Below are 71,053 nucleotides of genomic sequence, written 5' to 3' on the forward strand. Positions count from 1 at the left end.
AATAAACTTGTTTTGAGCTTCACAATGCTCTCTCCCACCTGAGAGGACTAGCTATGTGAGAATGCTGTTCAATGACTACAGCTCAGCATTGAACACCATAGTCCCCTCCAAGCTCATCACCAAGTTCGGGACCCTTGGACTGAACACCTCCCTCTGCAACAGGATCCTGGACTTCCTGACGGGCCAACCCAAACAGTCGTGAAGAGGTCACGGCAACACCTCCCCTTCAGGAGGCTGAAAAGATTTGGCATGGATCCTCAAAAAGTTCTACATCTGCACCATTGAGAGCATCTTGACTGGCTGCATCACCGCTTGGTATGGCAACTGCACCGACCTTGACCACAATGCGCTACAGAGGGTGGTGCTGACGGCCCAATACATCACCTTACAGGACCTCTATATCAGGCGGTGTCAGAGGAAGGCCTGAAAAATTGCCAAAGACTTCAACCACCCAATCTATAGACTGTTCTCCCCGTTACCGTCCGGCAAGTGGTACCGGAGCATCGGGTCTCGGCCCAACAGGATTCGTGGCAGCGTCTATCCACAAGACTGCTAAATAGTTCAGCAAAATGGTTACCCAGATGATCTTCATTGACCTTGTTTGACCCTATGCACACTCATAAGACTCCACCCACACACTCACCACACTGACACTCTCTCACACACACACACACTTTCACACTCATCAAAAAACGCTGTTCCTTTTTTACTCTTGTTATTATCTATGCCATGCCTTCAAGTACATATCTACCTCATTGATCTGGTAGCTTAATTGTTGTGCATTTTCATTCCTCTTTTAAATATATATATATATTTTTTTTTTTTTATTAACTCTGCATCGATGGGATAGGGTTCCTAAGTAAACATGCAGTATTATGGTAAAGTCGACAGCTGTTGTATTCAGCACATTTGAGTTGGAAGATTTTTCTGTGACAAGCCAGCCTGTTTTTCTACCCCTCCCCTTAAGCATACACCCCTCCCAGACATAGGTCCATCGTAGGGAGTGTGTGTGACTGTGTGTTTGTGTGTCTGTGTGTGGAGGAAAGAGGGCGTGGGAGGGGAGAGGCCATAAAATACAAGCCAAAAGGAAGCGAGAGAAAGGGAAGTGGGAAGAGAAAGAGATACAAACAAGGCTGTGTGTCGATTGTGATTTTGAGGGTCGTAGCCCAAACTCTTCCGGATAACTTGACAACCTACAAAGGACTGCAAACTTGAGTGTGACTCTGTGGAAATAAGATGCATGCGATGGAGCAGGGGAGCGTTCAAGAGCATGGAAGAAGTAGAAAACTCTCCAAGATTTGGGTGATAAATGAACGCGTTCGAGTGGGACTCGCAGAAACCCTCAGCACCTATGTCATGATGGTAAGAGAAAGATAGAGAGAGAAAAAAAGAGAGAAAGGGTTAGAGGACAACATCAACCTCCCACTTCTTAAGGTCAAGGCCGGACTGGCCCCTTGATTTGGTCGTTGACGCTGACCGTTAACGTATTTTCACGGATACGTAACCATCTGCTTAGCCAATTAGAAAAGAGGAGGCGTTTTACGTCACACACTTCACACATGCACAGAGCAAAATGTATCCGTTCTAATTTGGTGTCCGTATCCACGCGTCAGTCCGGCATCACCCTTACTCCCTTGCTTATTTGCATTTTATATTTGCATGTAATATGTTTTGGTTGTTGCATATTTCCAAAAGTACAAGAATTATAAATGAATAAGTAAAATGTTGTATTTAAAGGTATTTATTATTACTAGTTTATTACTACTCATATTACTACTAGTGTCTATATCCATTGATAGATTTCCACTCAATTATGATTCTGCTTAGAAATATTCATACAAATTGCATGTTGCAATACGCTCCCCATGTAGATGCTTATCATGTGGCATTGGTTGTCACTGTCATGCGCTTGACCCTGTGATAACACGGCTGGCCAGTTGGCCGCATGCACGCTCTCTCTCTCTCTCTCACACACACACACACACACACACACACACACACACACACACACACACACACACACACACACACACACACACACACACACACACACACACACACACACACACACACACACACACACACACACACACTCACACTCACACACACACACACACACACACACACACACACACACACACACACACACACACACACACACACACACACACACACACTCATTTGCCTTTAATAGGAAATAATACAGCCATAGACACAAAAGGGAAATAAATAGGATCAACAGGATGGCCTACAAGGCTTCACAGGGAATATCAGCATTGCTAGAAAAAACATGTCAGACACACACACACACACACACACACACACACACACGCTGCCTGTTTGTCACATGCCTGAAAACGAATCCTATTCTTAGAGCTTAGGACACAGACAGAAGACACACACGTGGTAGTAGTGTGATAATGTCTTTACTACTATACAGTAATTGTATAAGGAGCTTTCTCTTTCCTTTGTGACTTACCGACACAACAAAATGGGACGATGCTGTTGTTAATCTTAAGTGCTTTTACTGATTGGAATGATTGAAAATTACACTTTCTATTAAATTTGTCTGAAATCAAATAACAAATTTGACAGATCAATGTGATTTTTTAAATTGATTGAAAGGTTCTTAACTGCTTTCAACACCTCATGCGAATAGCATTGGGGGAAATGTAGCGGAAGCAGCCTATCAGAAGAGTTGGAGGCGTGGCTTGTTTGGGTTGTGGCTTTCAGTTGGTTCTTTTTGCACACCAGTGAGAGTGAATGTCATTCCAGTTAATCTGGTCTTTGTAGTCGTTTTTTCACCAATAGCATCTGTAATCATGCTGGCATAATTATATTTCATATAAAAGAGCCTGATATGATTTCTATTTTACTGTACACAATGCTTGATTATGATAATATGACATGGTACAAATCTGTCGTTCTGCCCCTGAACAGGCAGTTAACCCACTGTTCCCAGGCCGTCATTGAAAATAAGTATTTGTTCTTAACTGACTTGCCTAGTTAAATAAAGGTGAAATAAATATTGTGGCTACTAAATGTGGAAAATTATTTTCAACCAACTTAATATCTTGATTTACAGGGAATTATTTAATTGCTTGTAACCCAATTGTTGAAAATGTTATAGGTAATTCCAAATTAAAAAGTGAACTTGAAACAAGATGAAAAAGTGTGTTGTTTAGATGAAATATTAATTCATATTAGTTATTTATTAGGTTTATGAGTGTTCAAATAAATAGTTTGCAACTTGAAATATAAATGTGGTAATAATCCAATTAAACAGTTGACATTAAATCATATATTTGGTTTCAAAAACTAATTTACTAGTAACCAGTTAAAGTATTTTTGGAGGGTTGATCCAAAAGAGTGACCTTGGGGCATGCGTGTGGGTTGGAAGTAGGTCATCACTTTATTAACCTACATACGATACAATATTCATACAATAATCCCATCCCCCTAAGGCCTAAACTGATTATATTCTTATAACTAATTAAGTACATCACTCAAAATGAGTTGACAGGTTTATAGGACAAGACGTGATAATTACCTTTAAATGTCTTAAAGAGCAACTGAAGGCAATAAACAACTTCTCTAGTAGAAAACGGCTATTGCTATTATTCCGATTTTTTTGTTCTAGTGTCAAAATTGACTACAAAGTGTAAATAGGATAATTTAGTTCATAAAGTCAGTCTCATCCAAAACGGAGATTTGTGAGATAATTAGGGGGGGAAAGTATGTCACGGAATCAAGGGTACGATAACAGTTTTCCTTGCGTTGGGATTATTTCAATCCTGCCCACACACCCAAAACTGGCAGCAAACAAATAATCATGAATTCGGAGCGCAGCTGCACCCGACCCCATCGTAATGCCCATGGTCAATTTGGTTTGACATTCGATATCCTTATGAGGGCTAGTTAGGGAACATCAGTAAATTACACAATGTAGATGGGACAGTCATTTTAAATGTCAATAGCTCCAAATTTCTGTGACTTAAAAACCTCAAACAACTATTATTTGTAGAAATTCAGATACAAATACAGCTCAAAGATGAGAAACATTAAAATATTGCCCCATTTACATTGTATAATTTATTGACTAACTAACTAGCGCCACTAGGCTATCCAAAGTTGGCTGGCTGAAGCTGATTGGCGAAAGAAGTTAGCTGGCTTGCTAGCTAGTCTAGGCTACATCCAGACACAAGACCTGGTTAGACCGTTTCAAGTTATTTAGAAGGGTGAGTACTGTAACTGTGTGCTGTTTTGGCAGAGTGAAAGTAGAAACGAAGTACGTGAGGATGGAGGTCGGATGTTGGAGAATTTTTCAAACACCTGAAAAGGGTTTTTCCAGGAATCTAGAGCCATAATCATTCTGCCTAATTCTATGTAAAAAAAAATGTATATTTTTCTCCATAGGTTATCCAAGGATACATCTTTTCCAGCAGCATACCACCCTGCATCCCACTGCTGGCTTGTTCTGAAGCTAAGCAGAGTTGGTCCTGGTCAGTCGATGAATGGGAGACCAGATGCTGCTGGAAGTGGTGTTGAAGGGCCAGTAGGAGGCACCCTTTCCACTGCTCTAGAAATAATATCCCAATGCCCCAGGGCAGTGATTGGGGACATTGCCCTTTGTAGGGTTCTGTTTTTCGGATGGGACATTAAACGGGTGTCCTGACTCTCTGTGGTCACTAAAGATCCCATAGCATTTATAGTAAGAGTTAACCCTGGTGTCCTGGCTAAATTCCCAATCTGGCCCTCATACAGTCACCTAATCATCCCCAGTTTACAATTGGCTCATTCACCTCCTCTCCGCTGTAAAAAATAAATGTACTTGTTCAACTGTCATTTTAATGATGGTGTCATTCTGACTGTTGTAAATTACACATCTAAATATACTGCAATAACATGCCTAAAATGTCACATCCAAATTACAACACAGTACATGCAACCACACGTCAATACAGGCACATATCATGGAATAATAATTAACACACAGATGTCATGATAATATCATAAGGTGGCAGATTAAATTTAAACCAAATATTTTCTGCATACCTCTTGAGCTGTCTGCATCCCCCTAAAATCTGGATAAAAGGTTGAACGGAATGTGATTCTTATTGGGTACATTAAGTAATTGTACACTTTCCTAAAGTCTAGCAACTTTGCCCGCAGCATGCCAGCTAAGATACCGTAGTTAGATAAGCTACCCTAAGTTGATTGGTAGCCTGAAATGACTTGGTTGCTGGTTATGAGGTTGGGAGATTGGGAATCTATCTAACTAAAACCACTCCATAAAATGGCTAGGTGTCTTGTATTACATACAAATAAAATTGTTTAATTTATGAATCAAAAGGAATCAATAGGTGACATAGCTTGATCAAATTCATTTACAAACATACCTCCTGTGACTCCTGCCCATCATCGGCAGCTAAAATCAAATCAAATGCAGTGTCTTTGCTCCATGGTGCACCTTGGAAGGAAACACTTACTAGGGAGAACGGGGGTACTCTTTGCCTGGTCCAGTCCAGCTCCTCCACAAAATACCACTGACAGATCTATTATTTTATAAATAATTATGTTGAACTTTAATAATTCATTTTACATCAGAAAAATATCAAACTGGACAAATCTGAGGGGGAATGTGTTATGCAGGTGAGTGAGGACCCAAAAGCGACTTAACAGAAACAGAGTTTATTCAAGTCCAAAACAGAAAACGACAAATCCTGAATCCATAACAGAAATCCTCTAGTCTGTAGAGGGGAAGGACAGGAGAAGCGGCCACAGACTGCAGGTCGCTTCGGGTAGGCGCAGGCCGTAGCTGACAGAGACACCTGCTCACACGCAGCATCTGATGAAGGCAAAAACACGACAGGACGGAACAAGAACACAGTACAGCAAACAAGGATCCGACAAGGACAGAAGCGGAAACAGAGGGAGAAATAGGGACTCTAATCAGAGGGCAAAATAGGGGACAGGTGTGAAAGAGTAAACGAGGTAGTTAGGAGAATGAGGAACAGCTGGGAGCAGGAACGGAACGATAGAGAGAGAGAGAGAGAGAGAGAGAGAGAGAGAGAGAGAGAGAGAGAGAGAGAGAGAGAGAGAGAGAGAGAGAGAGGGAAAGAACCTAATAAGACCAGCAGGGGGAAACGAATAGAAGAGAAAGCACAGGGACAAGACATGACAATCTATGACAAAACATGACAGTACCCCCCCACTCACCGAGCGCCTCCTGGCGCACTCGAGGAGGAACCCTGGCGGCAACGGAGGAAATCATCGATCAACGAACGGTCCAGCACGTCCCGAGATGGAACCCAACTCCTCTCCTCAGGACCGTACCCCTCCCAATCCACTAAGTACTGGTGACCACGTCCCCGAGAACGCATGTCCATGATCTTCCGTACCCTGTAGATAGGTGCGCCTCGACAAGGACGGGGGGAGACGAACGGGGGCGCGAAGAAAGGGCTTGACACAGGAGACATGGAAGACAGGGTGGACGCGACGAAGATGTCGCGGAAGAAGAAGTCGCACTGCGACAGGATTAACGACCTGAGAAATACGGAACGGACCAATGAACCGCGGAGTCAACTTGCGAGAAGTTGTCGTAAGGGGAAGGTTACGAGTAGAAAGCCATACTCTCTGACCGCGACAATACCTAGGACTCTTAATCCTACGTTTATTGGCGGCTCTCACAGTCTGCGCCCTATAACGGCAAAGTGCAGACCTGACCCTCCTCCAGGTGCGCTCACAACGTTGGACAAAAGCCTGAGCGGAGGGAACGCTGGACTCGGCGAGCTGGGACGAGAACAGAGGGGCTGGTACCCAAGGCTACTCTGAAAAGGAGATAGCCCGGTTGCAGACGAAGGAAGCGAGTTGTGAGCGTATTCTGCCCAGGGAGCTGTTCTGCCCAAGACGCAGGGTTTCGAAAAGAAAGACTGCGTAAGATGCGACCAATAGTCTGATTGGCCCGTTCTGCTTGACCGTTAGACTGGGGATGAAAACCGGAAGAGAGACTGACGGAAGAACCAATCAAGCGACAAAACTCCCTCCAAAACTGAGACGTGAATTGCGGACCTCTGTCCGAAACGGCGTCTAACGGAAGGCCATGAATTCTGAACACATTCTCAATGATGATCTGTGCCGTCTCTTTAGCGGAAGGAAGCTTAGCGAGGGAATAAAATGAGCCGCCTTAGAGAACCTATCGACAACCGTTAGAATAACAGTCTTCCCCGCTGACGAAGGCAGACCGGTAATGAAGTCTAAGGCGATGTGAGACCATGGTCGAGAAGGAATGGGAAGCGGTCTGAGACGACCGGCAGGAGGAGAGTTACCTGACTTAGTCTGCGCGCAGTCCGAACAAGCAGCCGCGAAACGGCGCGTGTCACGCTCCTGAGTAGGCCACCAAAACCGCTGGCGAATAGAAGCAAGCGTACCCCGAACGCCGGGGTGGCCAGCTAACTTGGCAGAGTGAGCCCACTGAAGAACGGCCAGACGAGTAGAAACAGGAACGAAAAGAAGGTCACTAGGACAAACGCGCGGTGACGGAGTGTGAGTGAGTGCTTGCTTTACCTGTCTCTCAATTCCCCAGACAGTCAACCCGACAACACGCCCTTCAGGGAGAATCCCCTCGGGGTCGGTAGAGGCTACAGAAGAACTGAAGAGACGGGATAAAGCATCAGGCTTGGTGTTCTTAGTACCCGGACGATAAGAAATCACGAACTCGAAACGAGCGAAAAACAACATTTACATACATTTACATTTAAGTCATTTAGCAGACGCTCTTATCCAGAGCGACTTACAAATTGGTGCATTCACCTTATGACATCCAGTGGAACAGTCACTTTACAATAGTGCATCTAAATCTTAAAGGGGGGGGTGAGAGGGATTACTTATCCTATCCTAGGTATTCCTTAAAGAGGTGGGGTTTCAGGTGTCTCCGGAAGGTGGTGATTGACTCCGCTGTCCTGGCATCGTGAGGGAGTTTGTTCCACCATTGGGGGCCAGCGCAGCGAACAGTTTTGACTGGGCTGAGCGGGAGCTGTACTTCCTCAGTGGTAGGGAGGCGAGCAGGCCAGAGGTGGATGAACGCAGTGCCCTTGTTTGGGTGTAGGGCCTGATCAGAGCCTGGAGGTACTGAGGTGCCGTTCCCCTCACAGCTCCGTAGGCAAGCACCATGGTCTTGTAGCGGATGCGAGCTTCAACTGGAAGCCAGTGGAGAGAACGGAGGAGCGGGGTGACGTGAGAGAACTTGGGAAGGTTGAACACCAGACGGGCTGCGGCGTTCTGGATGAGTTGAAGGGGTTTAATGGCACAGGCAGGGAGCCCAACCAACAGCGAGTTGCAGTAATCCAGACGGGAGATGACAAGTGCCTGGATTAGGACCTGCGCCGCTTCCTGTGTGAGGCAGGGTCGTACTCTGCGGATGTTGTAGAGCATGAACCTACAGGAACGGCCACCGCCTTGATGTTGGTTGAGAACGACAGGGTGTTGTCCAGGATCACGCCAAGGTTCTTGGCGCTCTGGGAGGAGGACACAATGGAGTTGTCAACCGTGATGGCGAGATCATGGAACGGGCAGTCCTTCCCCGGGAGGAAGAGCAGCTCCGTCTTGCCGAGGTTCAGCTTGAGGTGGTGATCCGTCATCCACACTGATATGTCTGCCAGACATGCAGAGATGCGATTCGCCACCTGGTCATCAGAAGGGGAAAGGAGAAGATTAGTTGTGTGTCGTCTGCATAGCAATGATAGGAGAGACCATGTGAGGTTATGACAGAGCCAAGTGACTTGGTGTATAGCGAGAATAGGAGAGGGCCAAGAACAGAGCCCTGGGGGACACCAGTGGTGAGAGCGCGTGGTGAGGAGACAGATTCTCGCCACGCCACCTGGTAGGAGCGGCCTGTCAGGTAGGACGCAATCCAAGCGTGGGCCGCGCCGGAAATGCCCAACTCGGAGAGGGTGGAGAGGAGGATCTGATGGTTCACAGTATCGAAGGCAGCCGATAGATCTAGAAGGATGAGAGCAGAGGAGAGAGAGTTAGCTTTAGCAGTGCGGAGCGCCTCCGTGATACAGAGGAGAGCAGTCTCAGTTGAATGACTAGTCTTGAAACCTGACTGATTTGGATCTAGAAGGTCATTCAGAGAGAGATAGCGGGAGAGCTGGCCAAGGACGGCACGTTCAAGAGTTTTGGAGAGAAAAGAAAGAAGGGATACTGGTCTGTAATTGTTGACATCGGAGGGATCGAGTGTAGGTTTTTTCAGAAGGGGTGCAACTCTCGCTCTCTTGAAGACGGAAGGGACGTAGCCAGCAGTCAGGGATGAGTTGATGAGCGAGGTGAGGAAAGGGAGAAGGTCTCCGGAAATGGTCTGGAGAAGAGAGGAGGGGATAGGGTCAAGCGGGCAGGTTGTTGGGCGGCCGGCCGTCACAAGACGCGAGATTTCATCTGGAGAGAGAGGGGAGAAAGAGGTCAGAGCACAGGGTAGGGCAGTGTGAGCAGAACCAGCGGTGTCGTTTGACTTAGCAAACGAGGATCGGATGTCGTCGACCTTCTTTTCAAAACGGTTGACGAAGTCATCTGCAGAGAGGGAGGGGGGGGGGATTCAGGAGGGAGGAGAAGGTGGCAAAGAGCTTTCTAGGGTTAGAGGCAGATGCTTGGAATTTAGCGTGGTAGAAAGTGGCTTTAGCAGCAGAGACAGAGGAGGAAAATGTAGAGAGGAGGGAGTGAAAGGATGCCAGGTCCGCAGGGAGGCGAGTTTTCCTCCATTTCCGCTCGGCTGCCCGGAGCCCTGTTCTGTGAGCTCGCAATGAGTCATCGAGCCACGGAGCGGGAGGGGAGGACCGAGCCGGCCTGGAGGATAGGGGACATAGAGAGTCAAAGGATCCAGAGAGGGAGGAGAGGAGGGTTGAGGAGGCAGAATCAGGAGATAGGTTGGAGAAGGTTTGAGCGGAGGGAAGAGATGATAGGACAACACCCAACGAGCCTGACGCGCATTGAGTCGTTTGGCAGAACGGATGTACTCAAGGTTCTTATGGTCAGTCCAAACGACAAAAGGAATGGTCGCCCCCTCCAACCACTGTCGCCATTTGCCTAGGGCTAAGCGGATGGCGAGCAGTTCGCGGTTTCCCACATCATAGTTACGTTCCGACGGCGACAGGCGATGAGAAAAATATGCGCAAGGATGGACCTTATCGTCAGAATGGGAGCGCTGGGACAGAATGGCTCCCACGCCCACCTCTGACGCGTCAACCTCGACAATGAATTGTTTAGTGACGTCAGGAGTAACAAGGATAGGAGCGGATGTAAAACGCTTCTTGAGGAGATCAAAAGCTCCCTGGGCGGAACCGGACCACTTAAAGCACGTCTTGACAGAAGTAAGGGCTGTGAGAGGAGCTGCCACTTGACCGAAATTACGAATGAAACGCCGATAGAAATTCTCGAAACCGAGAAAACGCTGCAACTCGACACGTGACTTAGGGACGGGCCAATCGCTGACAGCATGGACCTTAGCGGGATCCATCTGAATGCCTTCAGCGGAAATAACAGAACCGAGAAAAGTGACGGAGGAGACATGAAAAGCTCACTTCTCAGCCTTCACATAAAGACAATTCTCTAAAAGGCGCTGGAGAACACGTCGAACGTGCTGAACATGAATCTGGAGTGACGGTGAAAAAATCAGGATATCGTCAAGGTAAACGAAAACAAAGATGTTCAGCATGTCTCTCAGTACATCATTCACTAATGCCTGAAAGACAGCTGGAGCATTAGCGAGACCGAACGGCAGAACCCGGTATTCAAAATGCCCTAACGGAGTGTTAAATGCCGTTTTCCACTCGTCCCCCTCCCTGATGCGCACGAGATGGTAAGCGGTACGAAGGTCCAACTTAGTAAAGAACCTGGCTCCCTGCAGAATCTCGAAGGCTGACGACATAAGGGGAAGCGGATAACGATTCTTAACCGTTATGTCGTTCAGCCCTCGATAATCCACGCAGGGGCGCAGAGTACCGTCCTTCTTCTTAACAAAAAAAAACCCCGCTCCGGAGGGAGAGGAAGAAAGCACAACGGTACCGGCGTCGAGAGAAACAGACAGATAATCTTCGAGAGCCTTACGTTCGGGAGCCGACAGAGAGTATAGTCTACACCGGGGGGGAGTGGTCCCCGGAAGGAGATCAATACTACAATCATACGACCGGTGAGGAGGAAGGGAGGTGGCTCTGGACCGACTGAAGACCGTGCGCAGATCATGATATTCCTCCGGCACCCCTGTCAAATCACCAGGTTCCTCCTGTGAAGAGGGGACAGAAGAAACAGGAGGGATAGCAGACATTAAACATTTCACATGACAAGAAACGTTCCAGGATAGGATAGAATTACTAGACCAATTAATAGAAGGATTATGACACACTAGCCAGGGATGACCCAAAACAACAGGTGTAAAAGGTGAACGAAAAATCAAAAAAGAAATGGTCTCACTGTGGTTACCAGATACTGTGAGGGTTAAAGGTAGTGTTTCACATATTATACTGGGGAGGGGACTACCATCCAAGGCGAACATGGGCGTGGGCTCCCCTAACTGTCTGAGAGGAATGTCATGTTTCCGAGCCCATGCTTCGTCCATAAAACAGCCCTCAGCCCCAGAGTCTATCAAGAAACTGCAGGAAGCTGCCGAACCGGTCCAGCGTAGATGGACCGCCAAGGTAGTACAGGATCTTGATGGAGAGACCTGAGTAGTAGCGCTCACCAGTAGCTCTCCGCTTACTGATGAGCTCTGACGTTTTACTGGACATGAAAAGACAAAATGTCCAGCAGAACCGCAATAGAGACAGAGGCGGTTGGTGATTCTCCGTTCCCTCTCCTTAGTCGAGATGCGAATACCTCCCATCTGCATGGGCTCAACACCTGAGCCAGTGGGAAGAGATGGTTGTGATGCGGAGAGGGGAAACACCGTTAACGCGAGCTCTCTTCCACGAGCTCGGTGACGAAGATCTACCCGTCGTTCTATGCGGATGGCGAGTTCAATCAAAGAATCCACGCTGGAAGGAACCTCCCGGGAGAGAATCTCATCCTTAACCTTAGCGTGGAGTCCCTCCAGAAAACGAGCGAGCAACGCCGGCTCGTTCCAGTCACTGGAGGCAGCAAGAGTGCGAAACTCTATAGAGTAATCCGTTATGGATCGATCACCTTGACATAGGGAAGCCAGGGCCCTGGAAGCCTCCTTCCCAAAAACTGAACGATCAAAAACCCGTATCATCTCCTCTTTAAAGTTCTGATACTCGTTAGTACACTCAGCCCTTGCCTCCCAGATAACCGTGCCCCACTCACGAGCCCGTCCAGTAAGGAGAGATATGACGTAGGCGATACAAGCTCTATCCCTAGAGTATGTGTTGGGCTGGAGAGAGAACACAATATCACACTGGGTGAGAAAGGAGCGGCATTCAGTGGGCTGCCCAGAGTAACACGGTGGGTTATTAATTCTTGATTCTGGAGACTCAGAAGACCAGGAAGTAGCTGGTGGCTCGAGACGGAGATTGTGAAACTGTCTTGAGAGATCGGAGACCTGAGCGGCCAGGGTCTCAACGGCATGATGAGCAGCAGACAATTCCTGCTCGTGTCTGCCGAGCATCGCTCCCTGGATCTCGACGGCTGAGTTGCGAGGATCCGTAGTCGCTGGGTCCATTCTTGGTCGGATCCTTCTGTTATGCAGGTGAGTGAGGACCCAAAAGCAACTTAACAGAAACAGAGTTTATTCAAGTCCAAAACAGAAAACGACAAATCCTGAATCCATAACAGAAATCCTCTAGTCTGTAGAGGGGAAGGACAGGAGAAGCGGCCACAGACTGCAGGTCGCTTCGGGTAGGCGCAGGCCGTAGCTGACAGAGACACCTGCTCACACGCAGCATCTGATGAAGGCAAAAACACGACAGGACGGAACAAGAACACAGTACAGCAAACAAGGATCCGACAAGGACAGAAGCGGAAACAGAGGGAGAAATAGGGACTCTAATCAGAGGGCAAAATAGGGGACAGGTGTGAAAGAGTAAACGAGGTAGTTAGGAGAATGAGGAACAGCTGGGAGCAGGAACGGAACGATAGAGAGAGAGAGAGAGAGAGAGAGATAGAGAGAGAGAGGGAAAGAACCTAATAAGACCAGCAGGGGGAAACGAATAGAAGAGAAAGCACAGGGACAAGACATGACAATCTATGACAAAACATGACAGAATGTGCTCTTGTGCCCCCTATGGGCATGACGCCTCTGCAAGAGACACTCACATCAAAGACGCATTCAAGACCCAAATCTAGTTCTCATTCACATTTCCTAATGAGGGAATTGAAACTTGTGACAAAGCTTGTTGGATGTTTTATGAAATGACATGTTTTTACTTTAACAGCAATTCTTTGTTTAATTGAGTTAAGTGAATCCAAATGCACCAGAAGGAATACATTACGTAGACCCACAAACCAGCTTGGATGTATTCACAGCTGTAATAAATTATTGTAATCAATTCTCCCACTGCCTCTGTGGACGTCTGTTTTTGACAGGTTGTGTTCATGTTGTGTTTATATTCAAGGTGTTTGGCTTGGGCTCTGTGGCACAGGTCGTGACTGGACGGGGTGCGTTCGGAGAGTACCTTAGTGTCAACCTGGGCTTCGGCCTGGGCGTGGCTATGGGAGTGCATATTGGCGGGAGGGTCTCAGGTACATAACACAACACCACTCATTTTGACATGGGTAAAGGTTGAAATCGTTTTCATGTCTGGTGCCTCTTATAACAGCACATTTAAGTGCAAAAGTAAAATACTTCCCTCTCTCTCTCTTCCTCTACCTCCTAGGGGCCCATATGAACGCAGCAGTATCATTCTCCATGTGTCTCTTTGGTCGTTTGGGTTGGAGGATGCTTCCCGTCTATATCCTCAGTCAGCTGATAGGCTCCTTCTTGGCTGCTGGGACCATATACTCCCTTTACTATGGTAAAGACAGAATGACAACACAGAAGACAATGACCAGTTCACTTTGGGAAATCATACAGCCAGTACAAGGAAGCGCTTGTGTGCATTAAACGTCACTATGAGGGCCGGAAATGTTTGTTTCAATGTTATTGTTTGAGATACATGTACATTTCCCAACCTTAACACTTGAAAACCTACAGATAGTAGTAGTGTGTTGGTTGAATATGGTTATGAGGCGCTGTGCAATGCTGTGAAACTTGCTTTGTCACTGTATTTCCAGACGCCATATACCACTACTGTGGAGGGAATCTGACTGTGTCTGGCCCTAAGGCTACCGCTGGGATCTTTGCTACCTACCCAGCACCCTACCTCTCGCTTCATGCTGGATTCTTAGACCAGGTATGCATGAAACGGGTCATTCAACCCCATTTTACTCCACAAAGACACCTGTTGAATTGGTTTGTCAAGCCAGTTTACCCTGATCTACATTTTACTGTGGACGTTCATCTCCCACTGACAGAGGACAACTCATGCTATCTCTCCCTTTTCTCACCAAGTGTGTGTGCGTGTGTGTGTGTGTGTGTTAATTGTGTGTCGTCCAGGTATTGAGCACATAGGGGGGAATTCAGACCCGAGTTTTGTGCACGTAAATGGAACTTCATTTCCTTTTTATGCACTTCTCTCTCAATGCGTAGTCTGACCTTGAACTTGAGCGTGGGGAAACGCATGTGCCAGCCAGCTATACGTTTGGGGTGGAGATCACAGAAATGGAGGTGTGGTAGAGGTGTGTCTACAGATATCTGTATTCTGACCTTGACTTAATTCGCTCAGAATTCCACCACATTTGCGCTTGAGGAAACCATGGATAAGGTCGAGCGAACCTGTTCGTTCCAAGTGGAAACTCATACTTAATTGTTTTTTTTCCAGATATAAATAACCCCTTTTCTTCATGCACTGTAATTTATAAATTGATGAGAGCAATTGATACGAGGGTTAAAAAAAAATAAGATGATTTTTCCCTCAGATCGCTGGAGAATGAAACCAGTCATAGAAGCAAACTAAAAACATGACAAGAATTTCTGCCCTTTTCCCACTGCGATGTACAACATGCTGTGACCTTATGCATCATTTTAATTGTATGGCCTTTATAACTTGCAGTTATGAAGCTTGGAGATGCAAGCCAAATGGGTAGGCGACTGCAGCCTGGAGCATGTGATGACGATGCACAATGGTAGTGACGCCAAATTGAACCTTTGGGCACTCTCGAATGTTTGAATTATATGCCTCAACCTTCTCTGGTTCCTACTATTTCTATCATGTTATCAAATGTCAGTAATAACCACACATATTTAACTGCCGATTTAATGTTAGTTTCCTTCATTTCATTACATTACATCCCTCAATTGAATTGCATTGCTTCCTCTGTAAACGCTGTCACGTCCGTGTGGTTGTTGCTGAGGATCTCTGGTAATAGTTGATAATGTTTAATAATGGTATATATTTTTTTAAACATGTAGGCTAATTAAATCCTTATGGAGTGACAGACCAAGTCTTAATAGTTTGATCCTGACGCATGGCGCAATACTTGGCCATGTCATCACACAGTTCTATTACAATTACTTGTTTGGTCTCTCACTTTGGGGGAACGTCTCGTTAAGGGCGGAGTATAGGAAGGGGCAGAGTCTATGAAGATCCAATCACACAAGGTCTGTCATAGACTTCCTATACAAGTGGCTATAGTCTGCTCCCATCTTCACTTCTTTCATCTTCCTCACAGATTCTATTAAGATCCTCTACTCTCTTCTACACTGCTCTACTCCCCTTAACTTGGACCTCTACTTTCTTGCTAACCTGTCCACAGGTGGACTGTCAAAGAATCCATCGCCGAGCGTAGGACAGCAGCGTATCATCGAGAGGGTTGACATCACAGTCAAAACTACTCTCAGTCTCTGGTTCAGCTAGCGCCACACGGCTAGCTGTAACTAAACTACCTGCTTCGCTTTGCTTATTCCTACCTAGGTGGAAAGATAAATCATTTTTGATAGCTAACGAAGAACGCACATTCTCTTCAGCTAACAGCGTGCTGGCTTTAGCTAGGTTACTAACCCACGAGGTGAACTCTAGCTAGCAAACGACAGGACTACTAGCTACACAGCTACAGCGTCGACCAGCACACACATAGTGTCATGTTTGTCATTTATTGTCATGTCTTGTCCCTGTGCTCCCCATGCTATTCGTTTCCCTCTGCTGGTCTTGTTTGGTTCTTTCCCTCCTTCTATCCCTCTCTCTCCCCCTCCCTCTCTCACTCTCTCGCTCTCTCTTCTCTCTGTCGTTCCGTTCCTGCTCCCAGCTGTTCCTATTCCCCTAATCATCATTTAGTCTTCCCACACCTGTTCCCGATCCTTTCCCCTGATTAGAGTCCCTATTTATTCCTTTGTGATCCGTTCCTGTCCCGTCGGTTCCTTGTATTGTATTCACCATGCTGTGATTGCGTTTCGCCCTGTCCTGTCGTGTTTTTGCCGTGATTGTGTATCACCCTGTCCTGTCGTGTTTTGTGCCTTCATCAGATGCTGCGTGTGAGCAGGTGTCTCAGTCGACTACGGCCTGCGCCTACCCGAAGCGACCTGCAGTCTGTGGCCGCTTCTCCAGTTGTTTCCCCTCTACAAGTCTAGAGGATTTCTGTTATTCCGTTTTGGACTTTAATAAACTCTGTTTCTGTTAAGTCGCTTTTGGGTCCTCTTTCACCTGCATGACACATAGCCTGGGTGTCTACCCCTACACAGGACGAGACCAGCAAACCTGCTGACCTACACCCATGCCCATGTGGGGCTCTCATACCCACACCCTATATTTCAACTCTCCAGGACTGGAGCATGCCCAGACAAGGCTCGCTATTCCTGAGTCCTGGGTGTATTGCTAGGAGTTGCCGAAGGCTATCCTCAAGCGTCGAGTGCGACAGGCTGCCGCCTCATGCTCATCTTCCTCCCAGCATTTTGGGTGAAGAGGCAACTCAACAACCCCTACCCAGTCCTATATGTACTGAGGTTGACAGGGCTGAGGTTATGGACAATCTCCCCCCGGATATACGGTTTGACGACCTAGCATTAGGGGAAGATGACTTGATCATAGATGAGGATGAAGACGACATCCTTCGTCTCCTCCATGATGAAGAAGAAGAGGGAGAGGAGGACTCCCTGGCTCCCAGACCCACACTGGGCAGAGATGTCCCCTCTCCTACCCTGGGGTACGGGCTCGTGGATGTGTGTAAACGGGCTGCAGCCAAGCTCAAGATTAGGACACTGAACGTCACCACTCTACTGATGGTATATCAAAAACTGAACAAGAACGAGCCCAACCCATTGCTCAGGGAAGAGATCTGTGTCATCTCAGACCTCAACCTCCGTGCCTCCACGGGTGCTATCCAAGGCTGTGGGCGTGTCATTCGCCTCGCAGTGGTGGGGGATAGAGTCCTGCGGCTGAACCTGTCCAGCCTCACGGGGGAGACGGCAGACTTCCTGGATGCTCCTATTGAGCCAAAGGAACTGTTTGGCCCTATTGACTGGAACTGTACAGAGCAGAAGGAGAAGCTTCCAGCTTCTGCCTGCCCTGCCAATCCGGGTCCCACCCCGGTCCAACCTCCACAGCCAGGAGCCAGCGTGCCTCCTCAGCAGGAAGAGGCCAGTACTCCTCCGCCAGGGGCACCAGGCCCAGCAGACTGCTAACCCACAAGTATGTGTTCAGACTAGAGGCAGACGAAACTGGGTCATACGTTCTACGCAGCAGCCGCTTTGAGGTCACACCCCAACGATTCCCCTGAGGGGGAGACCGTCCTAGGGGTCCTTCCACAGTGGCAAATGGGAGCAGAGGACAGCTCATATGGTGTCCGGCCCTTCCCCCTCTCGGGCTAAAGACCTTTCACCCGACGTAAATTGCAAGAGGAACATGTCTATTTTGTCAGAACACTTTCCCCCGTGCTACAACACATTGTTTTGTGTCTAAACACAGGGAGGATGGAGACAGCCCACTTTCCCCCCCAAGTGCCCTTTTTACTGTAGCTCTCCACTCAACAACCTTGTTTGGTGTGTCAGAGCCCGGAAAACAAGGTTTCAGTTGCCATTGTTATGCTGGTGAATGAGGACCCAAAAGCGACTTAACGAAAACAGAGTCTTTATTCCAGTATATGACAAAAGTAATAATCCTGGAAAAATCAAGAAGAAAACAAAACAGGAAAAAACTTAAATCCACTCGTAGTAACGAGGACAGACTGGAGACTCGACCATTGACTGCAGGTTGCTTCGGGAAGGCACCGACCGTAGCAGACTAAGACACCTGCTCACACGCAGCATCTGAAGGAGACAAAACACGACAGGGCGAGACAAGGACACAGAACAGCGAACATCATACAAGGATCCGACAAGGACAGAAGCGGAAAACAAGGGGAGAAATAGGGGCTCAATCAGAGGGCAAAATAGGGGACAGGTGTGAAAAGAGTAAATGAGTGAGTTAGGAGAATGAGGAACAGCTGGGAGCAGGAACGGAACGATAGAGAGAAGAGAGAGAGGGAGGGGGAGAGAGAGGGATAGAAAAAGGGAACAAACCTAATAAGACCAGCAGGGTGAAACGAACAGAAGGGAAAGCACAAGGACAAGACAATATATGACAAAACATGACAGCCATGAACACTGCTGTGTAATACCATGCAGTAATATCTAACAAGTCATCTAACAATTTCACAACAACTACCTTTTACACACAAGTGTAAGGAATGAATAAGAATATGTACCGTACATATAAATATATGGATGGGTGAGGGCCGAACGGCATAAGCAAGATGCAGTAGATGGTATAGAGTACAGTATATACATATGAGATGAGTAATGTAGGGTATGTAAACATTATATAAAGTGGCATTATTTTATGTGACTAGTGATACATTTATTACATCCAATTTTGTATTTTTAATGTAGCTAGAGATTTGAGTCAGTATGTTGGCGGCAGCCACTCATTGTTAGTGGTGGCTGTTTTACAGTCTGATGACCTTGAGATAGAAGCTGTTTTTCAGTCTCTCTGTCCCAGCTTTGATGCACCTGTACTGACCTCTCCTTCTAGATGATAGCAGGTGAACAGGCAGTGGCTTGGGTGGTTGTTGTCCTTGATGATCTTTTTGGCCTTCCTGTGACATCGGGTGGTGTAGGTGTCCTGGAGGGCAGGTAGTTTTCCCCCGGTGATGCGTTGTGCAGAACTCTGGAGACCCTCTGGAGAGCCTTACGGTTGTGGGCGGAGCAGTTGCCGTACCAGGCTCTCGATTGTGCATCTGTAAAAGATTTGGGTGTTTATGATGACAAGACAAATTGCTTCAGCCTCCTGAGGTTGAAGAGGCGCTGTTGCGCCTTCTTCACCACGCTGTCTGTGTGGGTGGACCATTTCAATTTGTCCATGATGTGTACGCGGAGGAACTTAGAACTTTCCACCTTCTCCACTACTGTCCCGTCGATGTGGATAAGGGGGTGCTCCCTCTGCTTTTGCTGAAGTCCACGATCATCTTTTCTTTCGTTGACGTTGAGTACTGAAACGTGGCCGGATGATGACGCTATGCAGGTAGTACTCAGTGGATTATCCATGCAGCGGCAGGATCGTACCGCGCCTTCGGAGAAGTCGAAAGGAGGTGGAGTGTGTTTTTTCATATATAACAACTGGTGTGCTGCTTCAAGTGTGAAGGATATCTCTAGCTTTTGTTCACCTGCTATAGAATACCTAATGGTAAGCTGCAAACCCTGTCATCTAGCAGGAGAGTTCTCATCCTTAATTATCACGGCTGTCTACATCCCGCCCCAAGCAAACACCACTCTGGCATTCAACAAACTGTATGGGGCCATAAAGAAACAAGAGACCGCTCACCCAGAGGCAGCGTTTTTGGTGGGGGGATATTTTAATTCATGGAGACATAAAACCGTCCTACCTCACTTCTGCCAACAAAGCTCTAGACCACTTTTATTTCACCCACAGAAATGCATTCAAGGCCCTCCCTTGTACCACCCTCGGCAAATCTGACCATAACTCAATTCTCCTGCTCCCTGTTTACAAGCAAAAGCTCAAACAGGAAGAACCAGTGATGCCCTCAATACAGAAGTGGTCAGATGAAGCAGACACGAAGTTACAAGACTGTTTTGCTAGTACAGACTGGGAAAAAATATGGATTCCACACTGGGCCAAAGGCTAGAGCTATCGCTTACAAGGAACAGGACACGTTCATGGAAGCAATCAAGAAATCCCGCTACGAACCCCGACAAGACATCAAAGATGTTAAAGGACAATATAGGAAAAGGGTGGAATCCTATTATACCAGCACCGTCTCTCGTCGTATGTAGCAGGGCTTGCAGACGATAACGGATTACAAAAATAAACCCAGCAATGAGTTGTCCAGCGACGCAGAACTCCCAGACAAGCTAAATGCCTTTTATGCTCACTTTGAGGAATATAACATTGTGCTTTGCGTGAAAGCTCCTGTTTTTCCCAGATGGCTATGTGATCCCGCTCTCCGTGGCCGATGTGAGCAAAATGTAGATTGATCGTGAACTGTAGGAGAAAGAGGGGAGAGCACATCCACATCGACGGGGCTGTTGTGGAGCAGGTGGAGAGCTTCAAGTTCCTTGGCGTCCACATCACTAAGGACCTAACATGATCCACACACCCGCAAAGTCGTGAAGAGGGCACAGCAGGCAGCATCTCATCCCCCTCAGGAGGCTTAAAATATTTGGTATTGGCCCTCGGATCCTCAAAAGGTTCTACAGCTGCACCATTGAGTGCATGTTGACTGGCTACATCACCGCTTGGTATGGCAAATGCACCGCCCGTTACTACAAAGCGCATGTGACAAACATTTTGATTTGTTTTGAGAACACAACATCAGTAAGATAACAATAGCATACAAGGAGTGTTACTATGACTTTAGCAGTGCATGGCTGGATGAACTAAGTCCGGCAGGAACATTTTAAAGGCCTGCCATTTTCAAGCAAATTTTCTGCAATTCTACACATATCAAAACAGTTGTTTTTTTGTGTGCGTAAAGTATACTATTGTACACTATTCTCCCTATTACAATTATATGTTCACTATTAATCAAAACAGTTGTTTTTTTGTGTGCGTAAAGGCTCTCCAAATGTTTCTATGAAGTAGCCTAGGGTTCATGAAAACTCCCCTAAACATACATACTGTGAAATATCAGTGTTTTGAAATCTACACATGGGTTCTGAACAGAGATAAATATGCATGTTTTGATGGCTATCTTTCATTGATATCCATTCTGAAAGCATTTTTCATAAGCTGCATTGTAATGTTGTGCCGATTATATTCAAATTAAAGGTACACATTATTTAGATGGATTGCTTAAGATGAACAGAAAAACATATTGAAGAAAAACGGATCAAATTGGCCAACCCAGTAGGTGTGTTTTGTTGGATCGAATCAAATGTATTCAGTGTGTGCAAGAGAGCCACACCCGCAAACCATGTTATGCTCATGATTATGGTAAGTCTGAATACCAACTACTGAGAAGTGCTTAAATCAGAATGCTTAAAAAAGGCATACATTTCCTAAGTTTGATTTGGTCCTATAGTGTCAATCATGGTTGTTTTACTCTCACAGACAGTAGACATATTAACCTAATGTCCGCTTTCTCGCTGTGTGTCTTCCAGGTGATCGGCACGGCCATGTTGTTGCTGTGCCTGATGGCCCTGTCTGATCAAAGGAACCAGCCTGCTCCATCGGGGGGTGAGCCCATCGCTGTGGGCCTGTTGGTACTGCTCATAGGAGTCTCTCTGGGGAGCAACAGTGGATACGCTATCAACCCTAGCCGTGACCTGGGACCTCGAATCTTCACCGCTATAGCAGGCTGGGGGCCAGAGGTGTTCCGGTAAGACTGGAGGGGAGTCAAATCCGGTGGTGGTCAATTCAGTTCTCAGTTTTGGTTCGGTGAATTAGTTATTTGATATTCAATTTATGAATTCAAAAGTGAATTGGCCATTTTCAGAACTGAGTGGAGTGAAAAGTGAATTGATCCCAACCTTGCCTGCTGGTTTTACAAGGGCTTTTTATCTTACACTGCCTTCAGGAAGTATTCACACCTAAATAAGTTCAGGAGTAAAGATGTGCTTAACAAGTCACAAACATGAATACGTTGCATGGACTCACTCTGTGTGCAATAATAGTGTTTAACATTCTTTTTGAATGACTACCTTGTGTCTTTAGCCCACACATACAATGTCCTGTAAGGTCCCTCAGTCGAGCAGTGAATTTCTAACACATATTCAACCACAAAGACAAAGCAGGTTTTCCAATGCCCCGCAAAGAAGGGCACCTATTGGTAGATGCATAAAAAAAAGCACACATTGAATATCCCTTTGAGCATGGTGGAGTTATGAATTACACCATCCAAAGTATATCAATACACCCAGTCACTAAAAAGATACAGGTGTCCTTCCTAACTCAGTTGCCGGAGAGGAAGGTCACCACTCAGGGGTTTCACCATGAGGCCAATGGGGCGCCAGGGTAGCCTAGTGGTTAGAGCATTGGACTAGTAACCGAAAGGTTGGAAGTTCAAATCCCCGAACTGACAATGTACAAAATATGTCATTCTGCCCCTGAACAGGCAGTTAACCCACTGTTCCTAGGCCATCATTGAAAATAAGAATTTGTTCTTAACTGACTTTTTTTTTTTTAAATGGTGACTTTAAACTGTTACAGAGTTTAATGGCCGTGATAAGAGGAGACTGTGGATGGAACAACAACATTGTAGTTATACCACAATACTAACCTGATTGACAGCATGAAAAGGAAGCCTCTACAGAATAAAATATTCCAAAACTAGCATCCTGTTTGCATAAAGGCACTAAAGTAATACTGCAAAAACAATTGACGAAAGGGCAAAGAAATATATAATTCTATAGTGACACTAATTCATTAATTGGCAAAGCAATTCACATTTTGACCTGAATACAAAGCATTATGTTTGGTTCAAATCCAATACAACACATTACTGAGTACCATATTTTCAAGCATAGTGGTGGTTGCATCATGTTATGGGTATGCTTGTAATCGTTAAAGACTGGGAGGTTTTACAGGATACAAAAGAAATGGAATTGAGCCACTGTAAGCACAGGCAAAATCCTAGAGGAAAACCTGGTTCAGTCTGCTCTCCATCTGACACTAGGAGATGAATTCACATATCAGCAAGACAATACCCTAAAACACAAGGCCAAATCTACATTGGAGTTGCTTACCAAGAAGACGGTGAATGTTCCTGAGGGGCAGAGTTACAGTTTTGACTTAAATCTACTTGAAAATCTGTGGCAAGACCTGAAAATTATTATCTAGCAATGAACAACAACCAAATTGACAAAGCTTGAAGAAGTTTGAAAATAATTATAGGCAAATATTGTACCATCCAGGTGTACAAAGCTCTTAAAGACTTACACAGAAAGACTCACAGCCATAGGTGATTGTAACATTTATAGGTTGAATGCTATCTAATCCATATGTTTTATTGATCATAAAACATTTAACAAATATTAGAATTCTCTGTAGACATTTGACCAAAAAAAAGACAATTAAATCCATTTTAATATCACTTTGTAACACAAAATGTGGAAAAAGCAGGGGTGTGAGAATACTTTCTTACGGTACTGTATATCAACAAACTGGCAGGACTAAGACTGCCTTGGTGTTTTGGATTAGCAACATTCACACGTTTTGCCTTCAGAGTTTAGCCAGGTGTTGATGGTGGTGTTGGTAGAATGTTCAGTGGTTCAGGGGTCAATTACAGGGCAGTAGAGGTATTTTGGAGTGGACAGTCTGGTTTCCCATGCCAATCTGCATGATTTCCTCTGTCCTAGCCAGTCACTTCTTTTTGATGTTTCTTTGTACTGTTCTGTCCTCTTGTTTCCGAAGAAAACAGGAAAAGAGCTGTGCCCGTTTGTTGTGGCATCTGATTTGATCTCACCCTCTTATGGCATCTAATTGGATCTCACTGTCCAGTTAAGTTCCAATTTTGGTAGCAACAAAAAAGAAGTCCCTCTCATGATATGGTTCAAATGATTTTGGGATTGTTCAACATTGCAACTGACGTGACGCATTTTGGGTAAATTATGACTGACTGATCTACAAATAAAAATATTTTCTGTAGATCAGTCAGTCTACGGTCACCTTCAATGTCAGCTGAAATGTCAAACAAGCCCACTGTGATAATCAGGAAAACTTGTCAATCAGGAATTCTGATAGGCCTGTTACGGGAGCGCCTGCTTGAAATGACAATAGATTCAATTCTGATCAAGGGCTGCCAAATAATACAGCATACAATTAAATAGGACAAAACTCCCCAAAGCTATTTTTGTTTGTTTTTGACTGACTTTGACCACTGTAACAAATCTCCACACTGTTGTCTCTCTCTCTCTCTCTCTCTCTCTCTCTCTCTCTCTCTGTCTGTTGTGCAGGGCAGGTAACGGCTGGTGGTGGGTACCTGTACTTGCCCCCATGGTGGGAGGAGTCACAGGGGCTTCCATCTACAAGGTCTTCGTGGAATTGCACCACCCCTCCCCCTGTGAACACAGGAGGGAGATAGAGGACGAGGCAGAGGAGGAGGCTGCGCCTCTGGATATGCAGAAAAAGGTGTGTGTGTGAGGCACCCCAGAGGTGTGTGTGTGAGGCACCCCAGCTATGTGTGCGCACACTTGCTACACCCAAAGTAACTGGAGGAGGATCCAATGGAACAGAAACATCGGCAAACAATTGGGGATGTTGTTCTGAGAGGACACTGACTGGACTGGTTACATTCTCCACGGTCCAAGTCCAAGTGACAGAATGAATTGTGAAAGTGAAACAACTGTGAAACAGAGCATGAATTCAGTTTGGCTCCCAGGCTAAGGATGAATGAGACCACCTCTAACAGAAGTCAAAGCTGCATATAGAAGTTGCCTGTAAGTCTAGGATTAGCTAACCCCTCAACCAATAGAACTATGGAGCCTTGAAACTGATGACAAAATGCAAGAGACTATGTCAAGAATGTAATTGGTGTTCATCTGAGGACACTGGAGGAAATCTGGACTCATTAAAATGGCCATCGACAATAACACAGGTTTAACCGAAACGATTCTCATCTGCCTTTAATAGGAAATACATACAGCCATAGACACAAAAGGGAAATAAATAGGATCAACAGGATGGCCTACAAGGCTTCGCAGGGAATAGCAGCATTGCTAGAAAAAACATGTCAGACACACACACACTCAGAGGAGAAGAAGCATTTATAGTGGTATAATACATAGCTACCGTTTCCCTGCCATTACTTACTTGAGAAGCCAAGCGCTGTAGCCCCATTAGCTACCACATAGATCGTTAGCTTCAATATTCTGAATGGTAGCAGCCAGATATGTTGCTTCCGGGCCCTTTTCAACCCACCCAAGAAACAAATGCAGGGGAAACACTGCCATAGCCCATTGAATATGTATTTTTTGGGGGGTGGGGGAGGGGAAGTTTCCTTATCGCCTGCCCCCACTATGCCTCCCCGAGCTCCCCTGCCCCTTGGCAGTGCCCCCCACCCCTCCCTGGGCCGACTGTTTCTTCTTCGGGGCGGGCAGCTTTGCTTTGCCCCGGAAGGCTTTGCTGGGGTCCAGCTTGTTGACAGGCGGATCTCCGGTGAGCTCGGCCATACTGGGCTCACAGTGGAAACTCAGGGGCTGGTAGAGAGACGCCCACTGCTGTTGGGGAGATATAGATGACACAGGCACAATGGGTAAACTAACTAACCGAACAAAAACTCATGGAATTATGTCCTACTGTTAAGCTGTACTTATTTAGGTTTGCGTGCTGAGAGAAATCTCTTTCATGAGACGGACTTGTTTTAAACATATATAACAAACCTTATTGTGAAGTTGCCTAATCAAAAAGTATAGCTACACATTTATAAGTTGCTTACTACAGTATAACTAATTTTAGGATACACTTAAATGACTAAAATACTAATATTTTTTTGTGAGACCTAGTCAAGGTAGGGCAGGGCAATGAAACAAATGCACTTAATGACCCCTCCATTGGGTCAGAGCTTGGGGGTCAACATACAACATACCTCAGTCAAAACACTTTAGTTCTAGGCCCTGACTTATTTGTTTTAGCTGATGTGGCCAGAAAGTGATGATACATAGCCTAACTGGGGTCTGTTATGTTTGACATGACTATGTATTGTACATTGAAAGAAACAATACAATCTGTGTTTACCTTGTATGTAATGGATCACCTTTTTGGCTGTGCTGATTTAGTTTTTTACTTACATACATGGTAGTAGGCCTCTAATACATATCATTGTAGATGTGTTACAATTACATCTGCATGCAATACATAAGAACAATGGTCACTATTTTCAAGTGCTCTTAGACACCCAATGTATTCTCTTAAATTTTGTCCCAATTCCAACAAAATCCCATAACCCCAGCCTCGCTCCTTCTAGGGGGTAACGGTGTATTACCTTGGCCTGGGGACTGGGGCCGTAGGGGGTGAAGGCGTTCTGCCACTCTGGCAGGCCTAAGTTGGTGATCATCAGGCGGTAGTAGGCGGTGAAGCTGGGTGTTAGGTAGTGCCAGTACAGAGAGCGATCCAGGAACCACACCTCACACTTCTGGGCCACCACACCTGGAACCAAACAGCCATGGGACAGAGAGCAAGGGAGATGAAATAATTATGGGCACATTCCCATGAATATTAACCAGTCAAAATCAATTTAACTTTCTAACTTTCATAAAGTCTGGTGTAAAATATGGCAAACGGAAATTGTCTTCCTCTCTTATTCTTTCATGATATTATACACACACAGTGCATGTGGCATATCACATGGGTAAATGGGAAAGTACCTTCTGTGCAGTCTTTGTAGACCAGGCAGACTTTGCCATTCCCACTGCAGGGGTCCAGCTCAAAGATACGGCTCCTGGAATCAAAATGGGGCTCCACCAGCCCACACTCTGACTCTGAGGAAAACATAATGTGTGAATTGTCTGTGTGTGTCCTACTATGTTAACTAGATAGGCCTATCTATACATGATGTAGCAATTTATGGAACATTTGCTTCAATGCCCCGTATTCTACAATATGTCCAACATTTCGACAAGGAACCCATCGGTAGAAGATTCAGTATACAATAACATTGGAAACTGAAACTAAAGAATCCCCTAAGTAGCTGAATGAGGTAGTGTCACCTTCAACTTGTTCTTCGTCCCAGTCCAGGTCAGCCAGTGAGGGTGCGTTGGGGAGGGAGAACACTGACGATGACTGGCAAAGAGAACGCAGGTTGGCCACACCGTTGAGCACCATGCATCCTAAAGGCACAGATTCATCTGGTACAATATAGGAAAGAGTGTCACAGAGAGAAAAACAGATAGTGTTCAGTTGTCTGTTCTTCTATGGATGTTTGGGGCTGAATGTGTCACTGTCAGGGTTACCTACTCTCGAGTTTGGCACTCCAGGTAAGGGTGAAACCATCCGTTGTGAGATAAAAGTCTCGGAGGTCCTCGGGCAGAACACAGGTATTTTTCTGTAAACCGCACAAAAAATGTCAACACAGACGGGTAAATCTATTTAAATTCAATCACTTTTTCACAGCAGCCCTGTTGATTTGAACAAAACATTCCATACATATTTGCCCATTGTAGAAGTGATCAAAATGTGACTATTTGGAACTGAATCAAGAGATAAATGTGCTCAAATTTGAGCCATTTTGCATGAGACATCTCATCACTGGAAAATGTAAATGATTGAGATTTATATAATTTAAGGGCTTACAAAACAGCATTGTAAACTTATTTTAGAATTTCGTAAGAAAAAACACTTTTTTTTTTTTTTAAGTGCGTAAACTCAAAAACAAATCTGCATAGGTTGTAGCTTCAGTCTGGTCTTTGGCAGTTTAGCAACTTTTCAACAATTTATTACTTTTGATCTACTTTGCAACTACTTTGTATGTTAGCTAACCCTTCTTCAAGCTCTAAACCTTCCCCTAACCCTTCCCCAGACCCTTTAACCTAACTCCTAAACGTAGGCTTTGATTTCCTCCTCAACTTTATTTATGGCGAGAAGGCCGAAAATGCGTACTTTCCGTATGAAACACCATTTTCAGCTAAATGCTAATCCCGGATGTTGTGTATCACGTTTAGCCAATCAGGTTGAAACTATCAGACCATGAGTTCTGCCTCTTTTAGGTCAGCTTTATCAGCATATCATTTTGGTAGGGTGACCTGATTTGTCTAATTATGAACAATATCTTTGCCCAGACAGATTGTGAACCCAACTGTGTAACTGATTCTAGGGGGGATACATTGAAAGATCATTTGGGTTGGGTGTAGGGGCAGATTTGAACTATATAATCTTGTGTTCAGGGGATTGTATTATCTGTTTAATTGATTTGGTCAGAACACAGACTCGGGGTGGAGCCAATGACATTCACAATCTCACCCCAAGCTACAGTATGTTCAAAGGTTGGTAGGCCTGCTGCTGCAACTTGATTGCCTGAAAATGAAAGACAACATCCGGGATTAGCATTTAGCCACTATAGCATGGTGGTGGGAAATGGTGTTCCATAAGGAAAGTATGCATATTTTCCAATTATTTTCCACATTCTCACCATTCCAGAGTTAAAGGGATTTTGGCAATGAGGCAATTTATTTACTTGCCCAGTGTCAGATGAAATCGTGGATACCTTTATATGCCTATGTTAAGTATGAAGGCATTCGTCAGAGGTGGTTTGGCAAATGCTAACTACCATTATAGTTAGCCATAGACTTCCCATTGATATATCTCATTGGTATAATTCCAAAGTATCCATCTGAGGAAATCAAAGCCTATGCAGCCTGAATGGATCATGTTTTAAGTGCATACCGGTCCACGAGGGATACTGATGTTTTGCAGGCTGCATACAATGCATTTGAATGTAAAATGACAACTCAATATCGTCATCTGCCGGCCTTCGGGCTTAAGTCACTTTCTGACCACTTCTTCCATGGGCAAATATGTCTGGAAAGTTATGTTGCTGTCAAAAAGTGATGCTATCAAAAAATGATTGAATTCAAATGGACTGACACAGAATTCCCTCCCAAACCGGGATAAGCACCTCTCTCCCTCCTTTCCTTCACCTGTCCTACACTGACGTGATGGAGAGAAGGAGACATTTTAGTATTGAAATGCAGCCAGCCTGTGTTTTTACCTGTTCCCATGACAGCAGGCATCGCTTCTCTGCAGGCTCCCTCTCCACAAAACGCACGTCCATCACCCCGGGCATACTCTCTGTGACACCAGAATATTATACAGCATCATGACAATTAATGTTAGCCACAGCTGTAATGCAATGAAGAAGAAAAAAATCCTAACAGGACGTCCCAAACAGGCTTCTAGCGAGCTAGCTAAGCCTAGCAGCAACCACAACAGGCTTGCTGAATCCAACGCTAGCTAGCCAGCGAAAATGAATGCTTACCAAGTACTCTGGTGATGCCGAGTGTCAGCCTTTCAGCGACCCCTTTACATGTTAAACCTTCCTTTGTCTCCTCCATTTCAATAATTAGAAATCACAGCCGAGAAATATTAATATAATCCATCTAACAGTTAATTTTCTGGAGGAGTCGCAGATTATCTTCTTCTCTGAGATGTTATGGTGCACCACAATTATTGATGTATTGCCGCCCCCAACTGGACGGGGTGAAGGGGGAAAAAGTACATTCATTATGGAGAAGGGAAAAACATGAATCCACACATACAACAACAAAAAGCATAAAAACATCTCATTCATTGTCATTCAAAAACGCCATAGCTCCCTACACAGGCTCTTGGGCCTGCGAGGGTTGGACTGCACGAGACAGAACTTGGTTGTAGCTCCCCTCAGTGATCATAGAGTAAATAGAAGGCCTTGACCAGATTGCCGCACATTCAACAAATCTGATCTAACAAAGTCGTCAAATCTGTCATGATTTATGTATTGTAACAGGCCCACAATGTCGTTACTGTTGGATCCTGTGTTTTACATTATAGCCATTACCATATTTATGATTGAATATTATCTGCTGTTGGCTTGTGTGGATGTATGTATGTGTTATGCAACATAGCTGACTTGAAACATTGTTAAAAGCTTCAGGGCCATGGGCCTTTCTCATGATGGAAAAAAGACAGGAACTGTGCAATGAGTTAGGGGTGGCACATTCAGAGCGTGGTGTTGCGAGAACAAGCAGTCTTTTGTTAGATAACAGGAGCCAGGTGCGAGATAACGGTATGGAGCATGAGAGCCTGGATGTTCTTCACATCTATCAACAGAAGCGCCAAGAGGCGGGGACCCGCCTGAGCGCCTGCAATAGGCTGAGCAAGTTTAAACCACGCCCAGTCTCTACTGTGATAGGCCAACAGACGTGTTGGAACTGTCTATCACAGTATAAAGAATACTGTTTTACATACGTCTTGTCAGTTCTCTGTTCTGTCCTGCGTGGTATTACAGTGAGCCCGTATATACGAAAGTTGCATTTGCCATTTATTACTTAGCTAATAAAAAATACATAGTATAAAATCGGTGACTCATTGTTATATTTATCCTGATACCAGATTTGAATTTACGCAATCCTAACATTACTTAAGCCAGATATGGATATATTTGGCTGTTTTCGCTACATAACATGTAGAAGTTGTCCTTTTTAAGGTTTTGAAGAAGGGACTGCTAAATTCTAACCCAATTCTAAACTGGTTTGCATAGCTAGCGTACAGAAATCGGTGGTGGTAGTCAAAGTAGTTTTTAACTGTAATGCAGTTGATTGGTAACGATGACATGAACATGTGTTGGGGTTGACATCCATACAAGCATTATACTAACATTTTTATCTCAACGTTGTTCAAATGCATATAAAATAGACAAAATAAATGTAAGCAAATTTTTCTGGGGGGCAATGAGGATACTCCATCTTTCCCCCACACGTTTCCATGGCAATTCCATTCCAGTTTGTTTGACCTCTTTACCACAAATTTGAAGTGTAATGTAGTTTTAAAAGCATGAACTAATCTTAAAATTGGCATAGATGGGTGAAGAGGTCAATGGAACTTGACCCAAAAATGAAAATGCCAAGGAAATGTGTGGGGGAAAGATTCCAAATCTCCTCATTGCACCCTAGCAAAATGTTCCTACATTTAGGCTAATATTTATATGTGTACTTCACACTATGTTGAGGTAACAAATTCTGAGTATAATGCTTGTATGGATGTCAACCGCAATACATGTTCACACTGTGGGCCTTTTACAACATATCAATCGTGACGGATTTGACAAATATCCACTTTTTTAAAATCAGATTTGTTCAGTGTATGCCAATCTGGCATCCTTCTTCTATCCCCCACTAGTTGATGGGTCGTTCTCAAACAAACTTGGTTCACTCCAGACCTGACTGCTCTTGACCAGCACAAAAACATATTGTGGCGTACTGCATTAGCATCGAATAGCCCCCGCGATATGCAACTTTTCAGGGAAGTTCAATATACACAGGCAGTTAGGAAAGCAAAAGCTAGCTTTTTCAAACAGAAATGTGCATCCTGTAGCACAAACTCCCAAAAGTTCTGGGATATTGTAAAGTCCATGGAGAATAAGAGCACCTCCTCCCAGCTGCCTACTGCACTGAGGCAAGTAAACACTGTCACCACTGATAAATCCACGATAATTGAGAATTTCAATAAGCATTTTTCAACAGCTGGCGATGCTTTCCACCTGGCTACCCCTACCCCGGTCAACAGCTCTGCACCCCCCCACAGCAACTTTCCCAAGCCTCCCCCATTTCTCCTTCACCCAAATCCAGATAGCTGATGTTCTGAAAGAGCTGCAAAATCTGGACCCCTAAAAATCAGTAGGGCTCGACAATCTGGACCCTCTCTTTTTTATTTATTTTTATTTCACCTTTATTTAACCAGGTAGGCTAGTTGAGAACAAGTTCTCATTTGCAACTGCGACCTGGCCAAGATAAAGCATAGCAGTGTGAACAGACAACACAGAGTTACACATGGAATAAACAATTAACAAGTCAATAACACAGTAGAAAAAATGGGCAGTCCCCACTGTTCCATAAGGTGTTTTTTAATCTGTTTAAAAAAAATCAAATTTGAACTTAAATCTGTGAATCCTTAATTCAGACAATAGATACTTTAGAAAATTGTATTTGCGTGTCCTTTAAGGTGAATCCTTTCTCACCTGTGAAGATCCTGCTAAAACCAAATAAGAAAACTACACACAATAAAACAGACATGGTATTAACAGCACTGACACATATTCATAAGTATAGATGGGTGGGTTCTAAAATTATCCGCCGCAATTGTTGTAACCCCTATTACTAGCATGTTCAACCTTTCTTTCATATCATCTGATATCCCCAAAGATTGGAAAGCTGCCGCGGTCATCCCGCTCTTCTTATATCTATTCTACCCTGCCTTTCTATGGTCTTCGAAAGCCAAGGTAACAAACAGATCACCGACCATTTCGAATTCCACCCTAACTTCTCCCCGGTGCAATCTGGTTTCCGAGCTGGTAATGGGTGCACCTCAGCCACACTCAAGGTCCTAAACGATATCATAACCGCCATCGATAAAAGACAATACTGTGCAGCCGTATTCATTGACCTGGCCAGGGCTTTGGACTCTGTCAATCACCTCATTCTTATTGGCAGACTCAACAGCCTTGGTTTCTTAAATGACTGCCTCACCTGAAAACTCTCCTTCCAGACTCACGTTAAGCATCTCCAATCCAAAATTATTTCGCAACAAAGCATCCTTCACTCATTCTGCCAAACATACCCTCGTTAAACTGACTATCCTACTGATCCCCAAAGCCAATTCCCCCTTTGGCCGACTTTCCTTCCAGTTCTCTGCTGCCAATGACTGGAACTAATTGCAAAAATCACTGAAGCTGGAGACATATCTCGCTAACTAACTTTAAGCATCAGCTGTCAAAGCAGCTTACAGATCATTGCACCTGTACATAGCCTATCTGTAAATAGACGACCCAACTACCTCATCCCCGTATTGTTATTTGCTCCACAGTATCTCTACTTGCACATTCATCTTCTACACATCTATCACTCCATTGTTTAAATGCTAAATTGTAATTATTTTGCAACTATGGCCTATTTATTGCCTTTCCTCCCTATTCTTACCTCATTTGCACACACTATGTATAGACTTTCTATTGTGTTATTGACTGTACGTTTGTTTATTCCATGTGTAACTCTGTGTTGTTGTTTGTGTCACACTGCTTTGCTTTATCTTGCCAGGACGCAGTTGTAAATGAGAACTTGTTCTCAACTGGCCTACCTGGTTAAATAAAGATTAAATTAAAAATGTAATTTAAAAAACGGTTCTTTTTGTACAGATCCTTTTGGAGAACGTCGGGAACCGAATCGGTGAAAGAGCCGTTCCAAGAGTTTTTATAATGAACCCAAGATAGACCTTAGCATGTTGTTTCCAATGGAAGCAAACAAGCTCCTATTGGCACGTTCTAGCATTTATTAGCATATTTCTGTTAGGGAACGCCTACTCTGTGAAATGCGCGTGTGCAATAATTCAATTCGCCCATGCACTCCTTCTAAACAACACCGTTTTTTTTGTTCTATCTGTGGCCGTTCATTTGGCATCTATAATTCATTGCAGAAACAATACACTGCATTCGGAAAGAGGCGACTCCGGGATGCTGGCCTTCTAGGCAGACTTCCTCTGTCCAGTGTCTGTGTTCTTTTGCCCATCTTAATCTTTTCTTTGTATTGGCCAGTCTGAGATATGGCTTTTTCTTTGCATCTCTGCCTAGAAGGCCAGCATCCCGGAGTCGCCTCTTCACTGTTAACGTTGAGACTGGTGTTTTGCGAGTGGCTACTTTGAGTAATCTAAAATCTAAAATATATTTTGATTTGTTTAACACTTTTTTGGTTACTACATTACTTCCATTTTTGTTTCCAAATCGTTCCAATGGGAATTAAACAAATTAAAGGTGTGAACTGGGAGGAAATTGTATTGGGAGAGAGTTGTATTTGTATTTATTATGGATCCCCATAAATGCTGCCGAAGCAGCAGCTACTCTTCCTGGGGTTCAGCAAAATTAAGGCAGTTTATACATTTTTAAAAACATTAACAATAAATTCACAGATTTCATAACACATCTTTTGCCCTCAGACTAATCCTCTCCCCCTACCACATATCTTCAGTACTGAATCCATGTGTATGAAAAGTGTGTGCGTGCGTGCGTGCGTGCGTGCGTGTGTGTATACATGTGTCTGTGCCAATGTTTACATTTACATTACATTTAAGTCATTTAGCAGACGCTCTTATCCAGAGCGACTTACAAATTGGTGCATTCACCTTATGACATCCAGTGGAACAGCCACTTTACAATAGTGCATCTAAATATTTTAAGGGGGGGGTGAGAAGGATTACTTTATCCTATCCTAGGTATTCCTTAAAGAGATGGGGTTTCAGGTGTCTCCGGAAGGTGGTGATTGACTCCGCTGTCCTGGCGTCGTGAGGGAGTTTGTTCCACCATTGGGGAGCCAGAGCAGCGAACAGTTTTGACTGGGCTGAGCGGGAACTGTACTTCCTCAGTGGTAGGGAGGCGAGCAGGCCAGAGGTGGATGAACGCAGTGCCCTTATTTGGGTGTAGGGCCTGATCAGAGCCTGGAGGTACTGAGGTGCCGTTCCCCTCACAGCTCCGTAGGCAAGCACCATGGTCTTGTAGCGGATGCGAGCTTCAACTGGAAGCCAGTGGAGAGCGCGGAGGAGCGGGGTGTTTGTTATGCTTCACAGTCCCCACTGTTCCATAAGGTGTTTTTTAATCTGTTTTTAAAAAATCAAATTTGAACTTAAATCTGTGAATCCAAAATTCAGACAATAGATACTTTAGAAAATTGTATTTGCATGTCCTTTAAGGTGAATCCTTTCTCACCCGTGAAGATCCTGCTAAAACCAAATAAGTATAGACGGATGGGTTGTGAGTGTAGGTACAGTTGAAGTTGGAAGGTTACATACACCTTAGCCAAATACATTTAAACTCAGTTTTTCACAATTCCGGAAATTTAATCCTAGTAAAAAATCCCTGTGTTAGGTCAGTTAGGATCACTACTTTATTATAAGAATATGAAATGTCAGAATAATAGTAGAGATAATTATTTATTTCAGATTTTATTTCTTTCATCACATTCTCAGTGGGTCAGAAGTTTACATACACTCAATCACTATTTGGTAGCATTGCCTTTAAATGTTTTAACTTGGGTCAAACGTTTTGGGTAGCCTTCCACAAGCTTCCCACAATACGTTGGGTGAATTTTGGCCCATTCCTCCTGACAGAGCTGGTGTAACCGAGTCAGGTTTGTAGGCCTCCTTGCTCGCACATGCTTTTTCAGTTCTGCCCACAAATGTTATATATGATTGAGGTCAGGGCTTTGTGATGGCTACTCCAATACCTTGACTTTGTTGTTCTTAAGCCATTTTGTCACAACTTTGGAAGTATGCTTGGGGTCATTGTCCATTTGGAAGACCCATTTGTGACCAAGCTTTAACTTCCTGACTGATGTTTTGAGTTGCTGCTTCAATATATCCACATAATTGTCTTGCCTCATGATGCCATCTATTTTGTGAAGTACACCAGTCCCTCCTGCAGCAAAGCACCCAAAGCACAACATGATGCTGCCACCCCCGTGCTTCACGATTGGGATAGTGTTCTTCGGCTTGCAAGCCTCCCCCTTTTTCCTCCAAAGATAATGGTCAGTAGGGCCAAACAGTTCTATTTTTGTTTCATCAGACCAGAGGATATTTCTCCAAAAATATACAATCCTTGTCACCGTGTTCAGTTGCAAACAGTAGTCTGGCTTTTTTATGGCGGTTTTGGAGCAGTGGCTTCTTCCTTGCTGAGCGGCCTTTCAGGTTATGTCGATATAGGACTCATTTTACTGTGATATACTGTGATATATAGATACTTTTGTACCTGTTTCCTCCAGCATCTTCACAAGGTCCTTTGCTGTTGTTCTGGGATTGATTTGCACTTTTCGCACTAAAGTATGTTCATCTCTAGGAGACAGAATGTGTCTCCTTCCTGAGCGGTATGATGGCTGCGTGGTCCCATGGTGTTTATACTTATGTATTATTGTTTGTACAGATGAACGTGGTACCTTCAGGAGCTTGGGAATTGCTCCCAAGGATAAACCAGAATCGTGGAGGTCTGCACATGTTTTGGGGATTGTCCCATGATGTCAAGCAGAGGCACTGAGTTTGAAGGTAGGCCTTGAAATACATCCATCGTTACACCTCCAATTGACTCAAATGATGTCAATTAGCCTATCAGAAGCTTCTAAAGCAATGACATAATTTTCTGGAATTTTCCAAGCTGTTTAAAGGCACAGTCAACTTAGTGTATGTAAACTTCTGACCCACTGGAATTGTGATACAGTGAATTATAAGTGAAATAATCTGTCAGTAAACAATTGTTGGAAAAATTACTTGTTTCGTGCACAAAGTAGATGTCCTAACCGACTTGCCAAAACCCTAGTTTTTTAACAAGACATTTGTGGAGTGGTTGAAAAACCAGATTTAATGACTCCAACCTCAGTGTATGTAAACTTCAGACTTCAACTGTAGGTGTGTGGGGGTAAAAAGTAGGGGCAGAAACAAACATGGCCAGGCCTTTCTTAATTTGGGAGCTCCCTTAATGGCCAGATTTGGGTACCTTTACATGTGCAGAATTTCACTAACTGCTCTCCCAAGACAGCAGACCTAAGGAAGCATTTCAAAGGGAGAGATACAGAATCATTGTTAAACTCTATGCTACATGTTCATCAGTCCTAAAAAAGCTACATTCTCAATATTAATCAGTCCTAAAAATGCAATATTCTGTACTACTAGGCCTAAGTACCTCCTTCCTTTTTTACAATCTAGCTTACTGCATTTTGGCAATAAGCCTCGATAAAACTATGCGTTCATACAGCATAATCAGACTAGAGACACATCAAGTGATACAGGGTCCCATTAAGCAAAATAACACCTACTAAACTTAACAATCCCAGAGCTCCTTTCACTTGGAATCTTATCATCTAGAGCTGTTGCATTGACGTATAGCTAAAGGTTGAGCTTAAACAACTTTATTCTATATTTTGTGTGTATGATTTTTTTTTTATTAAAAAAATGAAACCTGCAAAAGGTTGGTGCCTATCAGCTCTTTCTTTTTTTGTTACCCACAGCCATAATTATTTGGATCTACTTACTTCAATTTGGACAGTGTTTCAAGTAATTTTTATATTACTTTCTTACTTAAATCACTTGTTATTCAAAATGTATCGAATTGAGAAATAATAATTGGAAATTGTCATGTCAGGTTGACAAAATGGTATCCTATTCAATTATTTATACCTCTGTTCCAAATGTTCCACTGTATCTTACAGCCTGTTTTAGTTCATGACACTAAGGACACATCTTATCTTTGACCCAAACACCAGATGTGCTGGGGAGAGAGGAATGGTGACCTCAATTTGAATATCAGTCCCAAGCTTCCTCCCTCTGTTCCCTTAGGAAGCGCAAACAATAGAAAGCAAATGCTGTCAACACTCGTATTAACAGTGTGATCTTGTATGGAAACTTTAACTTCAAATTACTAAAATATTGTATGAGTGGGTCTAATCCACAAATTGCCACCAAGCTAAATCTATGACGTTAAAATGTATATTTATTCTGCTCTATCTGACTGTGCAATCCACTGTCTCAGCCCAACCATTATTAAAAGCATCTAGACATTATCTCACATTTATTTTAGACTAACATTTCATTTTCAACAGCAGAGATTTGTGTAAACCTTGCTGTCTGTCTCTCCAACATTTTCAACATTGTTTCATTATTCAAATTTGATCTTCTGCTCTCCCATAGTAATGAACGTGTTGGGAGTCGGGACGAGACAGACAGACAGGCAGGCATGCAGTGTTTCTCAGCTAGTCTAAATCATGAATCAGCTGGCATCATTTTTATGGACATATACAAAAAAAAAGGTCATTTCTAAAAAGGTAAAAAGAAACAAAGCTAATTTGCCATCTTTCCAGCTTCAGTTTGAAGTGATTATGTTACTGTAGCTGTGTTGGCTAGCTTCTGAGAACAACCGTGTCCTAATGAGTGAGCACATGTTCTATGCCAGGCGAAATTGCGCCTCATTGGCACATTGTTATGGGTGTATTCAAATAAATGTCATCAGAAAACAGCTTAAACAAATGCAAATGCAGCTAATTTGCTGTTATTCTGGCTGCACTTCTTTACCTGACTGTAAGTTCGCCGTAGTTGGCTAGATAGCAAGCAAGAGATACGAACATTGCTAGCCAATATGGCAATTGAACATTTCGAATGAACGACTGGGTCGCGTCCATAGATACAGAACAAAAAGACTTAAACGACTGGGCCGCGTCTCTAGCAACCCTAGACTATATCTTGTGGAAGGATGAAATAGTATGAATAAATTAATCGACTTCGTCTCGGGCCTAACAACACCCATGCCAATATATAGTTTATCCTCTAAACACCGGCTTTTCTGGCATTATCACTTAATTTGAGTTCTTACTAAAAGCTACTAATAACATAACTATGAACCATACTGTCAACACTCATTACACCTGACTTCAACTGATGACCATGAATCATGTTTCTGTAAAAACATTGAATTATTTCCTTATTCTACTAACCTATGTAAATCAAACGAGCTGTACCATTTATTATTTATATAATCTACGGTTTTCTGATCATCTTTTTCAAACAAAGAAAAAAATAGTGATAAAAAAGTATGACTGCCTTTATTTTTAATGCAGCGTGTTTGTGTTTAGTACACTTGTCATCTGTCATTTCAAGGTCCTACATTCAGGTCACAAATGGACTCCAGGGTTAACTCCTTGCTAATACAAGCAATTTAGCTGAAATAAATCGTTATTTTTCTGAAATGTTGAAATGATGCCAAAACTCTTTAGTCATATACATGAAAGCACACATTCCTTTGGTTGTCAATGCTGAGGACTTTTAGTTCTGCATAGGCATGAATCATTTTGTACCCTATGGCACAAGAAACAGGTGCGAGGAGTCCGAATCAGAATATTCCCTATCATAAAATGTCATCAAGACACGATTCAATATTAAGACAATTATGTCATCTCCACAATGACTTATTAGATGTGACTTTTCCTAGAATGGGAAGTTGATCAGGCGTCCGGTGCTCAGAGCTGAAACAGCAGGTGCAACTGCTGACTACATAGAGGGACCTGGTCAGTGATCCTAGATCAGCAATGCTACCCTGAGACACTTTGTGAATACAGACTTGACTTGTGTGCATGTAAGTAAGTAGGGGCGGGGAGTGGAGTGTACTGCAGGTGTGTGTGGTGGCCTGGCTGGTCATTTGATAGTGGGCTGTAGCCTCAAGCCCTCTCTCTTCCAATGAGCCAGTGCCTGAGTATCTAACATAAAACTGTGGCAGTAATTCTGAGAGAACAAATGGAACTATTTGTGCAATCAAAAGGTGAATATTCAGAAGGTACAGACCACACCTTCAACTGTATATGTTTAAGCTATTTAATGGTGTGAGTGACAGACAGGAGTTGGGGTCTCAACATGGCCCGCCTTGTATGACACTTGGACTTTGCATGTCACATGTGACTGGATCACAACCAGTCATGTCTAGTAATCATAAACGCAACATTCAGGGAATTTCATTCATTTGGACATTTGCTCAGTACTTGAAGGGTGAATAGAAAAACTCACATTAGACCTCTTTGAAGGTGACAGCACATTAGTACAATCTAGTGGATAGAAAATTGTACAACACAGGTTATTCTGTAAATGCACTACAATTCAGCCATATGAGACTTGACGCAGGATTAATATTGGTAACTTCAACCCATGTCAGATTTAAGAATATTCAATACCTGATTGAACAGACAGTACCAACACATACATAAGCATAATAATCCAGCCTGTGTCACATTTTTGACACTTCATCCAAAGCTTTACCTTGAAAAATTTAAACAGGCCTAAAAACAGGAAATGCTAGCTGAAGTGGATGGTCACAGTCACTTTCATTACTTATCAAGAGAAGAGAGGGAGGCAGGAGGATAGGGGGTTTCTTCAACCTACACCCATCTATCCATTCTCTCTCTCCCCCTACACCCACATCTCTCCATATCTCTCCAAGTCAAATCTGTCAACTTTCAGTAAAAACCACACTTGAAGCAAATGTAAACATTGAATTAAACCGATTTAATCAAAGGGCAGTTGAACAAGTGTGAGCAAAATTCAGTATGAGGGGGATAAGGCAGTTGACCAACAGCATAACAACTTCCCCTAATGTATCCTGGAGAGAAAGCGATAGCACGATAATACCACACGCCATGAGAGAAATTGGAGAGACACACATTGTGAGCATCATGCCTAACAGGAAGTATAAAGAAGAGACTTTCCTTGAAGGATGGGGATGGAGAGGAGGGTCTCAGCTGAAGTCCAAGAATTCTGATATATTCTGTCCGGTTGTCCCTCAAACAGGCCTGCAGGTGCCATCAACCAGCCTACTGTACATACCATCTGTGAGTGAACTGTGAGGATTGACGAGAGAGGGAGAGAGTTAACCCAATTTGTGATTATTTATTCCACTTGCTTTGGCAATGTTAACATATGTTTCCCATGCCAGTAAAGCCCCTTTTAATTGAAATGAGAGAGAGAGAGAGAGAGACCTGTGACCTGTTGCCATGAGAAAAGGGCAACCAGTGAAGAACAAACACCATTGTAAAAAATGAACTGGTTAGACAATCCAATCCGCCAATAGATCTCCCGCGGAGAAAGGCCACGAAGAACGGAGAGGTAGTCCAGGGACGCAAAGAGTGGATCCAATCCTGGGTAAACTCTATTAGGCAACAAAACACACGTTTAACGGCAACAAAACAACGGAATAGAGAAGCTTCGGGAACTGAGGGTTGAACACATCCTCAGTCACATCTCCATCACAACCCCACTTTTGCGCAGCTGATGCTGGCTATTTAATTAGGAATTAAAGGGAAAGCGTCCTATTGGAAGGAGCTGCACTGAGACGGTTCAGACAAATTCAGGGCCGTCACACACCCCCTCCCCTGGAAAAAGCCGACCATTGCCCTGGAAGGCACATCTTGGTCGGGGAAACCGAGAAAGGTCTCCTCATCGCTTTCCTCTACAAAAATATTCATGACTTTTTGGAGCTCACGCTCCTCAGCTGAGGAGTCACAGGCCTTAAGGTGTGAGACTTCTGGGTCTGGGAATCCGAGAAAAGTCTCCTCACTTTCCTCTTCAAAGATATCCAGGACCTTGCAGCGCTCAATCGCCTCCAATTCCTCAGCCGAGGGGTAACAGGCCTTAAGGCGTGAGACATGGACAATGCGCATATCTTCACCTGTGTCCTCTTTCACCACTCGGTAGTTCAAAGGGCCCATCTGCTCCACAATCCTATATGGTCCTTGCCATTTAGGAGCGAGCTTGGCCGATTAGAATTGTTCAGCTTTCGAGTAAGGATGAGAGCGAAGCCACACTGCATGAAGCTGGAACTGCATGTCTCGTCTGTTCTTATCATAATTTCTCTTCTGCTTGAGTCGAGCCTAGATCATGTTCTTTGAGACAAGAGCTCTCAAGTCATGGAGATGGCCTACCTGGTCATAGCAAGCAGCGTCTGGAGTAAGCTGCTGGGGCTGTAGCACCATATCCAAGGGTCCTCTGAGAGGACGACTTAGGTTCAGCTCTGCAGGTGTGACTCCAGTGGACTCTTGCACAGCAGAATTCAGGGCAAATCGAAACTCGTGAAGGTGCTTGTCCCAGTGTTTGTGCTGCGTCCCTACATAGGAAGCAATCATTGTCTTCAAGGTTCGATTTACTCTCTCAGTGAGATTGGTCTGTGGGTGATAGGCCGTGGTCAACTTCTGTCTCAGGTTCCATCTTTGGCAGGTCTCCTCAAAGAGATCAGAGACAAATTGGGAACCTCGATCAGACAGGATGTAATCAGGCACTCCCCAGCGAGTCAGGATCTCTTTCGTAAGGATGTTAGAGACGGTCCTTGCTGTGGCCTGACGCAGGGAAAAGAGCTCCACCCACTTTGAATAGTAATCAACAAAAACAAGCATGTACACATTCTGATTGGAGCTTCTAGGAAATGGACCCATCAAATCCACTCCTAACATTTCCCAAGGTCGGGTAACCACCGTTTGCTGCAACTTGCCAGCAGGCTTTCTACCTTCTGGTTTATACATTTGACAAACCTGACAGTTTTGGATGTGTGACTTCACATCCATGCTCAGATGTGGCCAGTACAGTAACGCTTGCAACCGCTTGTAGGTTTTGAACCTGCCCAAATGACCAGCTAATGGGTCTTCATGGAAATGTTGAAGCAGTTGAAGGCGTAGAGTTTCAGGTATGTACATTTGGTAGAGTGTTCTGTGAGGTAGTTGTACAACTCGGTAGACTTTGTCTTCCATGATGGTCAGCTTTGTGGTAGGATTGACCATCTTTTCTCCATCTTCCAGGATAGTCTGGTACAAAGCCCGTACTTCTGGATCATCCTGTTGGGCTTTCCATATGGCCTCATCAGAGATGGGAAAGTCCGTTTTGGGCGAGTCTCGACTGCTTGACAGGACAGTAGCACATGTAAGATGAGGGCCACCTTTATCACAAGCAGGAGCTCTGGACAAGGCATCTGGAAGAGTGTTGTATTTTCCTTTCCTGTATTCTACTGCAAAGGTGAACTCTTGCAACTGTAGAGCCCATCTTATGAGTCTGGTGCTTGGTTTGTTGGTCTTGAACACCCACACAAGGGAGGAATGGTCAGTGACCATAGTGAAGTGTCTTCCCTCCAAGTAGTACCTCCACTTTTCCAAAGCCCAGACAACTGCAAGGCACTCTTGCTCGGTTGTGGAGTAGTTCCGTTCTGCTCCATTCAATGTCCGACTGGCGAACGCTAGCACTTCTTCAGTGCCAAGTCCAGTCTGTTGGACTAGGACAGCACCAAGTCCAACATCACTTGCATCAGTGTAAACAACAAAAGGGCAATCAAAGTTGGGATGACCTAAAATGGGAGGTGTGACGAGATGTCGTTTCAGGGTTTCAAAGGAGGTCTGGCACTCTGCCGTCCATTGGAATTTCGCTCCTTTTCGCTTCAACGCGTTGAGGGGTTCTGCCACCTGGGAGAAGTTCGACACAAACCGATGGTACCATCCAGCCATACCAAGGAACCGTTGAAGGGCCTTGAGTGTGGTTGGCACAGGGAAGTCTTGTAGAGCCTTTGTCTTTTCAGGATCCACATGAATGCCGTCGAAAGACACAATATGGCCAAGGAACTTCAGGGAGGTTTGGAAGAAGTTGCTCCTCAACACGGGGGCCCCACAAGGGTGCGTTCTGAGCCCTCTCCTGTACTCCCTGTTCACCCATGACTGCGTGGCCACGCACGCCTCCAACTCAATCATCAAGTTTGCGGACGACACAACAGTGGTAGGCTTGATTACCAACAACGACGAGACGGCCTACAGGGAGGAGGTGAGGGCCCTTGGAGTGTGGTGTCAGGAAAATAACCTCACACTCAACGTCAACAAAACTAAGGAGATGATTGTGGACTTCAGGAAACAGCAGAGGGAACACCCCCCTATCCACATCGATGGAACAGTAGTGGAGAGGGTAGCTAGTTTTAAGTTCCTCGGCATACACATCACAGACAAACTGAATTGGTCCACTCACACTGACAGCGTCGTGAAGAAGGCGCAGCAGCGCCTATTCAACCTCAGGAGGCTGAAAAAATTCGGCTTGTCACCAAAAGCACTCACAAACTTCTACAGATGCACAATCGAGAGCATCCTGGCGGGCTGTATCACCGCCTGGTACGGCAACTGCTCTGCCCTCAACCGTAAGGCTCTCCAGAGGGTAGTGAGGACTGCACAACGCATCACCGGGGGCAAACTACCTGCCCTCCAGGACACCTACACCACCCGTTGTTACAGGAAGGCCATAAAGATCATCAAGGACATCAACCACCCGAACCACTGCCTGTTCACCCCGCTATCATCCAGAAGGCGAGGTCAGTACAGGTGCATCAAAGCTGGGACCGAGAGACTGAAAAACAGCTTCTATCTCAAGGCCATCAGACTGTTAAATAGCCACCACTAACATTGAGTGGCTGCTGCCAACACACTGTCATTGACACTGACCCAACTCCAGCCATTTTAATAATGGGAATTGATGGAAATGATGTAAATATATATATATATATATATCACTAGCCACTTTAAACAATGCTACCTTATATAATGTTACTTACCCTACATTATTCATCTCATATGCATATGTATATACTGTACTCTACAACATCGACTGCATCCTTATGTAACACATGTATCACTAGCCACTTTAACTATGCCACTTTGTTTACTTTGTCTACACACTCATCTCATATGTATATACTGTACTCGATACCATCTACTGTATGCTGCTCTGTACCATCACTCATTCATATATCCTTATGTACATGTTCCTTATCCCCTTACACTGTGTATAATACAGTAGTTTTTTTTGGAATTGTTAGTTAGATTACTTGTTGGTTATCACTGCATTGTCGGAACTAGAAGCACAAGCATTTCGCTACACTCGCATTAACATCTGCTAACCATGTGTATGTGACAAATAAAATTTGATTTGATTTGATTTGATTTGATTTGATTCAAGGTCAGACCAGCTTCTCTTAGCTTGTCCAACACTGCTTGAAGATCTTGAAAGTGTCTTTCTCTGTTCTGAGAGTAGATAATTATATCGTCCAGGTAGACGAAACAGATCTTCCCTTTGAGCTCACCTAACGCAATCTCCATGAGTCTTTGGAAAGTGGCAGGGGCATTCTTTAATCCAAAGGGCATCACCTTAAAGGAAAACAAGCCCTCGGCACAGACAAACGCAGTCTTGTTCTTGCTTTCCTGGTCCATCTCAACCTGCCAATAACCACTATTGAGGTCAAGGGTAGTGAACACAACAGCGCCAGACAATGACTCCAGGATCGCATGGATGGTGGGAAGAGGATAGGCATCAGTCTGGGAAACATTGTTGGTCTTCCTATAGTCCACACAAAATCTAAGACCACCAGTCTTTTTTGGGATGAGGACAACAGGAGCAACCCAGGGAGAGGAGGAACGTTCTATTATATCTTGGGTTAACATATCATTTATGAGTCCCTTTTGGATGATTAGCTTCGCTGGGGACAAACGATATGGCTTTTGCTTGATCGGCATTTCCTGTGTAAGGAATATTTTGTGCTTCAGGAGCCCGGTGCGTCCTAGCCTTGAAGTACATACATCAGCATTATTCTGCAGCTGCTCCAACAGCCTTAACTCATCTGGCTGTTCCAGCTGAGCTCTTCTCACAGCCTGTAAAAGGAGATCGTCAGAAGGATTATCAAGGGTTAGTGGTACCGGATCAATGGCAGAGAAGACTGCCACATTTGAACCCCAATCATGTAACTTCATAGCTTCTGATTGGTGCGGTATTAACTGAAAGGAAGGCGATGTCGATGGGGGGCGTAGGCAGTGACTCTTGGGGTTTCAGCTCTGGTTAAAGCACCCAGAGAAGGATGGTCATTCCTGCGAAGAGAGTTAGGTGTGTTGGCCTGTTGTGATTTGTGCTTTCTGGAAGGGTTTACTTGATACGGTCTTGGACATGTAGCTGAAGAATGTCCCTTTTGGTTACATCTCCAACAGAACATGAGAGGGGTCTTGGCTGGAGACTCTGGTTGTTGTTGGTCTGTCTTGGGTAACTGTTTGGGTGTCTGTTTCTTTCTCTGGTCATATTGCTGTTGGCATTCTCTGTCCTTTTCAAACTGCTGTCCCAAGCGAACCAGTCCATCGACAGTGGTGACTCGTTCTCGGAGTTCACTGGCTAGTAGTGGGTTGATGTTCTTCAAGATCAATTTAATGACCTCTTCCTCCTCAATGCCAGGTTTCCACCTTCTGCACAGGGAGTGGTAACCGTATGCAAAGTCACGGATACTCTCTTTCTCTCTTTGTACTCGATTTCTGACTCTGTCTGCCAATTCATCTGTGTAGTCCTCAGACAGAAATGCAGAGGAAAACTTGGCCTCAAAGTCAGCCCAGGAGGTATTGGTGAGACGTGCCACATCCCACCAGTCTCGAGCTGTCCCATGCAACACATTCCTCAATGTGGCAAGGAGTTCTTCGTCAGCCAGGGGATTGAGGGCAAGAAAGTCACGACATCTTTCTAGATACATTATCGGATCAGGACTGTCATTTTTTTTCCCAAAGGTGGGAAATTGAAATTTAATGGGCATCGCCCCCACATGACGTCTACTCATATCACCATGAACAAACGAGCTAGGAGGGATTGAGGAAGTAGAGGGGGAGGGAGTTATCGGACCATGAAAATGAACACCAGGATGCATGGTGGATTGCATCCTGCAAGGGGTGGCTGTAGCATGGCCTTGTCTTGGCTGTTCAGAGGTGCCAGCTTGGCCCTCAGTGGTCTGAACAGAAGTAGACACCAGAGAAACTCTGTGTAAGGAGTTGTGCCTAATGGAGGCCATGTCCACAGACACGTCATCCAACATTTTAACAAAATTAGAGAGTTCTGTCTGCAAGTGGCCTACAGTGTTAACCATGGGAGAAAAAACTGAATTAACGTCCTTGAGGACCTCAGTGTGGTGATGTTGCAGGCGCCATTGGAGAGTGGCAGTGAGTTGGTTTCGTTGGTAGTCAAACTGCCTGTCCATGGCACCAGTCATTTCCCGTCTTCCACTCTCACTGAGCTCTGTCAGCGTGTGGGTTAGAGTGCTCAGTGAGTTTCTGAATTCCATGGCACTCTGTTGTTGCTCTTCCCTCGGACATTTGAATTTATGGTGGATAAGAGTTTGGAGATGTTGTTGAGTCCGATGAATATCAAGGATGTCACCTTGAAGTTATAAGACTACAACCTCTGGAGATAAACCAGACAATGGAGGAAGGTTGGGTGTCAGAGGGAGGACTAGCTCAGTACTTCCACACAGATCCATGTCAATAAGTGAGTAACTGGTTAGACCTCCTGTGGCCTGTGGCTCAGACCGAGCATTCAGATTCCTAGGGCTCTGGCCCAAATCAAATCCATTATCTCCAGTCACATTATGATTTGTATTGTCAGCTTGATGGTCAGAATGGCCCTGTGTATTCCCATTGACAGGTATGACATGGATGAGCACATTATCTTGGGGTGAATCCATTGTTTTAATTCCACACAAAATATTTGCTTTGGTTAGTTCTCAATGTTGAGCTGTCCCATCTGGGGTGCCATTTTTTATGTAACAGTTTTGACTTGAGGTTATTATTTATAGGGGTGCCAGGTAGGTTGTGCCTACCAGAGAAAACATTGGTTTCTCCTTTTACTTTGGGTGGGAATGAGTCCCATCTGGTCCGTCAAGTCTACACCAATACAAAGGACTTATGTAAAAGTCAGGATGGAAATAAACTTTTCATAAACCCTTAAAACATTGGAAAGAACTTCAAAAACAACTATATTCTTTTGCGTGGGTTGTATTAACAACATCAATGATTACACACACATATAATAATATAACACAATGAGTTCTGGTTCCTCCAGAAATATCCTGTACCTCGGGCCTAAAAAGAGTCCAGCCCGGTAAAGGAGTTCAGTGAACTCAAGTGACTTTTGTCACGCAATGTTTGTCCGTTCATTCCGTGTAGCGTAAACCCAGTATTAATCATACCATCAATAGAACAATAAGTTTACCACAGAACTTTAAAGCGTATCAACTCTTAATAAGTCCTCAACTACAACTAACTACATACATCACAGTATACATCACATCAAAACAAATGAAATACCGTATACAAAAAGGTGGTAGTCAGTCGGTCAGTCAGACAATCCAATCCGCCAATAGATCTTCCGGGGAGAAAGGCCAGGGACGCAAAGAGTGGATCCAATCCTGGGTAAACTCTATTAGGCAACAAAACAACTGAATAGAGAAGCTTCGGGAACTGAGGGTTGAACACATCCTCAGTCACGTCTCCATCACAACCCCACTTTTGTGCAGCTCATGCTGGCTATTTAATTAGGAATTAAAGGGAAAGCGTCCTATTGGAAGGAGCTGCACTGAGACGGTTCAGACAAATTCAGGGCCGTCACAATAGGGACAAAGTGGAGTTGCAATTCAACGGCTCAGACACGAGATGTATGTGGCAGGGACTACAGACAATCACAGACTACAAAAAGAAAACCAGCCACGTCACAGACACCAACGTCTTGCTTCCAGACAAACTAAACACCGTCTTTGCCCGCTTTGAGGATATTACAGTGCCACCGATGTAGCCCACTACCAAGGACTGTGGGCTCTCCTTCTCTGTGGCCAACATGAATAAGACATTTAAACGTGTTAACCCTCACAAGGCTGCCGGCCCAGACAGCATCCCTAGCCGTGTCCTCAGGGTATGCGCAGCCCAGCTGGCAGGTGTGTTTACAAACATATTCAATCTCTCCCTATCCCAGTCTGATGTCCACGCATACTTCAATATGGCCACCATTGTTCCTGTACCCAAGAAGGCAAAGGTAACTGAACTAAATGACTATCGCCCCGTAGCACTCACTTCTGTCATCATGAAGTGCTTTGAGAGACTAGTCAAGGATCATATCACCTCCACCTTACCATAGACCCACTTCAATTTACATACTGCCCCAATAGGTCCACAGACGATGCAATCACCATCACACTGCACGCTGCCCTATCCCTTCTGGACAAGAGGAATACCTATGTTAGAATGTTGTTCATTGACTACAGCTCAGCATTCATCACCAAAGTACCCTCCAAGCTCATCATTAAGCTTGAGGCCCTGGGTCTCAACCCCTGTTTATGGAATTTCATTCCTATATGTTCATCAACCAATTCAATTAAAACACTCTGCCCATTTCTAAGAATTTGTAAGATACTTATTTGCATAAAATGGACAGAAACCATTCTCAAAATCAATCAATAGCGTTTATTCTCGAGAGTACTAATCATAGTACAATTTTCATCAGGTTATATACTAAAAATGACGTCATAGGTTTTAAAATGTCCTTCCTCCACTCCGATACAATGGTAGTATAGTTCACAAGCCTTCCCACATTGTCTACCACCTGTTAAATAAACTACTGCTAGCCCAAGGTCTCTCCCCTCCCTGGGTAGAGACAGGATGTCTTGTAAGGAACACACTATTCCAGCCGGTCTGACGATAACTCCATTTGTTTCTAACAAGGAACAGACAGTCCATGTTCTAATTGTTGATTATAATTACACACATTATATTCAGTACTATGATTATAATAAGAGTCATACATCCATACAGTAACATAGTAGTATTCTGTTTAGTTATAGTTTTAAGCTAAATGTATACATAATTTAGTCATTATTCATCAAAATCCCATAACAACCCCGCCCTGTGCAATTGGGTCCTGGACTTCCTGACGGGCCGCCCCCAGGTAGTGAAGGTAGGAAACAACATCTCCACTTCGCTGATCCTCAATACTGGGGCCCCACAAGGGTGCGTGCTCAGCCCCTTCCTGTACTCCCTGTTCACCCATGACTGCGTGGCCATGCACACCTCCAACTCGACAAGCTAGCCTATAGGGAGGAGGTGAGGGCACTCGGAGTGTGATGTCAGGAAAACAACCTCTCACTCAACGTCAACAAAGCAAAGGAGATGTTCATGGACCATCCACATTGATGGGACAGCAGTGGAGAAGGTGGAAAGTTTTAAGTTCCTTGGCGTACACATCACGGACAAACTGAAATGGTCCACCCACACAGACAGTGTGGTGAAGAAGGTGCAACAGCGCCTCTTCAACCTCAGGAGGCTTAAGAAATTTGTCTTGTCACCTAAAACCCTCATAAACCTTTACAGATGCATAATTGAGAGCATCCTGTTGGGCTGAATAACTAGCCCTCCAGAACACCTAAAGCACCTGATGTCACAAGAAGGCCAAAAAGATCATCAAGGACAACAACCACCAGAGCCACTGCCTGTTCACCCCACTTACCATTCAGAAGACAAGGACAGTACAGGTGCATCAAAGCTAGGACCGAGAGACTGAAAAATAGCTTCTATCTCAAGGCCATCAGACTGTTAACTTCTTGCGGATTAGTGGGACGCTAGCGCTAAATAAACGCTAACATTTAAGACGGAGAATCATTATTGTCTTTACCAGAGGAAAATATCAAAGAACGTGCTCATTTTTTCAAAAACCAGCCTGAAACTCTTTCTAAAGACTGTTGATATCTAGTGGAAGTCATTGGAACTGCAATCGGGCGCGATTTCACCCTATTAGAAAATTGCCAGCCATTGAAATCAGTGGTAGGATAAAAAAAAAATGGGGGGGTGGTTTGTCCTCGGGGTTTTGCCTGCCATTTCAGTTCTGTTATACTCAGACATTATTTTAACAGTTTTCGAAACTTTAGAGTGTTTTCTATCCAGATCTACCATTATATGCATATCCTAGCTTCTGGGCCTGAATAGCAGGCCGTTTACTTTGGGCACGATTTTCATCCGGATGTCAAAATACCGCCCCCTATCCCAAAGAAGTTAAACAGTAATCACTAATACAGAGAGGCTGCTGCCTACATACAGGCTTGAAAACATTGGACACTTTAATAAATGGATCACTAGTCACTTGAATAATGCCACTTGAATAATGTTTACATATCTTGCATTACTCATCCCATATATATATACTGTATTTTATACCATATATTACATCTTACCTATGCCGCTCAGTCATTGTTCATCCATATATTTATATGTATATATTCTTATTCCATCCCTTACCTAGATTTGTGTGTATTAGGTAGTTGTTGTGGAATTGTTAGATTACTTGTTAGATATTGCTGCACTGTCGGAACTAGAAGCACAAGCATTCCGCTACACTGGCAGTAACATCTGCTAACCATGTGTATGTGACCAATAACATTTGATTTGATCTGATTTGATTTAAAGAGCAGGTTTTCCCAATGTTGCGTACACTCAGTGGCAACATCGACTTTGGGGAAAACTTCAAGGTGTTGACTTGAATCGTTCTATGTGGATACTGGCAAATAGCCCTCAGAAAGGAGGCGGGTCGTAAATCTGACAATAAAAAGACATCTGCTTCAACCTGACTGACAATTGCGAAGTTGTATCCAGATACATTTTCGTTCTGCATTTGGGGCTCGGTGGATTTTAAAATGTATTTGGTTTGGACTGATGTTTTCTCTCACCCGTTGTGGGCAGTATCGACGGTGATTTTGGGACTTGTCTTGCGATCACAGCGGAGAGGGTCGTGGGATCCACGCGCCTGTCTGGTGCAACTGAAGGGCAAGACAGCCATAGTTACTGGAGCTAACACAGGTAACTGTTTTGTATGGTGCTATATACTTGTTTTGCTTGGATAGGCTTATCCAGTCAATTTGATTCAATAATTATATTTATCCACCAAGTGCACAGACAAAAACTCTTAACCAAATGGTAATACAACCAAATCTAAAGACTATTTAAATCATAATTGGTAACCCACTGGGCACAGACGTCAATTCAGCATCTATATTCACTTTGGTTCAATTTCATCTAAAGGATGTGGAAACAACTATGATTTAACCAGTGTTTGTCCAGTGAGGAAATACCTCTTGACATGACGCATTTCCCTCACTTTTCACCCCCCAGCCCGCACTCAAAATGTCTCAAATAGATTTCGGATATTAGTTAATGGCATGCTTTTGGAATCTCGCTTTTGAAGAAAGCGAGAGTTCTCCTGTATGTCCACATGTTTTTGTCCGTGAGAGAGGGTTTCCATTCATTTTAAACTCTACTGACAGTTTTGCATTTCAGCTCATGTGCCCACTCTGGTATTGACACGCGCGCTCATTTATGAGATTATTATCGACAAAAGTGCGAGATTATTTTTTATTTGTCAAATGGCAGCCAAGCATCGATTAGCAAATCACCAGAAAAACACCCTTGATATTTATTGGAAAAAAGCATCAAGCTCCTTGCTATAATGGCACATTATTTTGCGAGAAAACCACCAGGAGAGTTGAAAATGCGATGGAAACCGATTTAACTTGTCTTTTTTATTCGGTTCATGGGAATTAGTATTTTTATGTTTACTACGTCATCAGGCACAGCCTTTCGTCTGCAACGAATCAATTTGATGGAAACAAGTCGCTAGTGGGAAAATGTGCATATTGTTTTTATGCGGATTTTAGAATATTCAGCATGGAAATCTGTCACCAATTGGATGGAAATGTAGCTATAGCCACAAAAAGATCCCACCTTGTCTAGCATATTTTGTTTTGTCGACATTTGGAACGATTACCAAGTTTCCCGACACATTTGCTGTTTCCATCAGGCCTGTCATTACATTTGTTTTTATCCAACATGTACTTCACTTTGGTTATAAACCAGGTTTCCATCCAACCTTTGTGCAAGTAAAGTACACTGCTAAACAAATATCACAATAGGCCTGATGGAAACATCACATTTTCAAAATGTTGGCAAAAACAAAATATTTCAAAAGGTGGGATCTTTTTGTGTTTTGTGATGATGCGAACACACCCTCATTTGAACATTGCCCCTTATTTAAATTGTATTTGTGAGTGTTTATTTCAAAATCAAATTTTATTTGTCACATACACATGGTTAGCAGATGTTAATGCGAGTGTAGCGAAATGCTTGTGCTTCTAGTTCCGACAATGCAGTGATATTTCTATGTATATTTTATTCCAGGAACCTGCTGAACTTACATGAATCATATAAGAGTTGAAAATCAAATGAAAGCTATTTAACTTGTATTTTTTATTAGATAAATGGGAATTTAACCACAAAAGTTATTTTTTAATGTGCACTTTGTCATCACGCACAGCCTTTTGTCCACAAGTCAATTCGATGGAAACATCTCTGGTGGTAAAATGCGCATATTACAGATAAATGCAGATTTTAGAATATTTGCATTAAAATCTGTCATCTATTGGATGGAAGCCGAGCTATAGACAAACACTTGGAACAATAGCTGTACATGTCAGTTAGCTCAGAACTCAGAAGTGCCAAGTTTCATGTGAAGGAAACTGTCACGAGGTGGAAACGTGACAGGTTATTTGTAACTAGGATGAGCATGCATAGTGAAGTGAAGACCAAAACAGAAGGGCTAGTTTCAGCATTTAATAAATAATAGGGCATGGTTTACAAGTTCACCTTTTCAGCAGTGGCCTTTCTCACTGGGCCAGGAATATATATATAAACCATGCAATTTCAAATGACAAACAATCAAAGTAACTTTTCATGGAGCCCAAAATCTCTGGCGGCGCCCCTGCCAGTGAGTGTCGAATTTGGTCAACAAAAAAATGCTCTTAAACTTTGTTTTGTCCTGCTTGAGTGTCTTTATCACTAACGTCAACTCACTCACTTTTGTTCATCGCCTTGGTCCGTACAATTGACCTTATTTTAGCGCCAAGAAAATGTCATACTTCCAGATCAACTGTAATGTCAATACCATTGTAAAGCACAATTTCTCCCCTTTCATGCTGAGACCGCCACGCCGCCCGTTTCTGCATGATTCAAGAAGGCAGTGAGCTCCATTGTGTCTTTTAAAAAATGGCGCGGGTGGGAAAGCAAAACTAATGCGTGGGAGTGAGAAGGAGAGATGTTCTGTGGTAAAACGGCTTTTTTCATTCGATCTGTCCCAACGTATCACCTTATCACCTCCAAAATGTAAATAAAACACTATAAAAAGTTTATATAATGTGTCACTACATACCTATTTGAAGGTTTGTGTCGAATTTGGGAGCAGGTTTTTAGGGCAGTGCTAAAGTGATCTTCAGAAGTAAACAGCAGCTTTCAGTGTCATGCAGGTGAATGAGGACCCAAAAGCGACTTGGCGAAAACAGAGTATTTAATCCAGAATAAACTTTACAAAACAAAAAGCATAATACTACACGTAAAGACGAGAACAGACTGGAGACTTGATCGAGAACTGCAGGTTGCCTCGGGAAGGCACTTGAACCTAGCAGACTCAGACACCTGCTCACCACGCAGCATCTGAGGGAAACACGACACGACAGGGCAAAACATAGACACAGCACGGTGAATTATATATGAGGATCCGACAGGGCAGGTACGGGAAACAAGGAGAGAAATAGGGACTCTAATCAGGGAAAAGGATCGGGAACAGGTGTGGGAAGACTAAATGATGATTAGGGGAATAGGAACAGCTGGGAGCAGGAACGGAACGATAGAGAGAAGAGAGAGCGAGAGAGTGAGAGAGGGAGGGGGAGAGAGAGGGATAGAAAGAGGGAAAGAACCTAATAAGACCAGCAGAGGGAAACGAATAGAATGGGAAGCACAGGGACAAGACATGATAATAAATGACAAAACATGACAGTACCCCCCACTCACCGAGCGCCTCCTGGCGCACTCGAGGAGGAATCCTGGCGGCAATGGAGGAAATCATCAATGAGTGAACGGTCCAGCACGTCCCGAGACGGAACCCAACTCCTCTCCTCAGGACCGTAACCCTCCCAATCCACTAAGTATTGGTGACCCCGTCCCCGAGAACGCATGTCCATGATCTTATGTACCTTGTAAATAGGTGCGCTCTCGACAAGGACGGGAGGGGGAGGGAAGACGAACGGGGTGCGAAGAAAGGGCTTAACACAGGAGACATGGAAGACAGGATGGACGCGACGAAGATGTCGCGGAAGAAGCAGTCGCACAGCGACAGGATTGACGACCTGGGAGACACGGAACGGACCAATGAACCGCGGAGTCAACTTACGAGAAGCTGTCGTAAGAGGAAGGTTGCGAGTGGAAAGCCACACTCTCTGGCTGCAACAATACCTAGGACTCTTAATCCTGCGTTTATTGGCGGCTCTCACAGTCTGTGCCCTGTAGCGGCAAAGTGCAGACCTCACCCTCCTCCAGGTGCGCTCACAACGTTGGACAAACGCTTGAGCGGAGGGAACGCTGGACTCGGCAAGCTGGGAAGAGAATAGAGGAGGCTGGTAACCCAGACTACTCTGAAACGGAGATAACCCGGTAGCAGACGAAGGAAGCGAGTTGTGAGCGTATTCTGCCCAGGGGAGCTGTTCTGCCCAAGACGCAGGGTTTCTGAAAGAAAGGCTGCGTAGTATGCGACCAATCGTCTGATTGGCCCTCTCTGCTTGACCGTTAGACTGGGGATGAAACCCGGAAGAGAGACTGACGGACGCACCAATCAAACGACAGAACTCCCTCCAAAACTGTGACGTGAATTGCGGGCCTCTGTCTGAAACGGCGTCTAACGGGAGGCCATGAATTCTGAACACATTCTCGATAATGATTTGTGCCGTCTCCTTAGCGGAAGGAAGTTTAGCGAGGGGAATGAAATGTGCCGCCTTAGAGAACCTATCGACAACCGTAAGAATCACAGTCTTCCCCGCAGACAAAGGCAGACCGGTAATGAAGTCTAGGGCGATGTGAGACCATGGTCGAGAAGGAATGGGGAGCGGTCTGAGACGACCGGCAGGAGGAGAGTTACCCGACTTAGTCTGCGTGCAGTCCGAACAAGCAGCCACGAAACGGCGCGTGTCACGCTCCTGAGTCGGCCACCAAAATCGCTGGCGAATAGACGCAAGAGTGCCTCGAACACCGGGATGACCAGCTAACTTGGCAGAGTGAGCCCACTGAAGAACAGCCAGACGAGTGGAAACAGGAACGAAAAGGAGGTTACTAGGACAAGCGCGCGGAGACGCAGTGTGCGTGAGTGCTTGCTTAACCTGTCTTTCAATTCCCCAGACTGTCAACCCGACAACACGCCCATAAGGAAGAATCCCCTCGGGATCAGTAGAAGCCACAGAAGAACTAAACAGACGGGATAAGGCATCAGGCTTGGTGTTCTTGCTACCCGGACGGTAAGAAATCACAAACTCGAAACGAGCGAAAAACAACGCCCAACGAGCTTGACGGGCATTAAGTCGTTTGGCAGAACGGATGTACTCAAGGTTCTTATGGTCTGTCCAAACGACAAAAGGAACGGTCGCCCCCTCCAACCACTGTCGCCATTCGCCTAGGGCTAAGCGGATGGCGAGCAGTTCACGGTTACCCACATCATAGTTGCGCTCAGATGGCGACAGGCGATGAGAAAAATAAGCGCAAGGATGAACCTTATCGTCAGACTGGAAGCGCTGGGATAGAATGGCTCCCACGCCTACCTCTGAAGCGTCAACCTCGACAATGAATTGTCTAGTGACGTCAGGAGTAACGAGGATAGGAGCGGACGTAAAACGTTCTTTTAGAAGATCAAAAGCTCCCTGGGCGGAACCGGACCACTTAAAACACGTCTTGACAGAAGTAAGAGCTGTGAGAGGGGCAGCAACTTGACCGAAATTACGAATGAAACGCCGATAGAAATTAGCGAAACCTAAAAAGCGCTGCAACTCGACACGTGACCTTGGAACGGGCCAATCACTGACAGCTTGGACCTTAGCGGAATCCATCTGAATGCCTTCAGCGGAAATAACGGAACCGAGAAAAGTAACGGAGGAGACATGAAAAGAGCACTTCTCAGCCTTTACGTAGAGACAATTCTCTAAAAGGCGCTGTAGAACACGTCGAACGTGCTGAACATGAATCTCGAGTGACGGTGAAAAAATCAGGATATCGTCAAGATAGACAAAAACAAAGATGTTCAGCATGTCTCTCAGAACATCATTAACTAATGCCTGAAAAACAGCTGGCGCATTGGCGAGACCAAACGGCAGAACCCGGTACTCAAAATGCCCTAACGGAGTGTTAAACGCCGTTTTCCACTCGTCCCCCTCTCTGATGCGCACGAGATGGTAAGCGTTACGAAGGTCCAACTTAGTAAAGCACCTGGCTCCCTGCAGAATCTCGAAAGCTGATGACATAAGGGGAAGCGGATAACGATTCTTAACCGTTATGTCATTCAGCCCTCGATAATCCACGCAGGGGCGCAGAGTACCGTCCTTCTTCTTAACAAAAAGAACCCCGCCCCGGCCGGAGAGGAAGAAGGCACTATGGTACCGGCGTCAAGAGACACAGATAAATAATCCTCGAGAGCCTTACGTTCGGGAGCCGACAGAGAGTATAGTCTACCCCGAGGAGGAGTGGTCCCCGGAAGGAGATCAATACTACAATCATACGACCGGTGAGGAGGAAGGGAGTTGGCTCGGGACCGACTGAAGACCGTGCGCAGATCATGATATTCCTCCGGCACTCCTGTCAAATCGCCAGGTTCCTCCTGAGAAGTGGGGACAGAAGAAATGGGAGGGATGGCAGACATTAAGCACTTCACATGACAAGATACGTTCCAGGATAGGATAGAATTACAAGACCAATTAATAGAAGGATTATGACATACTAGCCAGGGATGACCCAAAACAACAGGTGTGAAAGGTGAACGAAAAATCAAAAAAGAAATAGTCTCACTGTGGTTACCAGATACTGTGAGAGTTAAAGGTAGTGTCTCAAATCTGATACTGGGAAGATGACTACCATCTAAGGCAAACATGGGCGTAGGCTTGTCTAACTGTCTGAAAGGAATGTTATGTTTCCGAACCCATGCTTCGTCCATGAAACAACCCTCAGCCCCAGAGTCAATCAAGGCACTGCATGTAGCACCCGAACCGGTCCAGCGTAGATGGACCGACATAGTAGTACAAGATCTAGATGAAGAGACCTGAGTAGTAGCGCTCACCAGTAGCCCTCCGCTTACTGATGGGCTCTGGCCTCTTACTGGACATGAATTAACAAAATGTCCATCAAATCCGCAATAGAGGCACAGGCGGTTGGTGATCCTCCGTTCCCTCTCCTTAGTCGAGATGCGAATCCCTCCCAGCTGCATGGGCTCAGTCTCAGAGCCAGAGGAGGGAGATGGTTGCGATGCGGAGCAGGGAAACACCGTTGATGCGAGCTCTCTTCCACGAGCCTGGTGACGAAGATCTACCCGTCGTTCTATGCGGATGGCGAGAGCAATCAAAGAGTCCACACTGGAAGGAACCTCCCGAGAGAATCTCATCTTTGACCACTGTGTGGAGTCCCTCCAGAAAACGAGCGAGCAGCGCCGGCTCGTTCCAGTCACTAGAGGCAGCAAGAGTACGAAACTCTATAGAGTAATCCGTTATGGATCGATCACCTTGGCATAGGGAAGCCAGGACCCTAGAAGCCTCCCCACCAAAAACTGAACGGTCAAAAACCCGAATCATCTCCTCTTTAAAGTTCTGGTAATTGTTAGAACAATCAGCCCTTGCCTCCCAGATAGCTGTGCCCCACTCTCGGGCCCGGCCAGTAAGGAGTGAAATGACGTAAGCAACCCGAGCTCTCTCTCTAGAGTATGTGTTGGGTTGGAGAGAGAACACAATCTCACACTGGGTGAGAAAGGAGCGGCACTCAGTGGGCTGCCCGGAGTAGCAAGGTGGGTTATTAACCCTAGGTTCTGGAGACTCGGCAGGCCAGGAAGTAACAGGTGGCACGAGACGAAGACTCTGGAACTGTCCAGAGAGGTCGGAAACCTGAGCGGCCAGGCTCTCCACGGCATGGCGAGCAGCAGACAATTCCTGCTCGTGTCTGCCGAGCATGGCTCCTTGGATCTCGACGGCAGTGTTACGAGCGTCTGTAGTCGCTGGGTCCATTCCTCGGTCGGATCCTTCTGTCATGCAGGTGAATGAGGACCCAAAAGCGACTTGGCGAAACAGAGTATTTAATCCAGAATAAACTTTACAAAACAAAAAGCATAATACTACACGTAAAGACGAGAACAGACTGGAGACTTGATCGAGAACTGCAGGTTGCCTCGGGAAGGCACTTGAACCTAGCAGACTCAGACACCTGCTCACCACGCAGCATCTGAGGGAAACACGACACGACAGGGCAAAACATAGACACAGCACGGTGAATTATATATGAGGATCCGACAGGGCAGGTACGGGAAACAAGGAGAGAAATAGGGACTCTAATCAGGGAAAAGGATCGGGAACAGGTGTGGGAAGACTAAATGATGATTAGGGGAATAGGAACAGCTGGGAGCAGGAACGGAACGATAGAGAGAAGAGAGAGCGAGAGAGTGAGAGAGGGAGGGGGAGAGAGAGGGATAGAAAGAGGGAAAGAACCTAATAAGACCAGCAGAGGGAAACGAATAGAATGGGAAGCACAGGGACAAGACATGATAATAAATGACAAAACATGACATTCAGAGCCATGATCGCTTGCAGGGATGACACAAAGAATTACTTGGTATCCCCCCTTACCCCCGTCACGGTCCATTTCTTGTTTTTAAACAATAAGAGAAGTGCTACACCTGGTGGAGAGAGATTGTAAGACAGAAATAGTTGCTTTATGCGTGCGGTACACTACGGCATGTAGGTCACGATGTAACAAAGGGTCCGTTTTTTCAACCTTTCTCCAATACTATAGATCCATTACCTTGTCGATCAACACTTGAATAGAAACCTAGTTCACACCCCCGATTTTAAAGTCAACACAGTCCCATTAGTTTTCTTTGCAGCCTCGTCTGAATGTCACGGTTGCGCACATTTGTACAGAATGGGGTGAGTTTACGTTAACCCTGTTAACCTCCCTCCCTCCCTCTACTCCCCTATCCCGTTTTCTCATTCCCTTTCCCCCGTCTTTCTGTTTCTCGTTCTCTTTTTCTACCACTCCCACTCTTTCCCTCTCTCATTCTACTTCTTCTTTCTCTATCTCATTTTCTCCCTAACTCCTCTTACACCCCACCCCCACCACCTCACCTATCACACTCTCAGGGATAGGGAAGTTCATTGCCCTTGACTTTGCCCTGCGCGGGGCTCGTGTTATCTTGGCGTGCCGGAGCGAGGCTCGCGGTAGCGTCGCCCTGCATGAGATCCGTAAGCGGAGTGGGAATGCGGATGTGCACCTGCGTCTGGTGGACACCTCATCCCTGGCATCGGTGAGGGCGTTCACAGACGGCGTCCTGCGAGAGGAGAAGGAGCTCCACATACTGGTCAACAACGCCGGGGCTTCAGGTGGGCATCGGATCCAGATTAGCCTGGAATACACACTTAGGCTGGAATTCACACTGAATATCGTTCACAATGTATTACTGTTCCAGTGAAGGAGCTCTATCCACATCCTGGTCGACAATGCCAGGGCTTCAGGTGGACATTGGTTCCAGAGTCAGTTATAGCCTGAAATCCACACTGAATATCGCTACATTTGTTCTCATCCCAGATTGGAGTCCATTGATCTCCTCCGCCTCCGCCCCTCGAGGTAGGTTCTGCGCGGGAACGTGAGAGCTAATAAACGCAGGGATTAAGAGTCAAGTGTCTCTGACGCCTTTCCAGCGCAACCTTCCTCTTACGACAGCTTTGTTGACTGGGCATTGGTAAGACGGTGGGAGGTCGCATCCAATGCGCCGAACGGAGGATTATCCTGTCTGAATGACATAACGGGAGAGCCTCTTCACCTCAATATTCACCTGAAGCAGAACCGTCATGAAAAGGAGCGATATTCACTCTGGATTCCAGGCTAAGATGCAGGTAACCATGGGTGGACTTCAACAGCCATCACACTAGTGTGATCAACTAGGTTTGAATCAAGAGTGTCTACACGCCATAAGACTGAAGACTGGGCATGAGGGGAGTTAATGCAAGTCTTTAGGTCTTGGGTAAGATTACCAAAGCACGGTTGTCATTTCTAGTCAGTACCCAATAAGAATGTCCATGAGACGAACAGCTTTTCTTGATTGATAATAACGATGGTAGCATGCCATTCCACCCAATTACAATTTGGCTTACAAATTCCCATTCATTATCTATGTCTGTTTGCGACATGCAGATCCTTTTGTGCCCAAAGTCAAATGCATTCACAGCATTTCTTGTCACATATTTTAGTAATGCTTTCTGTATATAAAATACATATTTTCAAATATGTATGCGTGTGCCTTGGTTTGGTTATATTGTGTCTGCACACAGGCTTGCCTAGAGATATCACCTCAGATGGGCTAGAGGTGTCCTTCGCTACCAACCATGTGGGCCCTTTCCTCCTCACCAGCTTGCTTCTGGGTAAGATACAACATATCCCACTAATACCTCACCCTGCTGTAATGCTGGAGCTCTGTGTGCAACTACTGCAGTGTTACACAGGCCACGGCTATAGGCTTATTATACAAATATGTTCCTATGCACTCTTAGACAAAAGTGTTTCTCAAAGGGTTCTTCCGCTGTCCCCATCGGAGATCCCTTTTGGGTTCCATGTACAGTGCCTATCAGGTTTCAGGTAAGACCCAAGTGCAGACTGCTGAAGTAACAATGTTTATTGCAACAACAGGGGCAGGCAAACAACGGGTCGAGGAAGGCAGGGGTCGATAATCCAAAGTAGTGGGGCCAAGGTACAGGGTGGCAGGCAGGCCCAGGGTTAGGTCAGGCAGAGGTTGGAATTCTAGAGTAGGGGTAAAGGCACCGGACGGCAGGCAGGCTCAGAGTCAGGACATGCAAGGGTCAAAACCAGAAGGATGAGGAAAAAGCGAGACAGAGGAATAGCAGGTGCTGAGACAAACCGCTGGTTGACTTCAACAAACAAGATGAACTGGCACAGACAGACAGAAAACACAGGTCTAAATACCGAGGGGATAAGTGGGGAAGATGAGCGACATCTGGAGGTGGGTGGAGACAAGTACAAGGACAGGTGAAACAGATCAGGGCGTGACAAGTGCCATGAAAAAGTATTTGCCCCCTTTCTGTGTTTTATCAATTTTGTCGTGGAAATGTCCTGTATTTACCAAATCATGAGAGCAAACCACACACAGGTCAGAGTTATTACAAAGTCCATCTTTAATTATATGAGCTCCATCACAACCCTGTGACTCTCAGATCAATTCAGTGTCTATAAATGAATTCTCTGAGAGTCCCTTACACATTGCAACTACCAGCTACCCCTACCCCGGTCAACTGCCAGGCAACCTCCACAGCAACCCGCCAAAGCCCCCACCATTTCTCCTTTACCCAAATCCAGATTGCTGATGTTCTGAAAGAGCTGCAAAATCTGGACCCCTACAAATCAGCCGGGCTAGACAATCTGGACCCTCTCTTTCTAAAATTATCTGCCAAAATTGTTGCAACCCCTATAACTAGCCTGTTCAACCTCTCTTTCGTATCGTCTGAGATTCCCAAAGATTGGAAAACTGCCGCGGTCATCCCCCTCTTTAAAGGGGGTGACACTCTAGACCCAAACTGCTACAGACCTATATCTATCCTACCCTGTCTTTCTAAGGTCTTCGAAAGCCAAATTAACAAACAGATTACTGACCATTTAGAAACCCACCGTACCTTCTCCGCTATGAAATCTGGTTTCAGAGCTGGTCATGGGTGCACCTCAGCCACGCTCAAGGTCCTAAACGATATCATAACCGCTATCGATAAGAGACAATACTGTGTAGCCGTATTCATAGACCTGGCCAAGGCTTTCGACTCTGTCAATCACCACATTCTTATTGGCACTCGACAGCCTTGGTTTCTCAAATGATTGCCTCATCTGGTTTACCAACTACTTCTCTGATAGAGTTCAGTGTGTCAAATCGGTGGGCCTGTTGTCTGGACCTCTGGCAATCTATATGGGGGTGCCACAGGGTTCAATTCTTGGGCCGACTCTCTTCTCTGTATACATCAATGATGTCGCTCTTGCTGATGGTGATTCTCTGATCCACCTCTACGCTGACGACACCATTCTGTATACTTCTAGCCCCTCTTTGGACACTGTGTTAACTAACCTCCAGACGAGCTTCAATGCCATACAACTCTCCATTCATTCAATCCCTGCCCGCACCTGCCCGCCCGTCCAGCATCACTACTCTGGACGGCTCCGACTTAGAATACGTGGTGTCATGACTTTGCCCTCTTTGGGTACAGCAAGCCCCTTCCTCCTCTCCCTGCCTCCCCTTGCATCCTTCAACTAGGCTGCTGTGGTCAGAGAGTGAGGATCTCCTTTTGGCCACACAGTAGAGATAGAGTGAAGTTTCATAGAGAACAAAGGAATTTCTTCCACCTCACAGAACTTGAGGTCCGAACAACGTTTACGTTCCGGAGAAGGTATAAAAGATCGGTGAAGAATCCAGCTACGAACTGGTCCGTTTGTTACAACTTGGGGAAGCTCATGGGAGACGGTGCAGCCACATTACCATAATGCTGTTTACATAATAGCCTCAGATATGAGGTTTACATCTAATTGTTGTATAAGATGAATGAGTGAGGATGATACTGTTTGTAAAATTGTGTAATGTGATTTTGGACTGTTTAATGAAGGAAACTCCAATTCCCTTTTGAGTTTAACTAAATCAGAGGACCGCCCATGAGCCCAGTCAGGGTCAGGCATCCTGGGACAGCCCCTTTTCTGCAATTCCGAATAAAACCCAACTTTGAGAAATTCTAAGTAGACCATGTTTCTCTCAATCACGGGAGGACAAAGGTTGTAGATCATTGCTGAATCTTTTAACCATACCACGTGGTTAAACTCTTAGACTATCGATACAGACAGAATAAGAACAAGTCTTTGATATGAATTACTAGTCTGCAGCTAGGAATTCGTTATCATTGAACACGAGAACGACAACTGCCGAAATATCCATTATATATATATATATACACTGCTCAAAAAAATTAAGGGAACACTAAAATAACACATAAGATCTGAATGAATGAAATATTCTTATTAAATACTTTTTTCTTTACATAGTTGAATGTGCTGAAAACAAAATCACACAAAAATGATCAATGGAAATCAAATTTATCAACCATGGAGGTCTGGATTTGGAGTCACACTCAAAATTAAAGTGGAAAACCACACTACAGGCTGATCCAACTTTGATGTAATGTCCTTAAAACAAGTCAAAATGAGGCTCAGTAGTGTGTGTGGCCTCCACGTGCCTCTATGACCTCCCTACAATGCCTGGGCATGCTCCTGATGAGGTGGCGGATGGTCTCCTGAGGGATCTCCACCCAGACCTGGACTAAAGCATGGATGGAGCGAGACATGATGTCCCAGATGTGCTAAATTGGATTCAGGTCTGGGGAACGGGCGGGCCAGTCCATAGTATCAATGCCTTCCTCTTGCAGGAACTGCTGACACACTCCAGCCACATGAGGTCTAGCATTGTCTTGCATTAGGAGGAACCCAGGGCCAACCGCACCAGCATATGGTCTCACAAGGGGTCTGAGGATCTCATCTCGGTACCTAATGGCAGTCAGGCTACTTCTGGCGAGCACATGGAGGGCTGTGCGGCCCCCCAAAGAAATGCCACCCCACACCATGACTGACCCACCGCCAAACCAGTCATGCTGGAGGATGTTGAAGGCAGCAGAACGTTCTCCACGGCGTCTCCAGACTCTGTCACGTCTGTCACGTGCTCAGTGTGAACCTGCTTTCATCTGTGAAGAGCACAGGGCGCCAGTGGCAAATTTGCCAATCTTGGTGTTCTCTGGCAAATGCCTAACGTCCTGCACGGTGTTGGGCTGTAAGTACAACCTCCACCTGTGGACGTCGGGCCCTTTGTTTGTTTCTGACCGTTTGAGCAGACACATGCACATTTGTGGCCTGCTGGAGGTAATTTTGCAGGGCTCTGGCAGTGCTCCTCCTGCCCCTCCTTGCACAAAGGCGGAGGTGGCGGTCCTACTGCTGGGTTGTTGCCCTCCTACGGCCTCCTCCACGTCTCCTGATGTACTGGCCTGTCTCCTGGTAGCGCCTCCATGCTCTGGACACTACGCTGACAGACACAGCAAACCTTCTGGCCACAGCTCGCATTGATGTGCCATCCTGGATGAGCTGCACTACCTGAGCCACTTGTGTGGGTTGTAGACTCCGTCTCATGCTACCACTAGAGTGAAAGCCAGCATTCAAAAGTGACCAAAACATCAGCCAGGAAGCATAGGAACTGAGAAGTGGTCTGTTGTCATCACCTGCAGAACCACTCCTTTTTTGGGGGTGTCTTGCTAATTGCCTATCATTTCCACCTGTTGTCTATTCCATTTGCACAACAGCATGTGAAATTTATTGTCAATCAGTGTTGCTTCCTAAGTGGACAGTTTGATTTCACAGAAGTGTGATTGACTTGGAGTTACATTGTGTTGTTTAAGTGTTCCCTTTTATTTTTTGAGCAGTGTATATATATATATGAGAGAGAGAGAGAGATCCGAAACTAACTTTTCAACAAAGATCCCAACGACACACTGAGTGTAAATATGTATATTGATTGCAATTGTTCCCGAATGAGTGAGCGTTCATGTGCAAAGGATTACCATTTCAATTGTTATAATTATCAACTTTGTAGTGTCTCATCTTAGTCGACCCCCACTTCCCCTTTGTCTAACAAGCCGCCATGCCGGTTTAGCCCACTAGGGCACATTCTCCTATCATTCATTGTAACTATCGACTGTTTGTTTATGCATTTCTGTGAATTACTTAGTTAGTAAAAAATAAATGATTTAAAACAATTGATGTATGGATGACTCATAGTGAAGACTGGGTTTGTGCAGATAACCAATAATTTACGACGTTTGGAATGAGACTAACGTGAGGTAAAGTAAATAATTAATTAATCAGAAGACTATGGAACAGATATCTGAAAGGTTATATTGGGAAATTATAACTTTGTAATCTGAATATTTTCCTTGGTGCCCCGACTTCCTACTTAATTACAGTTCCATGATTAATCAGTTTTATCGCGTAATACTAATTACAGAGAATCCTTGATAAAAACTAAGTCTTCAATTTAATGATAGTAAAGACATGACAGTGGACAACAACAAATACCTAGGTGTCTGGTTAAACTGTAAACTCTCCTTCCAGACTCACATTAAGCATCTCCAATCCAATATTAAATCTAGAATCGACTTCCTATTTCGCAACAAAATGTTTTGTTTATTCCATGTGTAACTCTGTGTTGCTGTATGTGTCGAATTGCTATGCTTTATCTTGGCCAGGTCGCAGTTACAAATGAGAACTTGTTCTCAACTTGCCTAACTGGCTAAATAAAGGTGAAATTTAACAAATGAACATGGTTAAAAAACAACAAATATGAAGTTGGCATAGTCAAAGTCCAGACTTAATTGTTGTTGTGGTAGGACTTGAAACGAGCAGTTCATGCATGAAAACCCACAAACGTTGTTGAGTTAAAGCAGTTATGCATGCTAAAGTCCTCCACAGCGATGTGAGAGACTGATTAACAACTACAGGAAGCATTTGGTTGGAGTCTTTGCAGCTAAAGTTGGCACAACCAGTTATTGAGCGTAAAGGGGCAATTACTTTTTCACACAGGGGAATTGGGTGTGGCAGAACTTTGTTCATTAAATCAATAAAAATGGTTATAATTTTGGTTATTTGTAAACTTAGGTTCCCTTTATCTTCTTAGGTTTTGGTTGAATATCTGTATCAGTATCAAAAATATGCAAAAATTGAGAAAATCAGAAAGAGGAAACATACTTTTTCACTGCACTGTAGAACCTTCTGTGGAAAGGGTTCTTCATGGAACCCAAAATGCTTCTACTTGGAACCAAAAGGGTTTTACCTGGAACGAAAAATGTTTACTCAAAGGGTTCTACTATGGGGACAGCCGAATAACCATTTCCGGTTCTACAGTAGATAGCACATTTTTTCCAAGAGTGTATTCTAGTGCTGTATTTTGTGAGTGTTGTGCATTTTGTTACTTTACCTGTTTTATATCTACTCAACCTTACAGTAGGTTACTGTGTGTAACATTGTCCCAGTTATCTCATGTTACATTCCACACTTTACTACTCTTCTCTCATCTCTCCTCCCTCCATCCCCCCATTCCCTTTTCTCCCTCCTCGTCCTCTCCTTTTCCTCTCCCCTCCATCCAGACCTGCTGAAGCAATCAGCACCGGCACGCATCGTCAACGTGTCATCCATGAACCACTGGAAGGGTATGGTCGACTTCTCGCACTTCAAGGGCAAGAACCTGGGCTACACTATGGACAGTGTGTACAACCACACCAAGCTGCACAACGTCATCTGCACTAACGAGCTGGCGCGAAGGCTAGAGGGAACAGGTGGGTATGAAGGCCTGGGACAGTATTAGTAAAGCATCTCAGAGTAGGAGTGTTGATGGCATCTGGTTTGGCTATTCGATTATCAAATTCTTGTTTAGAGCACATAGTAGCCATACTTATTTTACAGCTGCTAAAACAACCGTATTAGTAGATGAGTAACATTTTTCAATGAGCATCCTTTCTGAATGGTCTTGAAAGGGGGAATGTGGTGATGTAATGAAATGCACCAAATGTCTTCTTTGAAGCTGCTGGAGATGGAGTTTTCCCATGTGTGTCAGACTTCCCATGAAATCAGATTCCTGGTAAAGGAGGGACATGGATTTCTGGGCTTTTGTGTGGTTTATAATCTCTTCTGTGTGAACGTGCGTGTGTTCGTGCGTGTGTGTGTGTCTCACAGGGGTGACAGCTAACTCCGTCCACCCCGGGTTGGTGATGACAGAAATGATGAGACACTATAACTTCATGGTTCGGTTCCTCTTCAACATGATCGGAATCTTCTTCTTCAAGGTGAACATTTTGAATCATAACACCCTGGTGAAAATCATTCATACAGTACATTGTTTAACACTTTATTTTACCATCCTGTTTCAGCTGGTATTATTAAGTAAGAAACCATTTCTGGCACTTATATGTTATTATGTAATAATTATCATTTTATGCAGTAGTTTCCAAATAACAAGTAAATAGTGTACTGTGAAATGAAGTTGTCTGAACTGAAAGAGCGAAAGGCTGGGATTCATTCAAAGATGCATTTCAGCGGTGCACAAATGACAACACACCTTCGAAAGGCAATCTCCCTGCTTTTTGTGGATATCACATTCATGTGCAATGTGCTTGTCGACATCGCCCCTTTGACTAAATTCCGGGAAAAGTGTGTTTCTGAGACGGTCTGTAGTTGGGAAGAAAATGTGTGAGATATAAAGATTTGTTATTGTTATGGTCCTGGTTGTAGCATGTATTGGAACAGGATGCGTTAGGTCTCACTTCATTCACAAGGGAACTAAAGAGACTTACTGCACCTGACAACCGACAGTGCGCTTTTTAAAGATCATTTCCAGCTGAGCCAGTTTAACCAATGATATTTTGTACAGATAAGTATAAAGAGGTTGTGGCGCTTAACTACTGTATGACTCTTTCAACATGCCACTTGAAAAGGTTGAAAGCTGCAATTAATTTTATGTTACCTGAAACTACTGAAGAATAATTCAAAGCCATTTGCAAACATTGGATGCTTTGCATATACAACTTTGAACCTCTTTGACCATCTGAGGCTCAGTGTTCTTGTTTCAAACACACATTACACCGACTATAGAGGGATAGTTTACTCAGATTTTCCACTTACCGTGGCTGTAGTTGATTCAAAAAGGCAGTTTTGGGATATTTAGTCTTCTTTCAACACTTAAAGGCGTACTCCTTCATATACTTCCCCAGAGTCCGATTAACTCGTGGATACAAATTGTATGTCTCTGTGTCCAGTATGAAGGAAGCTAGAGGTAGTTTCATGAGCCAATGCTAATTAGCGTTAGCGCAATGTCTGGGAAAATAGAGGCCGTTGCCATTACAAATGTAGACATAGAGAAAAGCCGACCCCCGATATAATCTGGGATGCCTTTAAGGCATACATTATAGAATGATAATCTCAGTGATAATCTAATATTTGGCTAAATCTAAATCTGATTAAGTGATGTATTTTTCATTAATTTTTTGTATTTCTATTTTAGAAAAAGACCATAAAAAATCTTTACAAGATAAAGAAGAAAATCACAGTCTTTTTTACTTTTGAAGAGAGCCAACCATTACAGGTCAAACTCCAAGAAAGCATATTACTTAATAGCAAATAAACCTGGTAAATATCTTGCAGCTCTCACAAAAATAACAACGTGATTAATGACCATTTTATAAGCTTCTATTAAAATATATTTAAATCCGAATGAAACAGCAGTTGGACGGACCTTATAGCCTTCTGAGACTCAAGAACCGTGAAGCAATTTACAGAAAACAGAGATCGCCCCAAAATAAATACTACATACTGTTAAAACTTTTACCCGGAGAAAAGCACCAGGACTGGTTCGCTTTCCCATAGAATTCTATACGACATTTTGAGACATAGTAGCACCCCTTTTTAAACAAATGACAACACATGTCACTCAATTCAGCACTTATAGTTATATGTCTCAAACAGTTATTTCAATTATATTAAAACCAGGAACATCTGGAGAGTCCCCTAATAATTATAGACACAAGTTTAATAAACTGTGACAATTAAATAAAAACAAAGCTAATAAGCAATAGAATGGCAAAAGTCTTACCATACTTGAGAAATATCAATCAGAGGGTTTATTAAAAATAAACAATGACAATAAAAGGTAGGCAAGTTGAGAACAAGTTCTCATTTACATTTGCGACCTGGCTAAGATAAAGCAAAGCAGTTCGACACATACAACAACACAGAGTTAAACATGGAGTAAAACAAACATACAGTCAATAATACAGTAGAAAAATAAGTCTATATACAATGTGAGCAAATGAGGTGAGATAAGGGAGGTAAAGGCAAAAAAAGGCCATGGTGGTGAAGTAAATACAATATAGCAAGTAAAACACTGGAATGGTAGATTTGCAGTGGAATAATGTGCAAAGTAGAGATAGAAATAAGGAGGTGCAAAGGAGAAAAATAAATAAATACAGTAGGGGAAGAGGTAGTTGTTTGGGCTAAATTATAGATGGGCTATGTACAGGTGCAGTAATCTGTGAGCTACTCTGACAGCTGGTGCTTAAAGCTAGTGAGGGAGATAAGTGTTTCCAGTTTCAGAGATTTTTGTAGTTCGTTCCAGTCATTGGCAGCAGAGAAATGGAAGGAGAGGCGGCCAAAGGAAGAATTGGTTTTGGGGGTGACCAGAGAGATATACCTGCTGGAGCGTGTGCTACAGGTGGGTGCTGCTATGGTGACCAGCGAGCTGAGAAATACAAGAATATGTTTCAGTTTAATACAATACGTTAAAAAATATATAGCTTTATTAATAATGGATGTTGATCCTGAAAAGGCTTTAGACCATCTTAAATGGCCTTTTTTCAATTCAAAACTTCAGAATCTTTCAACTTTACAGATGAAATAATAAATTTATTTCAAATAATATAGAAATGTCCTAAATCAAAAATATGCACAAATACTACATTATCTGATGAAATGTCTTTAGAAAGGGGCACAAGACAGGGATGTCCCCTCTCCACCCTCCTGTTTGCACCCGCAATTGAACAGCTTGCAGAAGGAATTAGACAGGACCCATAAGTAACAACCTTGAGGGAATCTTATTTGAGTCAGAAAAGGATGTTCATGTGATAGGTAAGACTTACAAAACCTTGCAAAGAGCATATTCAGCTGACAATCTCTTTTGAACTATTGGAACCTAGACTTAAAAATAATTGATGTTGGCACAGGATAGAGGGAATGTTGGAGCATAATTAACGAAATGACAGTTAATGAAAATGTACGCTTAATCCAGTATAAACTAATGTATATAATTTATTCTACAAGAGACAAAATGAACTAATTCTACAGCACAACAGCAGAGTCATGTCTTAAGTGTAAAACTAACAACGACTCAATAATCCATACTTTCTGGGTTTTCCTAAAAGTTATGGGCGGAGCTAGAAAGTTGGCTGTCAGAAGTATTACAATGTGAACTTACTTTTAATCCGTCTGTCTGCATATTTCAAGACATGTCATATGGGGGTGTAGTGAGATATGGACTGATGGACTGGTTGATGGACTGATTCTCTTCTCATCTAGAAAGAAATTATACAAAAAACATGGAAATCAATCAATCTCCAATCATTAACGCAATAGGAAAATCTAATTATTTATTATTGAAATAGCATGGGTGACTGAGGAAAGACAAATTGATACAATTTAAGGCCATGTGGCCCACTACGGATAGGGGTGTGAGCATGCGGGTCTGGGCAGATGAAATGTAGTCGTTGTTTGTGTGCGTCTGTAAGTTGATGTTTG

At 44.4% G+C, this 71,053-nt stretch overlaps 3 protein-coding genes across 4 annotated transcripts in view; 2 read left to right on the forward strand and 1 right to left on the reverse strand.

Moving 5' to 3' along the window:
• The first annotated feature begins 328 nt into the window (after positions 1-328).
• On the forward strand, positions 329-26,210 carry aqp7 (aquaporin 7). Of its 2 annotated transcripts, XM_046310703.1 has the most exons (6): positions 329-1,362; positions 13,560-13,686; positions 13,821-13,958; positions 14,218-14,336; positions 21,632-21,849; positions 24,425-26,210. In XM_046310703.1, the coding sequence occupies exons 1-6, from the start codon at positions 1,237-1,239 to the stop codon at positions 24,609-24,611; spliced, it is 915 nt and encodes a 304-aa protein (XP_046166659.1). In that variant the 5' UTR covers positions 329-1,236; the 3' UTR covers positions 24,612-26,210. The 2 variants fall into 2 exon arrangements, with proteins under 2 accessions (XP_046166659.1, XP_046166660.1); XM_046310704.1 differs by lacking the exon at positions 24,425-26,210 and having other exon boundaries at positions 21,632-21,853.
• On the reverse strand, positions 25,076-29,637 carry tpgs2 (tubulin polyglutamylase complex subunit 2). Its single transcript, XM_046310705.1, has 7 exons — positions 29,440-29,637; positions 29,173-29,252; positions 27,423-27,510; positions 27,176-27,313; positions 26,834-26,947; positions 26,452-26,615; positions 25,076-25,687 (listed from the first exon to the last, which is right to left on the reverse strand). The coding sequence occupies exons 1-7, from the start codon at positions 29,513-29,515 to the stop codon at positions 25,469-25,471; spliced, it is 879 nt and encodes a 292-aa protein (XP_046166661.1). The 5' UTR covers positions 29,516-29,637; the 3' UTR covers positions 25,076-25,468.
• A 21,396-nt stretch (positions 29,638-51,033) lies between these two features.
• LOC124004059 (retinol dehydrogenase 11-like) overlaps positions 51,034-71,053 on the forward strand; it is a 22,109-nt gene continuing 2,089 nt past the window's right edge. The window contains exons 1-5 of the mRNA XM_046312822.1: positions 51,034-51,376; positions 59,776-60,015; positions 60,964-61,053; positions 66,859-67,047; positions 67,445-67,554. Coding sequence (XP_046168778.1) covers positions 51,214-51,376; positions 59,776-60,015; positions 60,964-61,053; positions 66,859-67,047; positions 67,445-67,554 — 792 coding nt within the window. The 5' untranslated portion in view covers positions 51,034-51,213. The remainder of the gene's footprint in view (positions 51,377-59,775; positions 60,016-60,963; positions 61,054-66,858; positions 67,048-67,444; positions 67,555-71,053) is intronic.

This window comes from Oncorhynchus gorbuscha, linkage group LG18 (assembly GCF_021184085.1).
Source record: "Oncorhynchus gorbuscha isolate QuinsamMale2020 ecotype Even-year linkage group LG18, OgorEven_v1.0, whole genome shotgun sequence".
Classification (NCBI taxonomy): domain Eukaryota; kingdom Metazoa; phylum Chordata; class Actinopteri; order Salmoniformes; family Salmonidae; genus Oncorhynchus; species Oncorhynchus gorbuscha.

What these genes read in the sequence shown, in the direction of transcription:
- aqp7 (XM_046310703.1), top strand. Translation starts at nt 1,237, where the DNA reads ATGCATGCGATGGAGCAGGGGAGCGTTCAAGAGCATGGAAGAAGTAGA. An exon ending in TATTGGCGGGAGGGTCTCAG is followed by an intron (nt 13,687 to 13,820) that starts GTACATAACACA and finishes TCTACCTCCTAG; the next exon opens with GGGCCCATATGAACGCAGCA. An exon ending in CATATACTCCCTTTACTATG is followed by an intron (nt 13,959 to 14,217) that starts GTAAAGACAGAA and finishes CTGTATTTCCAG; the next exon opens with ACGCCATATACCACTACTGT.
- tpgs2 (XM_046310705.1), bottom strand. Translation starts at nt 29,515, where the DNA reads ATGGAGGAGACAAAGGAAGGTTTAACATGTAAAGGGGTCGCTGAAAGG. An exon ending in CGGCATCACCAGAGTACTTG is followed by an intron (nt 29,253 to 29,439) that starts GTAAGCATTCAT and finishes CTGGTGTCACAG; the next exon opens with AGAGTATGCCCGGGGTGATG. An exon ending in GGACGAAGAACAAGTTGAAG is followed by an intron (nt 26,948 to 27,175) that starts GTGACACTACCT and finishes TGTTTTCCTCAG; the next exon opens with AGTCAGAGTGTGGGCTGGTG.